Below are 71,019 nucleotides of genomic sequence, written 5' to 3'. Positions count from 1 at the left end.
GACGAGGTCTCGGTGATTGTTATTTCTTAATCATTGTTGATATAGCATTGAGCATACGATATTGATTATGCACTACTTTGATTTATCAAATGGTGCGGATTTTTCGCAATCCAAGAATCTTGATATCTTGGGTAGTGGTGATCAATGTCTAGAGGTGCTAGTATTGTTATTGCAATGAATCGTGTGCTGGGTGAGTCCAGTTTGATAATATCCTCAAGAGGTGTTCGAAAAAGGTTTTATTATTCAGAAACCCGGCCGGTTGGAATTTATTCCAGAATAATAAATAAAGATTTTGAACTAGACAACTCTTGGAAAAAGATATTAATTAATTAAAGTCAAATAGCAGACTTAAATTAATTAATGGATATTTATATCTTAAACACGGGAAATAATAAATTAAAGAGGTAAATCCCGGATTACTCGTAATTTGGGATTGGACGGGCAGTCAATATTATTATACTATAGTGGATGATAATAATATTCTGTTTGGGCTTATATTAAATTGGGGCTCAATTTAATTAGTAAAAGACCAACAGGTTTGGCCCAAGTCCAACCTCCATGGATCCCTAATCTAGCCCAACACAACTCTATTAAAAGGAGACTAAATAGAAGACTAATTTAATTGATTTTAATCATCAAAAATTCGTGCCCCACTCTTCAGGGGAGTGCACGATTTTTTCAGTTCCACGGAACTGAAGTTCAGTCTTCTGTGTAGTCAAGTCCTTTAGATTCTGACAAGCTTTGCCCACTCAAAGGTCATTATCTGAGTTCGGGATACAGATTAGAAGGTTCGTGGTTGAGTACGAAGATCATCACGTGGAGAAGGCGCAAGCAATCGACGATTCTTTGGAGAATCAGATCGGTAATTTTAAACCGTAGGAATTCATGAATTTGGGTTTTAATTCCTTTTACATGAATTATTTGTGTTCTTGAATGCAATTTGATTGTTTAACATGTAGATAATTAATCTCATAATCGATCAAATAGATCTGTAGATCTGATTTATTTGTGTATGCATGACTTCCGCTGTGCAAGGAGCACCAATCTCCAGCAAGCCCTCCAAAGCTTTGTGGGAGGCTCTTGACAAGAAGTATCGCGTCGAGGACGCCGGTACAAAGAAATTTGTAGTCGCAAAGTTTTTGGACTATGTGATGGTGGACTCTCGCTCAGTGGTAGAGCAAGCTGAAGAATTGCAATTCATTATCCATGATGTCCACGCTGAAGGGATAGCCTTGCCAGACCAGTTTGTTGTTGCTTCAATGATCGAGAAGCTTCCTCCGTGCTGGACAGATTTCAAGAACTACCTAAAGCACAAGAGAAAGGAGATGAAGCCAGAAGACCTGATTGTCCGTCTTCGTGTAGAAGAGGATAATAGGCGGTACCATCAGAAGTCAGGAGGGCCTGAACATGCCAAGGCAAATCTGATGGAGAAGGGAGGATCTTCCAAGCGTCCCCGCCCAAGGGAAAATGACAAGGGCAAGGGGAAGGTAGCTGCTGTCCGAAAGTTTGAAGGCAACTGCTTCAACTGTGATAAGCCGGGCCACATGGCGAAGTACTGCCGAAAGCCTAAAAGGATAAAATTCAAGAAGAGTGCTCACATGGTCGAGAGAGACTTCAACGATGATGACTTGGCTGCTGTGGTTTCTGAAGTGAACCATGTTGACAATCCGAAGGCTTGGTTTGTTGACACCGGAGCTACTGTGCATGTGTGCTCTGATCGTAGCCAATTTTCGACCTACAAGCAAGTCGAAGGGAAGAAGCTCCACATGGGAAACCAAGACTCGTCTGAAGTCGTTGGCATGGGAGAAGTGAAGCTCTTAATGACATCTGGTCGTGAGCTGAAGCTGAAGGATGTGCTGCATGTCCCAGACATCCGCAAAAATCTTGTTTCTGGTAGTTTGCTTGTTAGTCATGGCTTTAAGCTAGTGTTTGATTCTGACAAGTTTATGTTATCTAAGTTTGGTACTTTCCTTGGAAAAGGTTATCTTTCTAATGGCTTGTTCAAACTTAATGTAATGGCCACTGGTGGCCGTGTACCGAATCAAGTGAAAGATAATAAGAATGCTTCTTCGTCTTACTTGCTTGAGTGCGCCAATTTATGGCATTGTAGATTAGGACATGTGAATCTAAATGCTATAAAAAGATTAGTAAATCTTGATTTACTAAAAGTTGATGAGTTTAATTCACAAAAGAAATGTGAAGTTTGTGTTGAAGCAAAAATGACCAAGTTGTCGTTCCGCTCGGTAGAACGGAGCACAAAACCTCTAGAATTGATCCATACAGATATATGTGATTTAAAATTTGTGCAAACTAGAGGTGGTAAAAAGTATTTCATCACATTCATTGATGATTGCACAAGGTATTGTTACATTTACTTGTTAAGAAGTAAAGATGAGGCAATTGAAGCATTTAAAGACTTCAAAAATGAAGCCGAAAATCAACTTAATTGTCGAATTAAGTGTGTTCGAAGTGATAGAGGTGGTGAATATGTGGCGCCGTTTGCAGAATTATGTCATGCAAGTGGTATAATTCACCAAACTACGGCTCCATATTCTTCTTTGTCGAATGGTGTTGTTGAGCGCAAAAATCGAACACTGAAAGAGATGATGAATGCTCTGTTGATTAATTCAGGATTACACCAGAACATGTGGGGGGAAGCTTTGCTAACCGCAAATTACATCTTGAACAAAATTCCACTAAAAAATAGGGATGTGACTCCTTATGAATTGTGGAAGGGAAAGAAACCTTCTTATACATACCTCAAAGTGCGGGGGTGTTTAGCAAAGGTACAAGTGCCACCTCCAAAACAAGTTGCAATTGGCCCTAAAACAGTCGATTGTATCTTTATTGGATATGCATTGAAAAGCAGCGCATGTCGCTTCTTAGTTCATAAGTCAGTTATTCCTGATGTAGCTGAAGGAACAATAATTGAATCAAGGAATGTTGTATTCTTTGAGAATGTGTTTCCTTGCAAGAAGCAAGATGATCGTTCTAGTGAAAAAATGATGGATGAAACCACTAGTTCTAATTCTCCAAAAGTGACGAGGACAAGTCCTGAGGATGTAGAACCAAGACGTGGTAAAAGAGTTAGAGTTGCTAAAACTTTTGGTCCAAACTTCATAACTTTTATGTTGGATGGTGAACCAAAGTCACTATCACAAGCACTGTCTGGGCCAGACGCAGTGTGGTGGCTAGAAGCTATCAACAGTGAAATGGAATCCATCATGCTAAATAACACATGGGTGTTAGTAGACTTGCCGGAAGGCTTCAAGGCCTTAGAATGCAAGTGGATTTTGAAAAAGAAATATAAACTCGATGGTACTGTAGACAAGTACAAAGCTCGCCTAGTAGTCAAAGGATTTAAATAGAAAGAAGGGCATGACTTCTTTGATACTTACTCACCTATGACGAGAATAGCTTCCATTCGGGTGCTTCTTGCGATTGCTGTGTTGCACAATCTTGAGATTCACCAAATGGATGTGAAAACTGCGTTTCTGAATGGTGATTTGGAAGAAGAGATATACATGGAGCAACCTGAAGGGTTTGTTGTGCCCGGGCAAGAACGCAAGGTATGCAAATTGGTAAAGTCTCTTTATGGATTGAAGCAAGCGTCGTTGCAATGGCACTTGAAGTTTGACAATGTAATGTTGACAAATGGATTCACTATCAACGAGTGTGATAAGTGTGTTTACATTAAGAACACAGATAACGGGTTTGTTATTGTGTGTCTTTATGTTGATGATATGTTGATAATGGGCAGCAATAGTGTCATTATTAACGAGACAAAAAACATGTTGAAAAGAAATTTCTATATGAAAGATATGGGTCTAGCTGATGTGATTCTCGGAATCAAAATTTTGAGGACTAATGAGGGAATTTCCTTAACGCAATCTCATTATGTTGAGAAAATGCTTAAGAAATTCAACTCGTTTGATTGTAAGCCAGCAAAGACTCCTTTGGAGCTCAATGTCCATCTAAGCAAGAATATGGGTGAGCCTGTTGCTCAAGAAGAGTATGCAAAGGTTATAGGAAGTTTGATGTTTATCACGAACTGTACTAGACCAGATCTTGCTTGTACGGTGAACAAGTTGAGCCGATTCACGAGCAACCCAAGCAAGGAACATTGGAAAGCTCTGTGCAGAGTTTTGAGATACTTGAAGTATACTATTGACTTTGGACTGCACTACACAAGATATCCCCAAGTACTTGAAGGGTACTGTGACGCAAATTGGATCTCTAATTCAAAAGACTCATTTTCGACGAGTGAGTATGTGTTCACTGTGGGGGTTGGTGCTGTTTCGTGGAAGTCAACGAAACAGACGTGTATTGCTCGCTCCACCATGGAATCCGATTTTATCGCATTGGATAAAGCAGGGGAAGAAGCCGAGTGGCTCAGATATTTCCTAGAATGTATTCCATGCTGGAAGAAGCCAGTGCCCACAGTAGTGATACACTGTGATAACAAAGCAGCTATAGGTAGAGGACACAGTGGCTTCTATAATGGTAAGTCTCGACACATTCGTCGACGACATAATACCGTAAGGCAGTTGATCACAAGTGGTGTTATCGCAGTTGACTATGCAGTCAGTGGATAACATAGCGGATCCATAAATAAAATGTTTATACCGTGATCAAATGCATAAATTGCTAAAAGGAATGGGACTGAAAACCACATCTTAAAAGATGAGTGTAGTGGTAACCCAACCATACGATTGGAGATCCCATGGGATTGGTTCAATGGGAAACAAAGCTATAAAAATCTAGTTGTATCACTCAGAAGATTTTTATCTTCGCCCATTCTTTAGAAGCATTGAGTGATGTAACCTGCACGTGGTAAGAGGCTAAATCTTTTGACTTTTAATGATTCTTGAAATCTCAAGGAGATGCAGTATGGCAAGATACTCATGAAAGAATCACCTATGTAAGTGAGAAGTGGGGCCGCTTCGTGTGTGTGAATCACTTACGAATTCCAAAGAGGTGTTCCACGGCCGAAACGGACACAAACGTGAGAACTGATGGAGTTGAGACAATATTGTGTTGATGCTATTGACTAGGCATACACCAAGGAGGAATAGTTCAAGGCATCGCGTCCACTAGCCCGCCGGTATGTCCGATAGTGTTGACTATGGAAGGTTCAAAACCACAAGTTACCTCTCCAAAGACAGTATCGTTTCTCGAGAACTGAGCAAAGAGTCTGCATACATGCATTTGTGTCTGGTGTTGGTTTGAGCTTGCAGCGCTCTAACCAATGTGGGGGATTGTAAGAAAAATGTGAGAATAAGAAGGGTCTCAAGCTTTTCATATGGCCAAGTCTTTTGGCTTTTCACCTTAGGTAACCTCCAATATGTTTATGAGGTGCCTTAATGCCGAGACCTCTCGTGTGGCCACTCCTATCCTATAAATAGGTGTGGATTTGAGAGATGAGAACACACCAACAATCATTCTCTCTTCTCGCTAAACTCTCAAGCATTCTAGCTCACATCTTAGGAGCATTGCATAGCTCGGTTCTCGCCTCCAATTCAAGTTCATCGGAGCCTATGAGTTTGAGGTGTTTCAACTCGGTAGGAGGAAAGTCGTTTCATCTTTGGGGATGTTGCACCAATCCGTGAGCACTAGCCAGGGCGTATCTCGTCTTGCGGAGAGAGGGATACCTTGACTCGACTTGAAGAAGAATAGTTTGCATCTTGATCCTTTTTATTGTATTTCTTTTGTTTTATTTACCTTCTAGTTTTGGTTCTTTTGTAATAGCTAGAGTTTGCCCGTGTAAAGGCTACACTATTTCCAACAATAAGTACATACATATAGTCATTTTTATAATTTACAATTGAAAAAATATTCAAAAATTTAATTACTGTATGCAAACTAATGACCATCAATTAATTGGTTGATATCACTAAGAAAATTAAGTTTATGTACATAATTGTGTGAAGTTGTAGAGCATACAAGGAAATCGACGTGATGATCAACCAATGATAACATTGAGAAATTAAGTACACATACATGTAGTCATTTTTATAATTTATAATCTAAAAAATTATTTAATAATAAATATTTGAACGAGAATGACTATTATAAATTTAATTTTAATATTATAGATCATATCTAATTTCGTTTCAAGACTTTTACATAGAGATGTATAGAATACTAGGAATTTGACTAAATGAACATGAATTAGATAGATGATTATAGTAAGAAAGTAAGTATATATTCACGTAGTCACATTTATAATTTATAATCAATAATTAGTTAAAATAAAATAATTAGATGTAAATGAAAATTTTAATTTTAATTATTTTTATTTGTATTATAGTACTCCCTCCGTCCCATTGAAGATGACTCACTTTCCTTTTTAGTTTGTCCCAACTAAGATGACTCATTACTTAAAATGGAAACACATTTATCTCTACTTTATTTTCTCTCTTATTTTACTCTCTCTTCTCAACACACAAAATAAAGTTGCATAAAATCCCGTGCCGCCCATGAAAGGGGTCATCTTCCTTGGAACGGAGGGAGTATATCATGGTATCTTATTTATTTTCATATTTTTGTGTGAAGATGTATTTACAAAGAAACCAACTTGGTAATAATCAATTATTTGAGTGATAGTACTTTATAGTATTATAGTTGTAGTTATTTTTGTATTATATAATCTTAAGAATTAATTAATAATAAAATAACCTGACTCTAATGACTATTATCAATTTAATTTATTTATCACTGTTACATAATCTATATTTAATTTTATTTCATAAGTTTTACTTGAAGATGTAGTTTATACAATAAAATTGACTTAATGATCATTAATTAATTAGGTTATACTAATAGTGAGAAATCAAGTATATATACATGCATTTATTTTTATAATTTACGATCTTAAAATTTATTTAAAAATAAAATAATTAGATATGAATAGTAGAAGTACTTATTTTAACTATTATATACTCTACATTTAGTTTCGTTTCATAATTTTTTAGTAGAAACATAGAGTATACAAGTAAATCGATTTAATGATTACCATTACTAAGTTAAGTGATAACACTGAGAATTTAAGTATATATACGTATGTAAAAAGAATTATCATTATTAAATAAAAAATATTTATTTTTTTCATTTCATAAAATATAAAGATAATGAGCATATTGCTAAACAATGAATTAATAAATCTATACATATATAAAAAGGCGAGTTTAGGATTATTTTTTGAAATATTTATAAATTTTGGGTGCTATTGTAATTAATATAAATTTGCATATTCATATGTACTACTCATACATGCGTTACTTCTTAATAGTCCACAATGTAAAAATTAATATTCCCAATCATGGTTTTATTCTTTATTAGTTCTCCTATATGCGTTACTTCATACAATAGGCTAGACTATTCATATTCCAATAAGTTACACTTATAATGTAATAAAAAATGATTAATGCACCCATATTCAAAGGAACGGTAATTAATGTAATAATGTTAGCACATTTATACATATCTCCCTATAAATACTTATTCATCCAACAAATTTCTTCCATCAAAATTTCAGATATGTTTCAATGGGTGACAGTGCAGAGAGTGAGATGTCCGCAGTCGAGTATAGCGGCGTCAAAGATGGAAGATTTGACAAAAGTTGAGATAAAGAGTAAGGAGCGGAAGATTCAAGAAGAGTGGAGACTAGATTCTCATACATCCCTTGATTCCCTTTTATTTTTTGCAAATAATTCTAGAATTGGTGTAGATTCTTGAGCTATATTATGATTGTTAGTTATGATATAAAGCAATATTTGTTTCGTTTTTTTTAGTTTCAACTTTCATCATTCCAATTTGTATCATTTCTTCATAGTCTAGAATTAGTGTGAATAAATGTCTAATTATATACGTTTAACGTTATTATAATGCAATAAATTTCTACCATTTTATGTTCCATTTTTAGTGCATTGAATTGATATGTGGTTATATTATTTTTATGGTATGAGTGTTAAAGAAGTCCATAATATCATTTTCATTACATGTCATTTTAGCTTATGTAGTGAAATCCAATAATTTTCTGTTTTGTACTATACGACTTGAGTGCATTAAAGCGTTCCCAATTGAAATTGAAAACAAATAAGTTAGCAATAGTGATTATTATTAATCAATTATATTTGTGTCAAAATGTATTTATTTTTTGTAATAATTTTGATATTTTGAATATTGTAAGTCGTGGATTAACTATTTGTTAGAAAAAATTATTTTTGTGTTTTCATAGTATAGAAATGTAAAGGTTTGTCAAAGGTATTTTTCACAAGTGCCTAGACCTGATGTACTCTCATACTTATATTGTTAATTGACGATATTAAATATACAAATATAGAAATAAGTTAAATTGTGCATCGCACGTAGGTTAATACTAGTAATAAATAAGGATCGAGTATGATGAAAAAATGGAAGCAGAAATCTAAAGTCTTCCTACACCATTAATGTAAATTACTTAATTATATTAATCTTTAGATATAATGATGATTGAAGAAGGTGTAATTAATCTTTTCCTAAATTTGTGCCCATTCAGTTTGAAACTTAATGTTTTCCTAAATGGTCTTACAAGGGTGAATATGTAATGTTAGAAATTCATGAACCATAATAAATTTAATTAAATGTAAAATACCTAAAATATCGTATTTTGTATATACAATTTTTGTTAATTTATCACTACCCATGATTTTAATTATATCAAAATCATTTAATTGTAATACAGAGTTCAATGATTCAAACTGAAACACAAAAATTATTTGATTTTAATTATATCAAAATCATTTAATTGTAATACAGAGTTCAATGATTCAAACTGAAACACAAAAATTATTTAATCTTCTCGTAATTTGCCATAGATATTTAATTTGAGTTATTAACTAAATTTCTTATTAACTTAGGACTCGTTTGATATAAAAGATGGGATATGAGAATATATGTAAAATAAGATAAGAAATACGGGCTTCATGTCAAGATATGCAAAGATATGATTTTTTTCCGTTGTTGTTTGATAGAAAAGAAATTATCTAAATTTGTATTGTATATTAAATAACATGGCTTAACTTGACAAATTAGTGAGATACATAAACAAGGTTAATGTTACAATTTTGGTAAGATTAGATAGGGCCCTGGTCTTATATTGGGCTTTGAGTTAAGCTTAACTATGATATCAAACAATTAGAAATGTCCATATATAATTCTCTATCTTGGTATTACTAACTTATCAAACATGCCCTTAGGTTATAACGGCATTCAAGTTATTTCATAGAAATTTCCCTTTTATATATGTAAAAATCTTTTCATTCCCTTAATTTTATTAAAAATATCTTTAAAAATATTTTCATTTCCACTTCCCCTAATTATTATACTCCATAATTTTTTTATTAAAAAATATATTACGATATTCTTTTTATTTTCTCCAAAACTCTTTGTATAGATTTTGCTTAGCACACTCAGTTAAAATAACTAAAAACAATATTGAAGCACATTATTATAATTTTATGACTTAACAAATTAATCATGAATCCAAGCACAAAATAGGTGACTACGAGCAGCCTGAAAGTATAGTCATGAGCACAATATACTGGAGATACTTTGGAGTAAGGTGGGATAATGAGAAGTATGCATGAAACTGGGGTTTAGTGATTCTCAGTCCCAGCTCAAGTATGGTGGTTATTTTCTGGAGGATTAGTCGTGGGAATGGATGTAGGATTATTATGAGTGATAGAGTTTATTATCAATGATGGGAGTGGATGAAGGGGGAGAAGATTATTATTTTCATTGATAGGAGTGATGTATTGGGATGGAATGATAGATGGCTGTAGGTGAGCAAAGGGAAAAATATTCTCATGAAACACCACATTTTGTACCCAGATCCAGATGGATAGCCCAAAAAGACATACGAGGAGAGAATTTGTCTCTGTTTGGCTAAGTGTGAAGCAAAACAAAGGCACCCAAAAAACCTCAAATGAGAATAAGGAGACTTTTTTTAACAACACTTGAAAAGGAGATAAATTATCTCGTAATATGGAGGAAGGAGTTCTGTTTATGAGGTCAGTCTTCCAGAAAATAATACGCAAATGTGACTGAAACAACAATCTTCTTGCCACATTAAGAAGATGTTGATGCCATTCTGCTGTGGTGTTTCAACACAGAAATGTTTTACCACTATACCATAAGCAGAGAACAAATCATTAAGATTGAACTCTGGTCCTTTTTGGAGAATTGGGTACAGATGGTGTTAAAAAACTGAGTTAGTATAGTTCTTGTATCAGATTTATGTTCATCAAGAAGGTCTAGACAAACCTAGAGTTATCATCCACAATGGTGAGGAAGTAACTATATCCCTGAGTGGTACATAGACTGAAAGGACCACATATGTCACACCTCAGCAACAATTGAATCGGAATGAAAGAAAGATAAATGTTTCTATTTGGCTAATGGACAAATATCACAAATAAATATAATGAGATTTATTTGAGAAAGACAAAACATCAGACATGGATTTTAGTGTATGAAAAGACAAATGGCCAAGTCTCATATGCCAACAGAGTTTATACAAGGAGAATGGAGAATCTGAGGAACCTGGATTGTAGTCAGAAGAGAGATTGAGTACTCGTGTATAGGTTGCCAATCCTGCTACCCCTTCCAATCACAGTTCCCAAAGAAGCTGCCTGAATTTGAATGGAATCATCATGTGTTAAAGTTACAATACAAGACATAGAGGAAGAAAGAGAGCTAACAGAAATAAGATTGAATGAGAAACTAGGAACACAAAGCACAGAATGTATAAGGTGCTATTTGAGGTCGATTGAATGTTTCCTATATGTATGACAGGAGAAGTAGTGTTACGAAGAGACCCATATCAATGATAATTGGTGAGAATTCACCGACGGAAAAGATATAAAATAATTGTATTTATTCAATGATTAATTCAAAAGATAACAAAGACTCCTATTTATAATATATTTATTCAATGATCAAGAAACAAATATATGGAAAATATATGCTAACCTAGCTGCTGGCATTGACAAGATAAGGGGAAACCTCAGAGGGAGAATAATCCACAAAATTGATTAGTTTATGATTGGAGAAATCCTTAGAACCAAGTTTTCCTCTTCCCCGACCAAAACCTTGAGGAAAACCATGCAAGGAGAAACATCTATCCACAGTACGATTAGTTCTCTCACAGTGAGAACACTAATATTTCCTCGGCAGGATTTGTACGGTTGTTCGAATAGTAGAATTGAGACTTCCATTAATATTCTGTTTCTTTTCCTCTTGAACTACCAGACAAAAGGAGTCATAAAGAGGATATGTGATTTGATCTGAGAAAAAGATGAGTTCAAACCAATGAGGAATTGCATTATGTATTCCTCATCCTGATGTGGTGATCACTTCCACATCTACAAGTGTTACTTGTGCACCACAATACCGGCTGAGAATGCTTATATTCATCCCAAACAATCTTGAACTTGGTGAAATAGGCATTAACATCAGAATTTACATGAGAAAGAGTCATGATTTGTTGGCGCAGTTGATAGGATCTAGCTTAATCACTTTGAGAGAAACGATTTGTAGATCTGACCATATATCGTGTGCATCATCCAAATACATGATACTAGAACAGATCTGAGCAGAAATAGAGTTTGAAGCCATGAAACCTTGCATCTGGAAACAAGAGATCATCATCAGCTGGCCGCAACATTGACAAAATGCAACTTATTTTTTGCAATCAAAGCTATGGTAATAGATCTGCTCCAATTGATGTAGTTAGATACGATTAATAGCTGAGAAACAAGCTGCAGACTTGGATTATCCTCAGCTTGAACAAGTTGTTCACTACCACAATTACGAACATATAATGATTTTCAGAGAACTAGAGAAAGATAAAGCGTAGCGGAAATCAAAGAGTTGTTATTGGTACCATGTTGAAACTATTGAATCAAATAACTCCACATACAAGTGAGTTCTGCACACCAACGGAGAAGAAAAGAAACTTTATTGAACTGAGAAATTGAATCATACAAAATCACAATTACATCACTTATTTTCTTATATTTATACTCACAACAACGCACTGCACTCGTGAATAACTTCCAATAACCACCCAACTAAAATGCAACTAATTCCAACGGATATATCTAGATCATCACCTCCGCTACATTTGGATTGGTTTGAATTTGATCAACTCCCAACAAGTTCAACATACTGCATAAGAGCATCCCCAGTGGGGACGGACTTCTCATAGCCTTCCCGACGGACTTCCCAAAAACATCTTCTTCCACGTCATAAGGACCTCCCACAGCCTTCCCAGCACTGCTACGTCATAAGGACTTCCCACTACACAGTGGCGGACATCCCATAGCCTTCCCGCGCGGACTTCCGCTATTAAAAAAAATCACAAATTCACCAAATTAAACAATTTACGGAATTAAACAATGTTCAGTATTAAAATTTTGGCACGAATACGGAATTAAACAAAGTGCAAAATAATTTCATTAGATAAAAAAAAACAATAAAAAAAAACAACTTAATCAAATTACACTCATGAACATATTAACGATGATCCCGACGCAACCATAGCTCTTCAATTAAATCGTTCTGGAGTCGAATATGGGTTTGTCGTTGGCGCATGTCGGCAAACGCACGCACCCGGTCGGCCCCTTCATGGGGTACCCCCATGCGTCCACTGGGGGTGGCCACACAGTGGCTTGGACCGGCACCATCATCATCGTCACTGGCCCAATCAGTCAGTGCTGCACCTTCATCTTCGACAATCATGTTGTGCATGATAATACATGCGTACATGACATCAGCGATGCAGTCCATATGCCACAACCGCGATGGACCCTTCACTATCGCCCATCGACTCTGGAGCACACCAAATGCCCGCTCTACATCCTTGCGCGCTGCCTCCTGATGACTCGCAAAGTATTTCTTCCTATCTTCTGTTGTGCATCTGATCGTCTTCACGAAGACGGGCCACATAGGATAAATGTCATCCGCCAAATAGTAGCTCATGTTGTGCTGGTTGCCGTTGGCGACGAAATTGACAGCCGGACCAACACCAAGTTATTGGTCGTTGAAAAGAGGGAACAATTGTAGGACATTGATGTCGTTGTTCGAACCGGCTACTACAAAGTATGCATGCCAAATCCACAGTCGGTAGTCAGCTACCGCCTCAAGGACAATCGTGGGATGCTTGCTCTTGAAACCAGTTGTGTACAACCCTTTCCAGGGGAGGGGCAGTTCTTCCATTCCCAATGCATACAGTCTATGCTGCCCAACATTCTCGGAAACCCGTGCTGAGCCACGTGCATAGTCATCAGATCCTAGCAGTCTTGGGGGTAGGCTTCCGAAGATAGGTATCCCCGAATATCTCCCTAACGCCTTGACAAAAAAACTCCAGACATTCGCGGGCAGTCGACTCGCCGATGTGGAGGTACTCGTCGAACATGTCGGTCGTACCTCCGTAAATCAGCTACGTGATTGTTGTCGTGCACTTCTGAATGGGCGTGTGGCCGGGTTTACCAATTGCATCCTCTCTCATCCTGAAATATTCGTATCGACGCTATAAAGCACCAACAATATAAAGAAACAGTGGACGACTCATCCTAAAACGCCGGCGGAATAAGTTGCCCCCAAACCGTGGCACAAGAGCAAAGTAGTCCGCGTACAACCGATTGTGTGCAGCGATCGGTCCCGAGGTACATGAGTTCGACGATGGATGGGTCGAGGTACCGCCGGCTGTTGCTTGCTGCTGCTGCATGGCCGCTTGTAACGCCCGATTTATCTCCCTAGACATAACGGCACGCAGCTCATCCCTAACGATCTGGCGCCGATCACTAGCACCGCTACCACCAGCACCACTACCACTACCACTACCACTACCACTTCCACTTGCCATTTTTATAATAATATAAAAGAAACGTAGAGAGAGAGAAACTTGTTAACACAAGTGGTGCGAATGAAATGAAGTTTAACGAGCCGTATATATATAGTTTGAAAAGAAATATATATAAAATTAAAATTTGGTATCGGGCGTCCACGGCGGACGTCTGTCCGCGTGCCAACACGGCTGACTTCCCATCGCCGTCGCGACGGACGTCGCGCCAGCACCGCGGAATTTCTGTGTCCATCCTTTCTTATGGCGAACGTCCGCCACTGCTGATGTCTAAGACTTTTAGTTTCATTAACGCTTTTTTATTAAAGTGTTCATAATAACACTAATATTATTTTCAAAAACCTTTTCATTTCCACTTTCCCATGGATAGATAATTTCAATAATAATAAATCACTAATTTGTTGTTATTAATTAATCAGCAGTGTTTATTGGATAAGTAGGAGCAATAGGGCCGAGCCCCCAATTCCAAAATTAGGGTTTTGGCGAATCCTTATTTCCGCATCCCTCTTTACGCCTCAATAAAACCTAACCCCCCTTCAACCTATCCGACCACACAATGCTTCAGATCTTCCGCGACTGTTCCATTCCTCCTTCCTCATCTCTCACCATTTCTGTTTATGAATCTCTCAATTTCTGTTTAGTGGAGTATAATTTTTTTAATCCTTTTGTGTTTTTATGTGCGTCGAAATACTGATTACCAGCGCCAGAGATTCAATCGGTGTTGCGTATGAGCCGACGCCATATTTATCTCTACCTCCTGCTTCTGCTTCTCGATCTATCAGAACTGGTGAAATTTCATTCAGATTCAGAATTGCTTTTCAAAAATTCCGGTTTTGTTTTCTTCTCTTAAATGTTTTCTTTGGAGATGGAAGTGATGAATATTTCCCCAGATGATTCGACGTTGAAATAACTGAGCGCTCCTTTATTTTCTTCCATTGCGGAGAAAATCCAAGCCAAAAATCTGATCCATTCTCTTCCATCAATTTAACTTTTCGATCATATTTTCCAAATTAAAACACTTTCCTATTTATTGAAATATCAATACTTATCATGATGTTCAATTAAAATGATTATATTTGATTATATTCTCTATAGAATTCCCATGTATATTTCGTTGTTGAGTCTATTGTCAATAATGAAATGATTAAATAGTGCATTCTGTAAACTCTTTTGGATGGATGTGATGAATTTTTCCCCAGATGATTCGACGCTGAAATAACTGCGCGCTCATATATTTTCTCTCATTGCAGGGAAAATCCAAGCCAAAGTTCTGATCCTTCTCTTTACATTACAATTAAAGTCTCATTTAAACTTTTTATTATTAATTTAAATATAAATTTTGGAATATTGTACTGTCAAAAAAAGTGTAATTAATTTATTTTTATGGTATGAAGAAAATATTTAATATTTTAGGATTATATAATGAATTTGTTTTATTTATCTGGGTTATGAGATTAATTTTTCCAAGGTGATTTGATTCTGAATTATAAAATAAGTTCATTTAGATTAGGGGTGGTGGGTATTCGGTCGGTTCGGTTAATAACCGAACCAAAGATCGGTTCAGTTATTTAATTAACTGATTCGGTTACAACCGGTCGGTTATCGGTTATAATCGAATTAACCGAATTGGTTAAAATTTAAAATACTTTTTTCCAAATTTTAAAATACTTTTTTCCAATAATAAGGGAAGATTATTCTATTTTTAACATATTAATTCTTAAGCACTTTATTAAGTTTAAGAGATCTAATTTTTAAAATAATGTTTAGACACTTACTTTGAGATATTTGACAGATTAAATTTTGACTTTTTTTTACATTGCAATATGAATTATGAGACTTTAACAAAATTTGGAAGTAAATTACAACTTCTTCTATTGTGACAAAATTTGGAAGTAAATTATAATTTCTTCTATTGTGACAAAATTTGAAAGTAAATTACAATTTCTTCTATTGTTAATTAAAAATGTAATAAAAATTAAATTTTTTATGATTTTAACTTTTAACTTATTATTATTATTATTATTATTATTATTATTATTATTATTATTATTATTATTATTATTATACTCCTATTTACAAGTAATACATATATTGTTTAGGCTCTTTAATAGACTTAAACTTTAAATGATCTAAAATTTGAAAATCTTTCTCTAATAATAAGTGAAAGGTTATCTTATTTTTAAAATAGTAGTATTGCTTAAACACTTGTTAACTTTGAGAGATATTACTTATAAAAATATATTTAGAAAATTTATTGAATTTGAGATATTATAAGTATAAGTAACTGATAGTACACAAATTAAAATAGACTTTTTTGGCATTACAAATTTGCAATATGAGACTTTGACAAAATTTGGAAGTAAGTTACGGATTCTTCTATTGTGACAAAGTTTAAAAGTAAATTACAATTTCTTTTATTATTAATTAAAAATATAATTGAAATTAAAATTGTTTATGGTTTTAACTTTTTTCTTTTCATCTATTGGTACTATTATTATTATTATTATTATACTCCTATTTACAAGTAATACATAAATTGTTTAGACACTTTAAAAGACTTAAACTTTACATGATCTATAATTTAAAAACTTTTCTCCAATAATAAGTGAAGGGTTATTCTATATTTAACATAGTAATGCTTAAGCACTTTATTGACTTTGAGATATAAATTTATAAGTATAATACTATAATTGCTAGTGACACTAATTAAAATGAATTTTTTTGACATTGCAATACGAGATTTTGACAAAATTTAGATATAAATTACAATTTCTTCCATTGTGACAAAGTTTGAAAGTAAATTATAATTTCTTGTAGTATTAAATAAACATATAATTGAAATTAAAATTGAATTTAATTCGGTTATCGGTTATAACCGACGGGTATCGATTATAATCGATAACCGACTTATAGCAAAAATGTATAACCGGTTTTGGTTCGATTCTCGGTTGACCGATTAACCGAAAACCGTTTACCCACCCCTAATTTAGATGAACAAACGAATTTAGTAGCAATATAATGCTTTTTAGGTAAAATTGAAGTATAAATAGAAAAAATAGATAACAGTAAATTCGATGGAGGTGATGAATATTTCCATAGAAAAAAATTCAAACAAATTAAAAAATATGAATGTTTGCACATTATGAATTTGTGAACCTAGAAATTAAATTGCAAAAATTACAATTGAAATAAAAGAAACAATGAATCATATTTATTCCCTCCATTTACAGGTAAGTGATCCATTTATGATAAAAATGGAATGGACAGAAATGACAAAACGTGAGACTTGGAATCTCTTATCATGGAATGGAATGGAGTGAGTAGTATCAATTTGCTAAAATTTATACATGTAATTTCCGAGCAAATATTTGTTTAACCCAAACTCTAATCATGGAGACGTGACTGACTAATATCATGAGCTAAAGTTACATTGCATAAAGAACAGAGCTAAGTAGGAGAACGAAATCAATCGGACAAAAATACACCAAAATCAGACAAAAAAGTCAAATTTGTTGGAACTGGTAATGCTTCAAACACCATAGGGATCACGAATTGAATCATATGTAAGAGAATGGTGGGAGGAAGAGAGGACAATTTGTGTCGACTTAGTTTTATATCCGGGTAAAAGAATAGATGCACACACACTATCTAGAGTATATAAGGCCATCCACAATGGGTCGGAGGATAGCCGGAGGATGCATCCTCCGCCATTGCAGGGATTCGGACTATGCACACATTATCCTCCGCGGACTATGACACGGAGGATGCACCCTGCGGCCTATCCTCCGCCCCATTGCAGGGGGTGCGGAAGATAGTCCAGACTATGCACATATTTTTCATTTTTTTTAAATTTTTTTTATATTTTCTTTTATATATATATGACCATTTTTTTACTTCATTTCACACCTTTCACTCCACTCTCTTCCCCATCTCAATTTCCCTCTAAATTCAATAATGAATTCTGAAAATTTTCATATTTGCAAACATAAAATATAAAAAATAAATACTGAGAATAGGATATGCCTTTAATATGTGGTGTTTTTATATTTTTATTCTTGCTAATGATATATTTGCAAACATAAAAGATAGGATTAATGAATTTTTGTAGTGTCAAATGTAGTACTAGTATATTGGTGGATCTTTGACTGAAATGATTTCATCAGCGATGTTAGCTATATTGGTTTAACCATAATAATGTTGCTAAACGTTCTAGGATTGAATAAGTTTTCTACTATATTTTCTGACCCGCATTCGAAAATTCTCTACCGAGTAAAACGCAATGGAAACAAAACACATGTAATTAGAGTTTTGAAAGATTATCCAACGTTTTCGCACAATGTGTAATGCACTCTGATAAAATTCTTTTGTACCTGTATCTCCACTCCACAGCCAACCTCCACCTTGAACTCGACCTTGTTTTCTTTGCCCCACTCGTAACACTATTCTTCGCCAAGAAAGAACCAATCTCATCTAGTATAGTCTGGGATGAAGTCACTTCCTCCCCATTACAATCGTGAATTTTGTCGATGATATGCAGCAGTTGCATATCTTCATCCATTAAGGTCCAACAACTGCTCAAGACATCCTGACATTTCTTCATTGTCCATTCCATTACCGCAACCTCATTCTCAACGGAGATCAGGTGACCCGAATATGCAATGTGCTTAACTGATCGCCGCTTGCTAACAGGAGTTGCCCACAAACGGAGAGTGGAAAGGAGGGCAAAAGAAGGCTTGCCATCTTGAGAAATGTAGAGTGAATCTTTGGGCCATGAGCAAAGGGAATACATTTCACTTTCCAAGGAAATAAAAGCCTTGTCATTTGGGTTGTCCTGCAGAATGAATCCATAATGTTCGAGAAGCTCCAAGTTCGTGTATGTACCATAACTCAGAAGAACCTGCAGATAGGAAAATTAATGAACTTACCTCAGACAACAAACCAATGGCTTATGCATGTATGTTAAAATTAATTTTTCTAAGAATAGAGTTTCTCCATTAGGGCATATTTTATGAATGTTTACAAGTAGATAGCGATTACTTTCTGAGTTGTTAGAGTTGAGTACACATTTCATTTGCTCAATCCTCAAACAGCTAAGAAGGCTTTATAATTTTCATTGAACATAGTTACCAGTTATCACTCTAACAAAGGTCACATGCAAGAGAATCGCCTAGGAACCAGAAAAACTCATGCCGATTCCTTTAGAGAGTGAAAAGGAAATCCACCAAATAGGATAAAAGTTGAATGACAAGAATGGGTCTACAAGCAAAACAGAAAAGAAAATAACACAGATTTTCATAAGGAAACAAAAAGCATGAACAAGTGAATAGAATACATGACCAATACCTGATCTCCTCTTTCATAGTTTCTCTTAGCATAGAAGCAATAGCTAGCAAGACCTTCATGATAACCACCATCAGTTAACTTATCTGGGTTAGCAACTACAAGGTCTTCTGTTGAGCTATCATCTTTTTCTCCTTTATTGACAGAGGTTAAAAAAGAGTCAATATCAGTTGCCTCTGACTCGTCCAACTGATGTGGGTCTTCTTCGGGAGGTGCATAGTTAAAGAAGTCTCCAACAGGACATAATCCACCAGCAGTATCCCAGGATATATGCATAGTGCGCGAAGATATCTTCAAAAAGGACCATGAGCAAATTATTGTATTTGATGTTGACAATTTTTGCAAACAAAAGGGTGAAAGCATAATTATTCATTTATCATCCTTTGTGTCAAATTGCCATTTTTCTACTACTTTTTTGTTTTGAGATATGGAACAATGAAAGTAAAATAATTTCAAAATCATAAGTTAGAACCTGGAAGTATACTCAACTAGAAAACAAAGCTATCGATTAAAGAAGTTATATTTTTTAAATGACTTCATTGGGTTTGTTGGGGGTTAAGGCATAGGAAGAATGCATCAAAATCGTATAAATGATTGAAAGATAGGTGCTTACGGTTGAAGAAGCCCATAGCCAAGCATTGAAAGTAGTGAGCTGAGGCTTGATGTTAAGTACCGATAGTACCGGAGAAGCTTCTTTCCACTCCATTTTACCTTTATGAACAGCCTTTTCTGCAGTCCAAATGGCATCATCAATCTACAAGTGGTTTTACAGTGCTCTTAAAACTCACAGCTCTTCCAAATGGTGCTTACATAATTTATCCTCAAAAGAAATAACACTAGATAATCTAAACAAATGTATCAACCGAAACTAACCTGTAAAGCTTCGATCTCAAACTGAGTAAAACTTGCGAGCAAGTCATAACTCCGAGGCAACTGCTTTAGGTAAGGATACCACCATGAACTTCTGCCCTTGTTCATTTCGTTTAGTAAGGCAACACACAATACCTGCAATAAGTTCAAATCTAGCCAGCATCACATATACGTTGTGGATAAGTGCCACATTTATCCCTATTTTTCACTTAATCCCCATTCATCACAAAAGCCTTGATGCAAGTCTAGCATAGGGTTTAGGGTAGCTATCCTCTAAGTGGTCAATTCCATTACATCATTATTCTCTTCTTTTTCTGCACCAGACCACAACACCATGATAATATCGCCCTCTAGCCATACCTCTCGAATTAATTTGCACTATTGACTATTTTCACTTATTATTTGTTGTAAATTTTAAATATGTATGACAGTATATAGAAAACTTACTTGAATTAAAAAGATGAGAAATTATACATCCTAAAATTTAAAAACTACAAATCCTATAAATAGTTAAAAACTCAAACATCCGGGCTGTCGTTGGATCATGTCACATTTCCAGAGCCCCTATCTCTCATGTAATTTGGCTCTCTCTCTAGCCCTGTGTCTCTTATCCCTAGGAGGTCTTCCTCCACTAGGTTTTTTCGGAAAACTTTATTTATTCTGTTGTGGATGGCGGACAGGCCTATATTCCTTGGTTTTAATAGGACTCCTTACAAGCATTGTTTCTATCTACTATTATCTAAAAATAATCAAGTTGCACAAAGCTACTAGCTGTTGAAAAGTAAGAATTCGCTTCAGAGTGATTCTATTATGTACACTAAACTAGTTTCGCTATGGCTACAAGCATCAGATTTGTCAAATGTATAAGCACAATCATAGCTAAAATCATTCTATGAATCAGAAATGAAACTAACACCGCTGCGTGAGACGAAACAGCTAAGCTACCTGAGTAGGAGAGAGACAATTGAATTTCCCCAAAGCAGTGGCCAATTTCCGATCACTGCTAATTAGGCAATCGCTCGTCATCAAAGCCGCCTTCGGCACTCTCAATACCAATTCCCCTTTCGTTAAAGCACGCGTAGCAGCTAATCCTCTCCTGCATCAAACATCGGTGTGAGTTCAAAGCTCCAGCAGAAGATTCACAGAGAGAATTATGCATCGGTGTTTGAAGTCTACCCGCCGGCTTCAGGAAAATGAGAAATGCGCATAGAAAGGCCGAGACAAGCGGATGAAGTGCCCGTGGAATTGGGAGAATCCGAGATTCCTAGCGTGGTTGCCCATTGGAGAAATCTCGCTAAGTCTGCACCTTCTTCTCCTTCCATTTCCTCTCTCTCTCTATCGAAGACAATTTGTTAGTACTTAATTTACATCTCATATTGCCATTCAATTTTCGGCCCGGTATGGGAATACCTCTCAAATTTTTATTGGGCTTCAAATAATTTTTAGGCCCAAATGGTAGATTTGTCTTTTGGATTAATTATAATTTAGGGGAAATAGTAACAAAAATCATAAACTTTGCCCAAAATCTAGAAGTATTTAATTTTAAAAGTTATCGTAAATATCATGGACTTCGGGTGATATGTCGATGTCACGCCCGCATTTTCTAAGGATAGAAAATACGGTTGATCGCGACTAGGGGATGGTCAAAGAAGCGGGGAAGAAAAGGGGAAGAACAAGATATGTGTGACCAAGCAAAAATATTAACTAAGGATTTAAAACGATAAATACTGTCTCAACAACTAACTTCGAATAATAAGATCCAGAGATAAACAATCCGAAGGAAAAGATATAGAAACTAGCGGAAACGTCAAGACAATGAATAATGTCAAGTATGAAGACCCGAAAAATCCGACACTACACAAGACATAATTTTCCAACGACTCTGCTCAACATCCTCCACGTCCATCGGCGCTCAATCTGCACATTAAGAAAACAATATGCAGGGCTGAGTACTTGATGCACTCAGTGGACACATGCCAAAATACAATTTGTCAAGCCATAAACGAGTGATCTTGGGGGTTTTAATTAAAAGAACCCAAGTACACTAAAAATATATTTTCCATAAAATTCGGTTGCGCAACCATTTTCCATCCACATCCACCATCACCATACCATATCTGAACTACATGACAAGGAACGTGGCCACGAACCAAGTCACTAGACCGGCCAACTCCAATGAGATAGCGCACGATCTACTGGGTGTACACCAGTCCGAGCAGGGTTTGCGGCCCTACTGGGACCCGAATTCGTTAACAATACATGGCATAGCCACTTCAGATAGGTTCATTCAAATACAAAACATGGCAAGACAAACATTTTTCACCTCCTTTCACATAGTAAAAATATTTAGGACATAGTCCTTATTTAAAACGAAAACCCACCTCACAAGCTTACTCCTCAATCACTTCCTATTCCAACCGCAACCAACGTGCACAAGCTCACCCTTTTCGAAATAACATGATATGCAAAAATTAGACTTTGCAAAATAAATTAGTTAAAAACAATGCATGCATCCTACTTGTGTGTGTGCTCAATTTATCCTTCTTCTTTATTATAAAGAAAACCTACTTCTTCAAGATAAATCTCGATCCAACATCAATTCGCAATTTATATAAATTATCGGGGTGAAAAATAATTAACTCCCTAAACAACCAAAAGTCGGACCATCACCAAAAATACTCCTAACCGTCGACCCACTCAAACAAATAGACTAGCCCACTTCTAAACAATTAATGGCCCAATCTAATTATTTAAAACTCAAAGAAGTGGAAATAAAAATACTCCTAGTCCCACAGCAAAAAAGGCAACAAATAATATACTCCCAACCAAACTCACGTAATACTCCATCATAACTACTTTATTTTAATTATATACTGCCTTAACAATTTTCGTCTTCTAGGCCCTAGCTCCGAATTCGTCTTCTTCACCAATTTGCAATTCCAAATTCCTACCAGCAACTCTCTCTCTCTCTAGCTCTCAACCAAAACAGTCTCTCTCTGCCTCTCCACAATTTTCATCTCAATTCCCAGATCAGTAACAGCAAGCTCATCTCCCTCTTTCTCTCTTTCTCTCACAAAACAGAAACAACAGAAAGACTCCCATCTCCCTCGTTCCAAAATCGGCGCCGCCTCAAACCCCCTCCGGTCCGACCAACTCCGCTGCGGTCAAACCGTCACCGCCGTAGCCTGCCGTCGCCACCGCTGCCCTCCGTTCACAGCCAGATGTCACACTGTCTCCCTCGTTCCCTAGTCCAGATACGTTTTCCCTTTCCCCCTTTAATCCTCTATTAAGTTTTCTCACTTGTTTGTTCCAAACATTATAGGGCAGGCAGAAGGTTTTCAAGAATTGGGGTTGAAGAGGAAACAAGAGGACAGCTTCTAATAATATTAAAGTTTGCAATTTTTATCAAGAACAAATCATTCCACAATTTCTGGAAATTTAACAAGAGTCTAAGTTCGATTCGTGAACTACTGTGAATGTTTGAATATATGTCATGGAATGCAGGAGATTTCAAAAATTAAGGAGTATACCTTTTGGAAAGTAGCAAATTGCACAAACAGAAGGTAATCACAGCTCTCTCTCTCTCGGCTTCTCCTTCATACTGTAATGTGGAATTATGGAATCAATAAGTATGGAGATTTTATTATTCAATGGAATGAGGAGATATTACCTTTTGGTCTAAGAGATGAAAAGTAACTACAAATTGGAATAATAATGAAGTTGCGTTGTGGGAGAATATATGAGAAGAAGAACGGGTTTTGGTTGGAGATTTTCAAGGGAGGTGGAGATATGGAAGAAACCGTTGGGTGATGGAATTGGGAGAAATATTTTGACCAAAAATGTGATTGCGGTGAGTAGAATAAAATGCTAGAATAAGAGAGATAAAAGTGATATGCCCAAATATTTGATTTAGAGTATTAATTAAATTGTGGTGTTTTCTTTAAAGTACTTTGGTGTTATTCCAAGTACTTAGACGAACACCCAATTTCCTCATCGATGATTCTCATGTCAAACTCGCCGACTACTTTCACCACTCGATTGACCAACAATGATTCAAATCATTTAATATTTCCAAAAGCAACCAAAACAAACAAGGACGGTATTTTATTCAAAGATCTCACGCTCGTTCTCAACACAAAACTCAACGTAAAAGGTACTAAAAAAAACGGGTGTTACAGTCGATTCTCATAAAGATGATTTTCCGGCCAATTTTAATTGACATGGCTCGTCGAGTGTCCTATATGTAACCCTAGGAAGATGAACAGAATGCACTATTTTTAAAATAAGAAAATACTGCCATTTTGAATCTTAATTACATTTACAATTGTATGCCCAATATCTCTAAGTTTGGTTCAATTTCAGTTGTCAAATTCATAGAGGTATTTTACGAATTTCGGGTGAAAAGAATGTGGTTGTGGTATCGACTTCAATTTAAGTTGAAGAGGTGAAATTTGTCCCGTCAACTTGGTCTGGGGACTACATTGCCTTCATGAATTTTCGGAACTTCAGCATTTTGTTCGTATGTCTTCATCTTAACTTCATCGAGGAATAAATTATTTGATTGTTTTAACTCCGAAAACTAATCGTAGTCATTTATGTCATAGATCTAGTGACTAGATAGAATAATCGCTTTAAAGTGGAATTGATGTACTCTGTGAGCTGTTATTTGAAAACCCAATTAATTGCATGTTGGACTAGTCACAAGACATAGGAGATTAAAAGTTCAAAAATGCATATTTATCCAAGTAATTGGGCTCAAGAATTATTCAAGAGCACCATTTGAAATGATGGTTTGACCTGAAGTTGTATTAATTTAATTACATGCAAAGCCAAAATTAAGTTAAAGCTTAATGAAAACCCTCTTTCTTGGATATAAACAAGAGTTCCCACATTTCTTGTTATTGTCACGTTATTTACTTTCCTACTTAATAATATAAATGGATACAAAGTTGTTGGCCAATACTAATTGGCATGTGTATCTAGATCTTATTGCTATTTCTCATACAAGGATTAATTAAAATTATAGATTAAAAATAAAAATATATATAGGGGATTAAGTAAAGGATATTAATTAAGATGTATGCTGGACTTGCATCAAGGCTTTTAGTGATGAATGCATTGTCATGTGTTTGAATTTAATAGATCGGAATTTATTTTTATTCTGTAACATAACATCGTGTGCCGTTATACTAGGAAATAAAAGGGCTAAAATTATAAGTGCTCGTTTCATTCACGTCAACATCAGATGAACTTACCTCCACTCTAGGAAATATGAAAATGGTATATTTAAAAGATAAAAAAATAATTAATATTAATAAGTAAAAATAGAATGTCCGTAGAAAGGAGAGATGGTTGGCATATTTTTATTTATTTATTTATTTTAGAAATGGTTAGAAAGAGAGGTGCATAAACATCGAACGAAATAGAATAAAAATATAACTCCATGTTTCTATAAATATGGATTTGCGGATCAAAAAGAAACACCAAAAATTTAAATTGCAGGTGATGATGACCACATGTCTAAAACCAATAAACAACAAAAAAAGATCCCCATGGATGTATAATTGTGCAATTTGCTTAATACAAAACTCATGTCCACGTCGCCCATTTAATTAAACTATTTCTAGTTGTTTCCATTCCATGTAAACGAATATTTGACCATCCTTTAATTTTATATATACTGTAATACTGTATATCAGTTATTATTATTTTGGCCATGTGCCAAATAAATAAATTGAGGGAACGTGGCGATTTGAGGAGCTTATGATTTCCTTATTGAGGGAACGTGGCGATTTGAGGAGCTTATGATTTCCTTGGATAAAATATTGGGTGAGAGTGTTTACTTGAGAAAGCTTGGCGTTGGTCAATGCTAATACTATTATTAATTTTTTTTTTATATGTAATTTTGTTAATTTAAAATTGTGGTATTTACAATCTGGATTGTTGATGTTAACACCAGAATATATATTTACACACAATAAAACTATATATGCGCAATCCTCAGCTATTTTCCAAATACTAGTATACTATTTATTAATGATACATGAAACGCATGATTTATTTTTAATTTTCCTGTTAGTTAAGATAAATCGATGTCGATAATTAATTTGCAAAAACTCGACCAACTCAATTTATTCGTATTTGAATCCCTGTTTATTCAGTCAATTTATATGTGAGAGATAAATTATGAGAAATGGCATTGCATTTTGTTATCCTGCCAAGCATATACTATTTTCTCTAAAATTTATTCTTATACTATATGCCTACCTCTGTCACCCCATTTTTCCCAAGTACAAGTGATTTCTCAATTTATAATGGAACTAGTATCTCTCCCGTGCTATGCACGGCACATTATATTTTTTTCCCGAAATCTATATAATACTTACCAAATAATTATGTAGAATAAATATTAAATGAAAAATAATTTATCATAATTAATCCATAAATATTAATGAAAATCTTTACATATCTAATATAAAAATTGGGAACACACATCAACAACATATAATTAAAAAATATATAATTCAATAATACTCCGTATAACATTATCACCAATAAATAAAAAATACAATTAAAAATTCATGATGAAAAATTAAATGGTAGAAGTATATCGTGAGACTGAAAAATAAATCAAATTTACATTACACAAAACAAAAAAACAAAGAATGTATAATTACCATTTCTCCTAATAAGATTTTAGATATTGTTAATCAAAAGCTATAATCTAAGATTGTACTGGTGAGACACTTCCTAGTCGAGCTTCATTTCTCCCAAACCTTGAAACCTAAATCCTAAACCCTTAACTTTAAAATATACTCATCATGACTAACAAATGAAAATATCAATAAAATTCTCCCTCCGTCCCAATTCAATTTTACTTTGTTGATCACTTATTTTATTTTGGGAGTTTTAGATTTGTTGATAATCCTTACTAACAAAACATATAAAATCACAAAACTGATAGAGAATACAGTACATTACCTACAAATAAAATCATAAAGACGATTGGGTGACGATATACCACTTGGAAAATTTCTTCATTGAAATGATAATTTTAATTAAAGGAATTCAAATTTATAGAAGATTTTTAACGTTTAGAATTCTATGAATGACTTTTAGTTATCCTAATGTCCATTTTTTCCGTATCACGTTGCTGACATAATTGCAAAATTAAGAATCCTTAATCACACACGTTTTTTTTTGTTTTGGATAATTGCAAATTTATAGGCTCTTTTAAATCACACGTATTTAACCTTAATATAGTTTTTATTGTTTTTTCAACAGTAATATAATTTTTTAAATAAAATGGCATTCTTGTAAATTTTCCCAAAACTCTGCTTTTATATATGTATAGATAAGAAGTAAGTAACTCATTCAAAATATTTTACAAAATTTTTTAATTAGGTTGAAATAAAGCATGTACTAATGGATATTAATTAGAATTATGCCAGCTTATTTCAACTACAATGTTATTAGTCTTTTGTACGGAGTAATATTTATCATTCAAATAAATAATATTTAATTAGGTTGAAATATAGCATGTTCTAATGGATAGTATAGAAATACATCAGCTCATTTATACTATACAAAATTGTTGTGCTGGCGTGGATTTCTACTTATAAAAACTATTTGGGCTTGGTTGAATGTGCGTAGACGTGCTTAATATATTAATCTCAACTGACTTTTTCTCCTAACCAAAAATCATACTTCATTCGTTTCATAAGAATACACACTCTTTCCTTTTTAGTCCGTCCATAAAAGTAAATATTCTTTCTCGTGTTGAATCCAAAATGCATATTCTTTTAGACAGATAAAGTATTTTATCGGACGAAGGAAGTGCTTTTTTTTTTGTTTTTTCTTTTGAGATCTGCATACTGCATTGATACTTTTGAATATAGGGAAATACAAAATTCATTCCATCTTAAAATAAATATTATTCACAACAAACATATTTTTTATTATTCACTTACAAGTAAAAAAAGTTGGTTATATAATTGATAAATTTTAAATTTATATCAATTTACTAAGTTTATTCGGACCCAAACAGTAAAAACAACTAATCTTATAAGCTTGTACATTAATCTATTGAGCTCAAACATGAAACAACGAGTACTTTTGAAGGTGAAAGATTGTTTTATCACCTTTATTTTAAAATGTTATGCGTGGTTTACAATATAATAAATTTTATTTAAATGTTATGCGTGGTTTACATTTATATAGTTATATTGACACCTATCATGAAGAGAAGAAGTACTATATGTATATATTAATAATTTAAATCACAATCATCCTTTCATAACTGTTCAATTAACTAGAAAGTTCGGAAAATAATGACAAGAACATACAATTAAATAGAATAAAGTTTGGAAAATAATACTATCTCGTTTCATAATTTCATAGTAGTAGAGTCATTTTATCATTTTGGTACGTTTCATAGTAGTTGAGTCATTTCCCCTTTTAATAAAAAATCAACATATTTCTTCACGTTTACTTTACTTTCTTTTACTTTATTCTCTCGTAATCTCTCTACCTTTTCAATTTACTGGAGTACTTTATTCATCCTTACTTAATTCACAACTCAATTTTTTTAAATCTTGTACCGAAAAGAAAAATGTTTTAACTACCACGAAACGGTGGGAATAATAACTTACAAGTATGAGTTTAAATTTTTTGACATTACTTTCTTTGAAAGTAACCGAATTAAATAAAATTTGAATTGAATTTAAAAATTGATTACTACTTCCGTCCATCAAAATTTGTCCCACTTTGATTCAGCACGGGTTTTAAGAAATGTAATAAAAAGTGAGTTGAAAAAGTTAGTGGATCGTGAGTCCTATTTTTATATATTAGTTTTATAATAAAATGTGAGTATAAATGAATTAGTTGAATATGAGGTCCACTACCAAAAATGGTAAAAGTAAAATGAGACAAATTTTGAAGGATGGACGGAAATGAAAAAATGGAATAAAAAATTTTAGTGAATAGAAGTAGTATAACATTTCTTAATCCACCTCGTGGAAATTGACTGCGGTATTTATAGATAGACTATGGATCTGTGTAATTTTGAATCAATTTCATCATTTACATACACTGATAAACATGATCGTCAGAATTTAAAAAAAAAAAAAAAAAAATAAAAAAATAAAAAAAATAAAAATCTGAAGCTGTATAGATTAATCAAATGCAATTCCAATCATATGAGCTTATTAATTTAGAGATTCGTTCAACACCAATTTAATATGTGTTATTATTGAATTGAATTAGTAATTAGTATCTACTCCCTCCGTCCCGGCTAAGATGACACATTGCTTAGCCGGCACGGGGTTTTAGGAATTATTGGTTAAAGTGTTTAATTGGAGAGAGAGAAGGTGGGTGTAAGTATTAAAGTAGAGAGATAAAGAAAGATGGATATTTTAATAGGAGTGAGAAAAAGTGGTTGAGTGTATTAATTGAAGAGAGAAAGTTACCAAAAAAGGAAATGTGTCATCTTAGTTGGGACAAACTAAAAAGGAAAACGTGTCATCTTAAGCGGGACGGAGGGAGTATTAAAATATTACTAGTATCGAACTAGGTGTGTTACAAATGATTGAATAGCCACAAAATTTATAAATCGACACGCTGAACTCAAGGCTTGCGACCACGTTTACTAATTCAATAATTTATTTTTTTCCCCTTAAGAAATACAACTAAAATACAACGACATATATATAATCAACACAGTAAACCAAAATTTTAGCCACCTTAATCAGGGATAAATTAACTATAGTACCTCTACATTTTCTTTTTAATTTATATCTCTAAAATATTCACTTTCTATATTTAAAAATAAATCACTCTCTATCTCTCCTCAATAAAATATTCAATTTTTTTCTTACTACTTACTCCACTTAACAACTCCTTCCTGAAATATCATGTTACTCAAGAATGTGGACATCTTTAATGAGACGGAGAAAGTAGTTGATTTGCTCTTCTCACAAAATTTATAGAAACGATAATTTGGATAAATTTGAAGTTCCGTATCAATTTGGGTAATATATATTAAAAATAATTTTAAAAAATCCAGAATTCGTAATATATGAATTTGTATTGCACATATATATTCCTTCCTCCTTATAAAAATAAATATCAGTTTTTTTTAAATATCACAAATTTTAATTCATAATTGATAAAGCACAAAATAATAGAAAAAAAAAAGTTATTTGAGTATTGTTAGTGGGAAATTGATCCTACCTTATTAGAGAGAAATAAATTTTCATTAGAAAATTAGAAAAAAAAAGTGTATAGAATTCCTTTTTAAACATAAAACTCAGCTAAGAGGCACCGGAGAAGTATATATATAATATAAAAGTAAAATCATCTAATTACACGTATTACACGGGGACAGCAATATAATAAAGTTTCAAAAGAGTTGAGCAAGTGGGGCCCATGTCGTCCACTAACAATATGGGAAATGCGTGAAACTATTAGACAGCCTCTAAGTAATTGACACGCAGCATCTCAGTTGATAAGGTTATCTATATATTTCGTCAAACGGATTGCAAAAATTTACTCACTTTATCCCTCATGCCTCAATTTATATCTCACTTTAAAGTTTAAACCGATACTAATTTTAAAAAATGTAAAATAAAATGACATGATAAATGTAAATTAGATAATTAACTGTGCACAGTTAAAAAAAAAGGAAACACATGCCCATGCCAATTAATCATGGACGGAAATAATCAATTTTTTTTTTTTTTTCATAAATCAATACTTATCTTTCTTATTTTATCATTTCTCTTACTTTATTTTTTCTTTATTAATCTACTTTATTTTCTATCCAATTAACTCAATCAATATAAGCTTCTTAAATGTTACCTTGAAAAAAAGCTGATTACTTTGAAACAGGATATAATAAGTAGCTCCACCGTGCACGAAAGATATCATAATTATAAGTAGACACAAAATTTTAGGAGGTTTTGCTTTATATGCTAAGTGGAGATAGAAAATGGAGTATAATTTTTATATTATACGAAAGTGAATTTTTTTTCAGAAAAGAAATTGTTAAACTTTTAGTAAGATAAACTAAAAAAATGTGAGATATCTTTTATAGGACTGATGGAGTATATGATTTAATAACCATTACTAACTACTCCCTACGTCTGCGAATAAGAGTCTCGTTTTTCCATTTTAGTTCGTCCGCGAATAAAATGAGATTCCTAATAACGGGCGGATGGAGTATACATTTAAATCTCATTTTTTTAAATTATGGCATTACTTATTTTCTTTATTCAAAGTAACTTTAAATTTTCTGATACCCCATAATTTTAATTAATTACTACTACTACTTATAGTATTGCTAGGTATGAATATAATTCTGACAATAAATAGAATAGCAATAAATTGTGGCATGGATTTTAGTAAATATAAGTGGAATAAATTGGTGGAATGTGAGACTTACTTATCTTTTATGGTAAAAATAAAATATGATTTTTATTATAAAATAGACTAAAATAATAAAATATGACTCTGTTTGTGAAACTGACCAAAATAAAAGAATTTAACTCTAATTTAAGACAGAAAGTATTAATGAAATAAACAAAGCACTGTTTTTTATTTTCTGTGAAGAACAAAAACACAGTTATGAATTGTTGAATATACAGTAGATGCCAGGAATCCAGTTTAGAAAGAAGACAAGATACCCGGTTCTTGGTACCAAACGAAACAGAAATGGGTCCCACTCCAACTCGGAAAAAGTTCCAATAAACACCTCTAAATCTATCCCACTCATTTTATATGGCCCGAGATTTACAGCAACGACTCTGAATCACTCAATTTAGCCATCCTCTCGTCTCACCAAAAATGCCAAGCATTCCAATTTTGTCTCTTTAAATCACTAGCTCCTCCTTCAACTTCTGGAGGAGTATAGAGCTGCCTTTTCAACAAATTATCTTCCTTCCCTCGCTAATTCAAAGGTTTGTTTTCAAGATTTCCTTTTTATTTAGTGTTGCGTGTTTAAAAATTGAATCTTTGCGATATGAAGATGTCCTTTTTACGTGTATGGACACCAGAAAAAAGGTTATTGTAATTCAGTTGACTTAATATAGAAAGTGCTCTTAAACCCATTACTTTATATAATCTGTGACGCTTACTAATTTTTAACTTATTTTATTCTGGTGGGTGCTGTTGTTAATGGGATTTTGATGGAGCTAATGTTGCTGTAAATGCTGATTGTGTGTGATTGTTTTTTTTTTTTTTGCAGAAACCCTTTCAAGCTACTGTGAGTCTCTGCCTGATTTTGGAGTTGATTTCTTCATTTTCTGGTAGGACTGCATAATTTATTAGCTTTTGAAATTGGGTGAATTCTAGGGGTTGGTCAATCTTGTTTAATCAAGGAGATAAGATTCTGAGAAAATCAAGAAGTTTGTCATCAAAAGTTGTGGTTGAAGCATGTCTGTTGCCATGTTGTGGGTGGTTTCTCCCACCTCTGAGGTGTTTAATGGAGTTGGGTTCTTGGAGCCAGCCCGGGATGGGAACCGGATTCTTGATTCGTTTAGGTATAGTTCTCGGTGCAAGAATGTGATCAGCGATGGCAGCCTGAACAAGGGTAGGAAGAAAAGGCAGAGCTTTAGCTCTATGAATGCAGATCTGAGGTATGCCTTCCTGGGGTGTTCGAGCTTGGAGAATGGGGGTAGACTCTCTCTCACATCGAGTATGGTAGCTTCTCCAGCAGGGGAAATCGCCTTAACATCCGAACAGAAGGTCTATGATGTGGTTTTGAAGCAGGCAGCCTTGGTTAAGAGAAGGCTGAAACCTGATGAGGATTTGGATGTGAAGCCGGATATTGTGCTTCCTGGATCTCTTGGCTTGTTGAGTGAAGCTTATGATCGTTGTCGAGAAGTATGTGCTGAATATGCCAAGACATTTTACCTCGGTTAGATCCCTTTATATATTTTATGTTAAACAAGAACTGGTTGAAGTAACAATTGTTCCTAATTATTTATTTGCTTCTTTGATAGGTACACTGTTAATGACCCCGGAGAGGCGAAGAGCTATCTGGGCAATATATGGTAATAACATTTTTTTTCTCATTGCTTTGATCAGTTTATTTGGCCTTCAATTGATCAATTTTTGCTTATTTTTCATGCCTAATTGTTTGGAACTCAAAGATTTGGCTTGCATATCTTTCTTGTTGATATATATTGAAGGAAATTAGTGCGTACAAGGAGTGGTCGAGCTTGTCTCACTTGGCTTTTGTCGTTTGTAGTCTGGTGTAGGAGAACAGATGAGCTTGTTGATGGGCCAAATGCATCACATATAACTCCAATGGCCTTAGATAGGTGGGAAGCAAGGCTGGAAGATATTTTTAGAGGGCGCCCTTTTGATATGCTCGATGCTGCTCTAGCAGATACTGTTTCCAGGTTTCCCGTTGACATCCAGGTTAAACCACTTTTCCAGTATTTTTTCTTAGCCACCTCTTTTGATTCACTTGATTGCTTTTTCATGCTATAAAAATATTTATTTAATTGATGATTTTCTTTCTTGAATTGCTATTATGAAACCATTCGTGCATTCTGTTGTTTGCTGTTGTTGTGTAAGCTAATATCCGTATACCTTGACTGCAGCCATTCAGGGACATGATCGAGGGAATGAGAATGGACCTGTGGAAGTCGAGATACAAGAACTTCGACGAGCTGTATCTCTACTGCTATTATGTGGCTGGTACTGTAGGATTGATGAGTGTGCCGATCATGGGCATAGCACCCGAGTCCCAGGCTACTACAGAGAGTGTCTATAATAATGCTTTGGCGTTAGGGCTTGCTAATCAGTTGACCAACATTCTCAGGGACGTCGGAGAAGAGTGAGTAACATATCTGAGCTTATTACACACATTATGTGACTATAATCTACGTATGCTTCTGGTTTTCAGACAATATGCTATACTCAGGAAGATTGTGTTCTTATGTGCTGTTTTGGTGTAGTGCGCGACGTGGAAGAATCTATCTGCCTCAGGATGAATTGGCACAGGCGGGGCTATCAGAGGAGGACATATTTGCTGGGAAAGTAACTGATAAATGGAGAGTTTTCATGAAGAAGCAGATCAAGAGGGCTAGAAAATTCTTCGATGATGCAGAGAATGGCGTGAAAGAGCTGAGCTCGGCCAGCAGATGGCCGGTAAGTATTTACCCACCTCGACTGACTTAATGTAGGGTATAGGATTCTGAAGGATTGTTTTGGTGGTGCAGGTGTGGGCGTCGTTGCTTCTGTACCGACAGATCCTCGACGAGATAGAAGCCAATGACTACAACAACTTTACAAGGAGGGCTTATGTTGGCAAACCAAAGAAGATTTTAGCTTTGCCAGTTGCATATGCTAAGTCTCTTGTTCATCCCAGAAGCTCATCTGCTCTTCTAAACTCTTGATGTCACCAAATCTATTATAAATATAATATCATGTACATCCCAAATTATGGCAATATATCTTACAATATGATTAGCCTTTTTCTTCTATTTTTTTACACAACAAACTGCTTGCTTAGTTTCGTTATTATTCTATTCTTGAATTGTTGCACAAGAGAAATCAAAAAATTTTAACGGAAAAATCAATTACTAATAACATACTGAGACATGGGCCATATTTAGGCAATAAAGTTTAGCTCGGTTGGTAAAAAGCTTTCTATCCAACTAATAGATCGAGGGTTCGAATCGTTACCAAGATAGATGAGAAATCATTGTTGATCCTCTTTAACTAAAAAAGAAACATGTGTCAGACTAATCAATACTCCCACTTGTTCATCCTCTTTAGCTAAAAAAGAAACATATGTCATACTAATCAATACTCCCTGTGACCAGAAAAACAGAAAACAGTTTTATTTGTAGACAATATGGATTTTTTTATGTGGAATTAGTAAAATATGAAAGATAAATAAAAAAAATAAGTAAAATAGAAAATAGAGAGAAAATATGAATAAAGTAGGAAAACGAAACATAAAAAATTTGTAATAAATTGTAAGTAACTTTCCATTTGTAGTATACTCCTATTAGACTAATTTGTTGTGAAATCTGTGTACTAGATATAAACACTAGCCAGACGTAATACAACCTAAAAAAAGAATGGAAAAATTACACGGAAATAAACCGAATTGAATACAGAACAGAAACTATAAATCGTAAAGGAATAAGCCCAGTTGAGGAGTCCTCCTTCCACAAGACGAGATACGCCCTGCTAGTGCTCTCAGATAGTGTCATCCACAAAAATAAAATGACTTCGTATGAGAAGTAGTAGTACCGCTAGCAACAGAGTTCCGACGAACTGGATGATTGCGAGAGAGGAGCTTTGACACAAAACCAAAGTTGAGAGGGAGAGAGCTTATGTAGAGAAAGTTGGTTAGTGTTGTGTGTTATAGAATGCATGGATGACTACTCTATTTATAGGTGTAGTCCACTACATGTAGAGGTTGGAGTCAACGCAGGCATTAAGTCTGCTATCATTGTTGGAGTGTAACCGTCGGGAGTTACAAGCCATTACGAGCATCAGTGTTGGAGCTAGAGATTGAACCAGAAGAGACACGTATATGGACATGCTACATCTAGGTTCTTTCGCAGATGTGGACATCCCAATATACCAACCATGTTTGCTTCATTGTATCAAGTTGACGATGTGACTTGCTGATTTCGACTAGTGAGGTGGTCTAAAAGGATTAGGCTGAGCTCATAGAGTCCAAGTGCCAAGCACAAAGACCAATAGCCAAGATCCAAGATCCAAGTCCCAGGCACACGACCATGCACCCACACCCCATTCTCGTTCACGGCGCACGAGGCACGCGGCAACGGTCTCGGCGAGGCGGGCGCGTGTGGGATCTACGACCCATCTTTGTCCACTATAATTATTACATATAATAATTTAGCCTATTAAATAATGAGACTCTCAAAATTAATGTGAGATGATTAACACACTTATTAATTAATCTTATAAATTTTACTCATAACTCCTTTATAGCTCGCTGATCAACTTTAATATATTATTTTTCACTGAACGGTAATTGGTTTGGAGAAATGAATATATCATGATCATTTACTCCCAACGTAGATCGACACTATATTATTTAATTTCATAAAATTAAATTTTCCATAAAATTTACGACTTGGTCAAAACCTTTGACCGGTGACGATTCTAAAAGAATAATAACATCTAGTTATTGATAGATTTGAAAATTGGGGAGTATAGTAATATAGTAGCATAAAGCAAAAAATACATGAATGTCAGGCATAAATTTTGTTTAGGTAATAAATTAGCTAGGAAAGGTAATATGGTTTGGGCCGTTTGAGATATTTTTTTAGTGAAAATAACTTTAAAACAAGGGGAAATCAAATATGAAAGATTTAATTATACTATCATTAGATTAACACCGCATTAAAATTTTAAACCACACTAAGATAGAAATAGATCATAGACTTTTGATATTTTGACATTAAACGTTCGTTCTATTGCAAAGTCAAGATAAATCAGATATTTTTGTGAAAATTTTTGCAATGCAATAACTCGGTTGGCTTGGATTTTAAATATTAGAATATTCGGATATTTAATATAGAGCGAAACGCGGCAATTTAATGCAAAAACTAGTCTACTGAACCCAAGAAATTTCAGGTAAACTATCATTCCTCGCCCCAACCTTTATGAATAATAATAATAATTATTATTAATCAGTTTTATAATTTCAATCAGATTGATTTTTGATTGATGAACATTGTAGTAACCAATGGAGAATTCGAAGAAGAGCTGTTTCATAAGATCGTTAGACTTGTGATTATGTTAAAAATAGTAGTACTAACATTTGTAGTTTAAAATTGAAATATTGCAACCTCGTGTGGTGACAACCCCCAGATGACAAAGGTGATTGGTAGGTAGATGACAACGAGAGTAATTTGCAAATCGCGGTTTCTAGAATGACACATTTTATATTTGAAATAATAATAAGATGATGATTTAATCTACCATAATATAGTTGATTTTTGGATTAAGAATGCCCTTTAAACTATTCATAACATTTTCTCTTTGTTTGGTTCATCTCACCGTTGGGCCTATTTCTCTCACAAATATTAATATTTAGTTTTAATAAATTTACGGAGTCGTCAAAAAATGAATTGCCGCCCCTCTGCTAAGTGCTAATCGGAAAGCAGTGATATCGGAAAAACACCACCAAAAATCAACACTATCCTCGGAGGTCATCATGTAAACCTCTTTTAACTCTAAATGTTGATTTATTAAAAAAATTAACATATTAAATCTCTTTTACCTGATTCCCTTTTTTTTACGTTCTCTTTGATTCCATATAATTTTATATTCTCTCATATTTTAATCTCGCTTCACTTATCCACATTATTATCAATTACTACTATTTTATCCTTTACTCTTAACTCCTATATACAAAGCGAAACAAAATTGAATGGTTTTAGAAGTTTCCGCCTAACTTTTAGTTTAATACTGTGAGTTTAAGGGTTTAACATATTAACTCTGTGAATTTAACATATTAACTTGTAGGGAATAATATTTTGTTTCCAGATTTTAAATTGGACTTTTGTCTAATTCAAATCTAAGTTTTGTGAGAATAACACAATAGGGCTGGGTAAAAAGATCGAAATACCGCCCTTATTGTACCGAAAAAATACTGAAAATACCGAATTTTTGGTATACCGTAATTTTCGGTAAGGTATGATACCTTACCGTTATATTTCGGTATGGTATGGGTATGAATTTTCATATACCGAGGTATATCGGGGTATACCGAAAATATGGTATATACCGTAATTTTCGGTATATACCGATATCAATATATATGCAAAATTATATCAAGTAGATCACATTTTTACCAAACAAATAAATATTTACATGTAGAAATCAAATCTTGTCTCATTAGAGTTGATGGATAATCAGGTAAATATAAAATCAAATAAACTCAATTAGGAAACTTGATATCTTTGAATCAATTAGTTTCAAACAAATATAAGATTTTAGTTAAATAAGTATTACGTACATTACTTGAATATGTTTGGAGTTTTATTAAATAGGATGTTTTCTAAGTATTTTGAAATATTATTTTCATTGTTTTTATATTTAGAATTATTTGCAAAATAATGAGATTTTAGCATGTCATACCGTAATCCGATATACCGTAAAACTCTAGTATACCGCAAAAGTACGGTATACCGAATTTAGGTATGACATACCGAAAATAGGGTAAGGTATCGATATTGAAATTCGTCATACCGAAAATAAGGTATACCGAAGTTCGGTATACCGAAAATTTTGGTAAGATAAAGGTATGATTTTTTCTCATACCGAATTTTTGATAAGGTATATAGTATGATGGTTTTGGTAAGGTACACTGTACCTACCCACCCCTACCCAATATGTATTGATACCAAATATTCAAAAGTCGAGATTCATTCATCCAAATTTTTTATAACTAAATCGATATATCCGAGGCATTTGAAAATTCAACAAAAAGAATGAACTATTTGTATTAAAACATAATACTAAAAAAAAAATTAATGAATATATACTAGTATTAAATATATTTGGCAATCAATTTTGATTATTGAGAATAAAAAATATAAACCGATTCAAAAACTCCCAACCTAATTTAATAATTTAGTTTGATTCGATTCAATTATTTGAATTGCAAATCTCGTGCTCATTCCTAAATAATTAAATTAATCAAGAGACTTATTATGGTAGTCGGATAGAAATGTCTTAATAATTTTCTCCGTCCCAAGTACGATGATCCATTCTTTGAGCAGCACAAGATTTTATGCAATTTTATTTTGTGTGTTAGGTGGAGAGAGTAAAGTAAGAGAGATGAAATAAAGTAGAGATAAATGTGTTTCCATTTTAAGTAATAAGTCATCTTAATTGCGACAAACTAAAAAGGAAGAAGATATAAACTTCGACTACACCTCCATTTAATTATTAGGAAGATGGTTTAGGAAGAAGATAATTATTGTAGGATTAACGAGATGAATACAAACACCTAGATGATAACTAAAAATAACAAATGTTTTACTAAAAACATGAGCATCAAAATTAATGCTATTTCATTTCATTTCTGAAAACCTTGATTTTAAAACTAAAAGATCTCTTATTGAATTTATGTATTATCATCATCTGTTCAAGGCTGTCAGTCAGTTAAACATTCTCCCCTGTTTTCAGATAATAAAATTAAAGCCAAACAATTTCTCAATTTCCAACCAACTTTAAACTAAAAAAAGGTAAACTTAGAATGGTGAGTAGAACTCCAGCACCGTGCAACCAACCACCGTTCCCTGCTCCTTCAATATATAAATAAATTTGGACATTATGTTTTGGTAGCTATAAATCGCAAGCATTTCAATAAGTTAATTCATTGGGCAAAATGGTGGTTAAAGTATATGGTGCCACCTATGCAGCTTGCCCACAGAGGGTTATGGCTTGCCTTTTCGAGTTAGGATTTCAATTTGATCTCATAAAAATTGATCTTCAATCTGGAGAGCAGAAACAACCACAAAATCTACTTAGACAGGTAATTATTTATGAAGTTGAGATGATGATATTTTTATTTTAGTAAATGTTTCTTTTTTAATGAGATAATTTAAAAGAAAAACTATTTTTAATAGGACGGAGGTTATATAACAATAGTGAATCGCATTTTTTGCAGCCCTTTGGACAAGTCCCATCCATAGAGGATGGAGATTTCAAGCTTTTTGGTAAAATTCACTATATTTTTCTTTCTTACAAATTTGTTGATGACAATTTCAGTTTCAATTTCAATTTCAATTTCATTTGGAGAACAATTTCAATTTCAATTTCAATTTCATTTGGAGAACAGAATCTAGGGCCATAATCAGGTACTACGCAGGAAAAAGCGCAAGCCAAGGTGGCACAAATCTATTGGGAGAAACATTAGAAGAGAGAGCCTTGGTGGAGCAATGGATGGAAGTAGAAGTGAACAACTACAATCCATTGATTTACACAATGGTCCTCCAGCTTGTGGTTTTACCCCAACAGGGCCAAGTGGGCGACATGGAATTAGTCAAAGATTGCAAGGGTAAATTGGAGAAAGTGCTCGATGTGTACGAGGAGAGGCTGTCCAAGAGCAAATATTTGGGTGGGGAGAGGTTCACCATAGCAGATCTGACCCACCTTCCAAACACCAGGTTCCTGATGGAGGAAGGAGGTATGGAGGATTTGATCAAACGGAGGAAAAATCTCCATAATTGGTGGCTTGATATTTCCAGCCGTCCATCATGGCTAAAGGTCATGGACCTCCCAAAATAATTAGGTTTTCCATTTATTTTGAAGAATAAACAATTACATAAGTCGGCTCGTTGTTTGGTTAATTTGTTACAAGTAATCTACTTATGTTTTCAAGGGAAAATTCATGTTAGTTACTGAATTCTAAATTTGATCTAGCAATGAAAATTATTACGAATATTAATGTTAACATAACTTGCTTAATAATTGACAAGACTCTATCGGACAATAATTAAAACTATGTTGCATTAGTTTCATAGCTTTTATACATTTTAATGATATTGTTGGTTTCTGGATTACAAGAGATATACTAGGCGTAATACAATCCAAAAGAAATAATACAGAATGGAAAAACTGAAATGAAAAATTACAATGGAAAATTGAAACGATAAACCGTAAGCATAAATAGCCGAGTCGAGGAGTGATCTTTCCGCAAGACCCGGTAGTGCTCTCGGATTGGCGTTTCGTCCCCAAAAATAAAACTGGTACGTCTCTAGTGATGCAGCTCCGGCTGTGATCATTGCGAGACTGTAACCGCCGGGCGTTACAAGCTGTTACGAGAGCTGGAGAGGCTGATCCTGGACGGACGTATTTGGACACGCTGCGCGTCTAGGTTTGTTCACGACATGGACTTCATCACGTGTCAGCCACGTTGGCTTTATCACGTCATATTGACGAGGTGTCATCTCACTTGGCTTGCTGACGTAGAAATAGTGGTGGTCTAAAAAGAACTAGACCAGCCTCGGATCGAACCCAAGCACCGAGCCCCACGATCAGGTCCAAAGAACAGTCCAAAGACCAATTGCCAAGATTCAAGTCCAAGGACATGAGCACGAGCACGAGCACGAGCACGTGCTCGTGGGTCGCGGCGGGGCGGGCAGCGGCGCGCGCATGGGTTCTACATGCCATCTTAGTCCACTACAATTATTACATGTAATAATCCTTCTTATTAAATAGTACTAGATTAATAAGGTTGTTACTTTCAATGTGGGATAATTAACTCACTTAATTAATCACATGACTTCTCTCATAACTCATTTAAATAGCTCACAAATTTGCACAACCTTAATCCATTATTTCTCACTCACCGGGAATTGGATTTGAGAAAATGAATATACCACGGTCATTTATTTTGAACGTAGATCGACGCTATACCATTTAACTTTATAAAATTAAATGTATTGTTGAAATTATTCTTGGTCAAAGTCCATTGACCGGGCATACGATTACAACAATCCCCCACATGAGTGGAAATAGCCAAATGCAGATGCATGCAAGACACAAGCTCAACCCTCGAGAGGTATATAAGCATAAGGATAGGTAGTTGTTGGCTTTGAACCATCCATAGTTGATGCACTTTTTATTAGCACTAAATAAACCTACAAGTATACAGAGTATATATAGTGTAGCTAAAGGTCAGTACTGGATATCGAACATGGGGAATAGAATCACAGATTGTCTACCTTCTAAACTTCTTTCACTATTTGGAAAAATAGAAATTTTGGAAAACTTTTTGAAAACAAGAACACTTGAAAGCAAATAACAACTAATTGCAACAAATTAAAGAGGTAAAAATATGAGAGAGAAGAGAATTCCAGGGATGTGCGTTCACAGTTATGGATATACAAGTTCCAACTGTGGGGGTTTGGTGCCCCTTGCACAACGGAAGACTTGTACAAAATAAATAAATCAGATACGGATCTATTTGACCGATTATGCGATTAATCAATTCACATGTTAAACTGATAATTGCATGTTAGAACGCAAATAATTCATGCTTAGAAAATATAAATCCTAAACATGATTTCTATTGTTTAGAGTTACCGACTTTGATTCTCCAAATAATTGACGATTGCATGCGCCTTCTCCACGTGATGATCTTCGATACTAGACCACGGATCTTTCTCTGGTTCCCGAACTGTATCTCGATATCGGGGTGGGCTGATCTCATCAAAATACTAGGACTCGAATAAAGAAAGACAGAAAATTCTCACGGAGGAGGAGCTGAAAATTTTGTTCTCCTTCCTAGAGAGAAGGGACGAAAATTTCATGTGAATGAAATAATGATTATTCTGTATCCTTTATTCTCCTATCTATATTAAGTTCCTTTTGGGCCCAGGGGATCTATGGAAGGTTTTGGATATGGGCTCCCCAATTAGCTTTTTACTAATTAAATTGAACCCACAATTTAATACAAGCTTATATTGGAATATTACGAGCAGCCACTACAGAAGTAATATTGAACTCTCCAAGATCCTTGTGATCCCTTGTTCATACTTTTCCTCCTTCTTGAGTGTCTCAACTACTCCTCCCTTGCTAACATTAAATCCTGCGGGGGGTTGCAAGTAATTGTTGTTAGAATAAGAGAGATTAGGATGAGGTCGGTTTCCATTATAATTATTGAAATTACCGCCCGCATGGTTAGGGCGATAATTATTGTTGTAATTTCTATTGGGACCGCCTCCTTGCATGTAGTTGATTTCCTCCACTGTCGGGGTAGGAGTTTCGGGTTTAGAGACTGCTATAATGGAGGTTGGTGGAATTGGGTCCTCCTTCCTTTTGAATCCATTTGGTCCATCCTAACTCGAAGCTCGGCCAATTCCTTTGCAAAAGAGCTTTCCTCGGCTTCTTCAACTGCAGCTATCCTTTTTAGGTTATGCCTTTCTTTCGACCACCCCCTGCTATTGGTGGCGAATTCCTCTATCATCGCCACGGCTTCCTCACCTGACTTCCTTAAGAACCCTCCATTTGCACCTGAATCAAGCATAGCACAAATTTTCTCGTTAAACCCATTATAGAGAATTCCTACCTGATGGTCCACGGTGAAACCATGGTTAGGGCACTTTCGTAGAAGGGCTTTAAGACGAGCAAATGCCTCATAGAGGGGTTCGTCATGGCCTTGTATGAATTGGAAGATCTCACTTTTGAGCTTCAAAATTGTGCCCGGCGGATAGTACTTGTCGAGGAAGGCAGCTACAATGTCCTTCCATGAGATTGATGGAAGATCCTAAATCGCATAGGGCCTTGTCAACCTTTCCCTCTCCAATCCGGCATCGGATAATGAATTGGCCCGGATCTCTCTGCTTCACTGCCTTCTCCTTTTGGATGATCTCGCTGCAATGATGTGGTAGCTTAAGGTCGGCTTTTGTTGGCTTTCTCTTCCTCATCACCGCCTCCCTTAGTAGCTTCGCATATTTAGGTATTTCCTGCAACGATTCAACTAGAGGAATGTTAGTATGAACTTTACAAAACATGTTCAAAAAATGCTTGAACTGATCTTCGAGCTTAAACTTCCTCTTTGGTTGAAAAGGTAGCACAATCCCATTATGCCGCACGAGTCCCTGCTGAGCGGGTGCTTCTGACTTCTCTGTGGCGGCCCGCCGCGTAGTGTGCGGCGGTCCGGCGGCGGCTGGGCAGACTCCATTCTGTGCTTCAGTGGCGGTCCGCCGCGTGGTGTGCGGCGGTTCGCTGGCGACTGGGCAGTCCTCAGTTTTCTGCTTTGCCACCCACTTCATATTGATGTCATCCACTCGTGCGGATGCCTTTGCCCTGTCCTTATCCAACTTCTTTTGGATTTGCTCCATTTGAGTGTTGATGTTGGCTATGGCAGTTGAGATCGTGTTCATCCCCTGCTCGAGGTTGTTTATTCTAGCTTCGACCACTCCAATCTTGGTGTCATTAACCTTCCTGTCTTGCGCGATTACCTCCAAGATCCTTGTGATCCCTTGTTCATACTTTTCCTCCTTCTTGAGTGTCTCAACTACTCCTCCCTTGCTAAAATTATATCCTGCGGGGGGTTGCATGTAATTGTTGTTAGAATAAGAGAGATTAGGATGAGGTCAGTTTCCATTATAATTATTGAAATTACCGCCCCCATGGTTAGGGCGATAATTATTGTTGTAATTTCTATTGGGACCGCCTCCTTGCATGTAGTTGATTTCCTCCACTGTCGGGGTAGGAGTTTCGGGTTTAGAGACTGCTATAATGGAGGTTGGTGGAATTGGGTCCTCCTTCCTTGATGAATCCATTTGGTCCACCCTAACTCGAAGCTCGGCCAATTCCTTTGCAAAAGAGCTTTCCTCGGCTTCTTCAACTGCAGCTATCCTTTTTAGGTCATGCCTTTCTTTCGACCACCCCCTGCTATTGGTGGCGAATTCCTCTATCATCGCCATGGCTTCCTCACCTGACTTCCTTAAGAACCCTCCATTTGCACCTGAATCAAGCATAGCACAAATTTTCTCGTTAAACCCATTATAGAGAATTCCTACCTGATGGTCCACGGTGAAACCACGGTTAGGGCACTTTCGTAGAAGGGCTTTGAAACGAGCAAATGCCTCATAGAGGGGTTCGTCATGGCCTTGTATGAATTGGGAGATCTCACTTTTGAGCTTCAAAATTGTGCCCGGCGGATAGTACTTGTCGAGGAAGGCAGCTACAATGTCCTTCCATGTAGAGACCTTATCTCTGGGCATACATTCAAACCACTCTTTAGCAGAATCAGTTAATGAAAAGGGAAAGAGTCTTACCCTTATGGCATCATCATCGACACCATTCAACTTGAGAGTGTTTGAGATCTCCACAAATTTGGAGAGATGGCGATTGGCATCCTCTATAGCCTTACCTGCAAAAGGAGTTTGCTCGACCCTTTGAATAAGGGGCATGCGTAACTCGAAATTGTTAGCGTCTATACGAGGTCCTTCGGGAAAGATTATCATATTCCCATGATTGAACATGTTCATCACGAGTTGTATTTCCTGATTCTTCTTCTCTAAAGCCTCGCGGGCTGCCCTTTCCGCATTTCTCTCATCCATCAGTAGCTTCACCATTTCCTGCAATTTCTCGATGTCTGTTCGGTCACCCATTGTTCATGATCCTGATCCTTTTTCACATCTTATTTTCCAACGAGCTCTTTCAAGTTCCAAATCGAGCGGTTCTAGGCTGTCCTTCCCAGAGCGCGTTCACATCCAAAACCTGCAAGAACCAAAAACAAAAACGAATTAGAAACTAAAATTAAAAACAGAAAGCAATTAAAATCCAAAGTAGCAAATTGTCCGTTTGAAGATATCACTCCAAAGTGAATTGTCTTCCCCGGCAACGGCGCCAAAAACTTGATGCACTTTTTATTAGCACTAAATAAACTTGCAAGTATACAGAGTATATATAGTATAGCTAAAGGTTAGTACCGGATGTCGAACACGGGGAAGACGAACACGGGGATGACAAAGTCTAGATATTAATCACCACTACCCAATATACCAGGATTATTGGGTTGCGAAAAACTCGCACCATTTGATAAGTCAAAGTAATGCATAATTAATACCGTATGCTCAATGCTAACATATGTAGATTAAGAAATAGTATTTTATCAAGACCTAGTCTTTCAAGTAGATAGTATAAAGACACGTCTTGCTGTTAGATCCGTTCAGTGCTATACCACACCAATGTCATCTTATTTCAATAAGGCTTAGAAATATGTGGACTGACATTGCAACCTTTCATGATAGGTAGTCTAAGCCTATCTAGGTCGTGAAATTCTTCTTTTTGATAGAACGGGTCACCTAGCTTATGCTCATGCGATACAAACGTTGGTTACAAGATTAGGGTTGTCAATCCTAACACGTAACCCCAAAAAGCTCCTAAGACATTTGAAAAGTCCTCACTCTCAATTAACAGTGCACGTTTTAAGGGAAGCTAACTGTAGCGTCTACTAAGTGAATCTAACTCGCTAGAACTCTGTCACAGTTATGAAGCAAATTATATTAAATCATACACAATTGTGTCACTCAATTATGCAGCATCAAAACTACTTAGGGAAGAAAAAAAGTAAAAACAAAACGGATATTAAATAGAAAACTGGAATTGTATAACCAAAGTCGTTAGTAACACATCCCTAGAATCCTATGAGTTTAGTTACACATACTTTTTCGGCTCAATTATGCACATTTCTCACAAAACACGTCAAAATACCAAAATAGACAAAATATGCAAATAATGGACGTGTAGAGTGACTTTGACATTAAAAACGGACCAAATAATGGCCTTAAAACAGTGCAAAATCCGAGCGTATCAACTCCCCCAAACTTACATTTTTGTTTGTCCTCGAACAAAACAATAAAGACACAAGAATAGACGCACGGAATGCACAAGGACTAGATGTCATAATTGCCTCAAAAGATGGAAGAACAGTTTAAACATGTATTAACGCAATCAAATCAAGCAAGGCTTATTAGTGCACTTTCATTACTAACTCGTGGAACACCTTGAATTCAAGCCCTCGCATGTGACAAACTTCCAAAGATGGGAAGTGTTCTCTCACTCTCAAAGTGTATAAGGATAATGTGTATATAAGCACTCAAATCATGCATCATGCAAAGTTTACCATAGGCTTGCTCAAAGTCTAATCCCTCCTCTACTAAATGTGATTAAGCTTCAAAAGTCCGAAAGGTCTTTATCTTTGGTTGTAATGTAGGCTCTTTGGTAGGTGAGGAATATTTGGCTAAAAAGTGACTTAAAAATAAAAATATCCCAAGTAGAGTAAAGATAACTCCACTTTTCTAAACCCAAGACACTTTTAACACTTTATTTATTTCTCCTTCAACTCACTTTCCAATCCTTTGATTTTCTTTTCTTTTCACAACCTTTCACACATTTCTTTCTTTTTTTTTCTTTTTCTTTTTCTTTCTTACACATCCTTTCTTTTTTTTTCTAAGATCAAGCACATATTTGGAATTTTTCTCAATTTCACAACTTGTACTTTTCTTTACATTAAGCACACCACTTTTTATACTTTCTCCTTATCTCTCCAATTCCTTTACAAAATAAGATAGCAAAAACTAACTAACCCAAGGAATTGTCCCCATTATTTTGGCTTCCAAAGAATAGGCTTAAAGGCTCAAAATTGGCTCCAAAGGGAAAAATTTTGAAATTTTGAGAAGGTCAATATTTTGGACAAAAGTAGGCTAAGAAAAGATGGTCAATCATCCTCCTAAATCAACTTAAACACTATGTAAACTTAGGCAAGACTAGGAGCAAGTTCTAGAAACATATACATGAATGCAGATAAATCACACAAGAATGAAATATAGGCTCAAATCCTCACAAGGTATAAAGCATGATTCAAGGCGAACAAGCAATTCACTAATTATGCACCTTTTCACCAAACCATCAAATCAAAACGTTAAGCCACACTTAAACATAGATGGAATGTAATATCATTGGCAACTCGATCTAAAGTGTGTCCCTAAGCATGCGTGTTTCTAAGTTCTTCATGTTAAGTTCACGACATGGATTCAAGAAAACATTTTTAGAACACAAAATTCACCTACGGGGTTTTGAAAAACAAAAACAAAAACTTAAAACAAAAAGAAAAAAAAAATCCTAAACTCACGGTCCACCACTTCATCCCCCCAAACTTATTTACAACAAAGTGTAAAATAAGTTTGTAGAGTCGGTAGGGACGTGAGTGAACTACTGAAAAAAAAACGTACCTTGAAAATTCTTGCGTCGAGGCTTGACCGGGCGAAAGTTGAGAAACTTTGGAAAAATCGCGCTGGAAAAATACGCCCAGGCGGCGGCCCGCCGCAGCATGTCCGGCGGTCGCCGCGCGACAACAGAATGTTCCAGCGAGCAGGTGGCGGACCGCCGCAGCACATGCGGCGGTCGCCGCGGAGAGGTCAGAGCCTGCGAAAAAATTTTCAATGCACAAAATTAAACTAAAACCAAAAAAACTTAACTTAAAGCAAAAATTGTCAAAAACAAGAAAATAAATTGTCTTTAAAACATCCAAAAACATGATACAAATGCTCATTTAAAGTCATTGAGCTTGACTTCTTCAATCATGAGGAGGAGGAAAACGGGCGTTGAGGTCGTCGAATGCACCAATAAGATAGGCGATGTCGCCACTCATTGTTTGGCGCTCTTGTCGAGCCTCGGTGGCCATCCGGTGGAGCTCTTCAATCTCACGACGGCGATGCACGTCTTCAAGCCTTTGTTGCTCCCAAAATTGTTGCTCCGCCGTGCGCCAATCGCCTTGAGCCGTCCATCCTTGGCGGTTGTAGGCGTTCTCCCTTTGTTGCTCCGCCCAACGGGTGTCCCAAGTGTTGGACACGTTTTGCATGTAGGAGTAGATATCTCCTAGTTGGGCGGAGGTGTTTGCTTGAAACTCCTCATCGGGGTTCGGCCTTCCGCGGCGGCGGTTTGCTCTAGTCCGTCGGTGATGTCCGTCGACTTCTTCCACTTCTTGACGGCGTTGGGGCGGCGGTGGCGGTGGCACTTGACTCTCTTGCGCATGCGAGTGCTCCCCTTCTTCTGTGTAGTGATCGATAGCATCGGAGGCGGAGTCCTCATCGGCCTCAAAGATGGGGATTCCTAAATTCCTCATTGACGGGGTTAGCCTCAATGGCTCTCCGGTGCGCCGGGGTGTTGAGCTTCCAATTGGCTTGGTTCGCCCAAACGTCGACCTTAGTCAACTGCGGGATGGGAACGGGGAAGTGATCCCCCGCCACTTGTAGGAAATATCCTTGCCCCCAAGAGTCGGTCCTCAAGAGCCCCACCGAAAATAACACCTCATAAGTGATGAAGCGCTCCCCGCCATCTTCCGTCAAACCCGCGAAAGACACCTCCAAATGCTCGGAGATTGCCGTGATCAAACAACCACAACATATGACGCCGCCATCCTTCTTCGTGATCCGATCCACATAGATAGTAAAAAGGGTTCCATAGTCGAATCCCTTCTTGTTGAGGAGGCACCAAATCACATTTAACTCCGTTTGGGAGACACTTCCCCCGTCAACCCTAACAAACATAAGTTGGGTCATGGCTTGGTGGAGGTACCTTAAAACCGGGTTGCGGATTGTGGAAGACTTGGCGTAGCCCGCGGCATGCTCGTGCTCATTCGTCATCGCACCCCAAACCTCATCAAAGTCGTATTCATTATTGGTCTCGGGGTTGGGATCGAAGCAATGGAAGATTCCGCAAAGCTCCTCCATGGTGAGCGAGTGCCATCGGTTGCCTAGGCGGAAATCGATGCTAAGCGGGATGTTTTGTCGGCGATCCTTTGTGACCTTCAACGAGCTTAGGAACTCGAGAGTATACTTCCTAAACGACAGCCACTTCCACTCAAACATGTACCGAAGGCCGTTCCCGTCACCTACATCACATAATGCCCAAAAGTCCTCCGCGATTCCCAAAGTTTGAAGAGGGAAATCGTGGGGGTACCGCGAAGGCGCCGTCTCTCGCGCCGACAACTTCTTCCACATAGCATTTTGCTCGTCCGAGGCAAGGCTAACGCCGTAGTTCTTCGCGTTCTTGGGCTTTCCCTTTGATCCCATATTTCTACAAACGAGAAGTACAACAATTAGAATGTATACCAATAATGAGAAAATCAAAGGTTCCCCCAAACTTGCACTCTTATAATCAATACCAATGGATCAACATGTAAGACATGTAAGTGCAAGCTTAGGTGTATAAAACTTCCTAGATGGTAGCGTGGAAACATATAGAACATAATCATCCAAACTAGGAAACACAAATCCATCCCCCAACGTGAACTCATCCCCCATGCAGAGACGTATCAACAATAGATCTATCATGGAAGTAATAATAGCCTCACAATGCTATGAACATGATTGTAACATAAAAACAAGTAGAAATAAGAAGAAATCACTATTCACAAAGCTTCAAAACTATCACCAAAACACAATATCACCATGGAAATCCACAAATAAGCATACACAATCATCCCCCATCATAAAATAAGAGTTTTCACCGAACAATTCATCCAAAACATGCTTAAATCCATGGAAGAAGTAGAACAAAACTCAGAAATTTAGTTAGGATGCATACCTTGTGTTGATTGAGAATTGGAGATGAAGACTCTAAACTTGAAGAGAATTGAGAGAATTATGGTGTGGGTGTGTGAAATTGGTGATTTATAAAGGTGGGGGTTGTGTGCAAGGAAGGAATTTGAGAAGGAATGGAAAACATACCTTTTATAACTGCATTCCCGTCTCTGGACTGCGCGCGGTGGGCCGCCGCACGGGCGTTTAAAACAGCGGTTCGTGGCAGGCCGCCGCGGCCCGTTCAGCGGTTTATCCAGCCCGCCCTAAGCCTGCCCTAAGCCCGACCTGTCCTGCACATGTGAAAACACGTGTGACGACCGCCGTGTTAAGTGCGGCGACCGCCACGCGTTATTATTATTATTATTATTATTATTATTTTATTTTATTTTAAACAAAAACAAAAAAAACAAAAATAAAGAAAATAACTAAATCAACGAAAAATTGGGTTGCCTCCCAACAAGCGCTTTTGTTTTTAGTCGTTAGCTCGACTTGAAGTGGCCCACTAATTGGGCGGATCAACGACCCGAGTGTTGAAAATGGGCATAGGGAGCAACTTGGTCCCTAGCTTCTTCCACCACTTGTATTTCCCCTTATTTGTTTTGATAACATATATCTCGGGGTCCTCCTTGGTTGCCTTCTTCCTCTTTTGCTTCTTTTTCTGCGGGATAGAGGTGGAGGGATTAGTATCGTCCTTTTTGGGAGAACGTCTTACCTCGTTGACAATGTAGATAGTGGAGGTAGTAGGATCCTCCACTTCAAAGGGGTCTTGAGGTTTGGTCAAATCCGTGATCATGACTGCCCTACACTGCTGTTCCATCTTTGCCCGCTTTGCTTCCTCAAACTTGAGCATCTCGCTTTCGATCTTATAGGTGGATTGGCTATGGTTATCGCTAATTGTGATCTCGCCACGACCTACATCAATCAAAGCTTTGCAAGTAGCAAGAAAATCTCTCCCTAAGATTAGAGGGACGTTCTTGTCTACTTTCATGTCAAGCACAATAAAATCGGCGGGAAAAATGAAATCATAGACTTTCACTAGGACATCGTCAATCATACCAACAGTTTTTATGGACGAGTTATCGGCCAACCTGAGTGTTACGTCTGAAGTTTTGAGTGGCCCAATGTTGAGCTTTTCGTAGTACTTCAGTGGCATGAGATTGATGGAAGATCCTAAATCGCATAGGGCCTTGTCAACCTTTCCCTCTCCAATCCGGCATCGGATAATGAATTGGCCCGAATCTCTCTGCTTCATTGCCTTCTCCTTTTGGATGATCTCGCTGCAATGATGTGGTAGCTTAAGGTCGGCTTTTGTTGGCTTTCTCTTCCTCATCACTGCCTCCCTTAGTAGCTTCGCATATTTAGGTATTTCCTGCAACGATTCAACTAGAGGAATGTTAGTATGAACTTTACAAAACATGTTCAAAAAATGCTTGAACTGCTCTTCGAGCTTAAACTTCCTCTTTGGTTGAAAAGGTAGCACAATCCCATTATGCCGCACGAGTCCCTGCTGAGCGGGTGCTTCTGCCTTCTCTGTGGCGGCCCGCCGCGTAGTGTGCGGCGGTCCGCCGGCGGCTGGGCAGACTCCATTCTATGCTTCAGTGGCGGTCCGCCGCGTGGTGTGCGGCGGTCCGCCGGCGACTGGGCAGTCCTCAGTTTTCTGCTTTGCCACCCACTTCTTATTGATGTCATCCACTCGTGCGGCTGCCTTTGCCCTGTCCTCATCCAACTTCTTTTGGATTTGCTCCATTTGAGTGTTGATGTTGGCTATGGCAGTTGAGATCGTGTTCATCCCCTGCTCGAGGTTGTTTATTCTAGCTTCGACCACTCCGATCTTGGTGTCATTAACCTTCCTGTCTTGCGCGATTACCTCCAAGATCCTTGTGATCCCTTGTTCATACTTTTCCTCCTTCTTGAGTGTCTCAACTACTCCTCCCTTGCTAACATTAAATCCTGCGGGGGGTTGCAAGTTAGAATAAGAGAGATTAGGATGAGGTCGGTTTCCATTATAATTATTGAAATTACCGTCCCCATGGTTAAGGCGATAATTATTGTTGTAATTTCTATTGGGACCGCCTCCTTGCATGTAGTTGATTTCCTCCACTGTCGGGGTAGGAGTTTCGGGTTTAGAGACTGCTATAATGGAGGTTGGTGGAATTGGGTCCTCCTTCCTTGATGAATCCATTTGGTCCACCCTAACTCGAAGCTCGGCCAATTCCTTTGCAAAAGAGCTTTCCTCGGCTCCTTCAACTGCAGCTATCCTTTTTAGGTTATGCCTTTCTTTCGACCACCCCCTGCTATTGGTGGCGAATTCCTCTATCATCGCCATGGCTTTCTCACCTGACTTTCTTAGCACAAATTTTCTCATTAAACCAATTATAGAGAATTCCTACCTGATGGTCCACGGTGAAACCATGGTTAGGGAACTTTCGTAGAAGGGCTTTGAAACGAGCAAATGCCTCATAGAGGGGTTCGTCATGGCCTTGTATGAATTGGAAGATCTCACTTTTGAGCTTTAAAATTGTGCCCGGCGGATAGTACTTGTCGAGGAAGGCAGCTACAATGTCCTTCCATGTGGAGACCTTTTCTCTGGGCATACATTCAAACCACTCTTTAGCAGAATCAGTTAATGAAAAGGGAAAGAGTCTTACTCTTATGGCATCATCATCGACACCATTCAACTTGAGAGTGTTTGAGATCTCCAAAAATTTGGAGAGATGGCGATTGGCAGTCTCTGTAGCCCTACCTGCAAAAGGAGTTTGCTCGACCCTTTGAATAAGGGGTATGCGTAACTCGAAATTGTTAGTGTCTATACGAGGTCCTTCGGGAAAGATTATCATATTCCCATGATTGAACATGTTCTTCACGAGTTGTATTTCCTGATTCTTCTTCTCTAAAGCCTCGCGGGCTGCCCTTTCCGCATTTCTCTCATCCATCAGTAGCTTCACCATTTCCTGCAATTTCTCGATGTCTGTTCGGTCACCCATTGTTCATGATCCTGATCCTTTTTCACATCTTATTTTCCAACGAGCTCTTTCAAGTTCCAAATCGAGCGGTTCTAGGCTGTCCTTCCCAGTGCGCGTTCGCATCCAAAACCTGCAAGAACCAAAAACAAAAACGAATTAGAAACTAAAATTAAAAACAGAAAGCAATTAAAATCCAAAGTAGCAAATTGTCCGTTTGAAGATATCACTCCAAAGTGAATTCTTCCCCGGCAACAGCGCCAAAAACTTGATGCACTTTTTATTAGCACTAAATAAACTTTGCAAGTATACAGAGTATATATACTATAGCTAAAGGTTAGACCGGAAGACGAACACGGGGATGACAAAGGCTAGATATTACAATTTGAACATAAAACTAAAGCAATTAAAACCCGTAGGTTGAATCCTTGTCGTTCTTGATGTTCTTGAAATCCTTCTCCAACTCCTTGCACCAATGAAGTATTGTAGGTCTTGATCTTTATGAAGTATTTTGCAAGTAGAAGTTCTCTCTTTTGATGAAGCTTGAGGTCTTATTTATAGGGGAAAGCCATTCCTCGTTGTAGAAGAAAAAGATCTCCAAAATATGGTAAATACGGGCGCAAATCTAGGGCTTCTCGAATTCGCCGCCTTTCTCCGGCGGGCCGTCGCACCTTGGCCGGCGGTCGCCGCGTTGGAGTCCGTAGAGAGTCCGATTCCCTCGGCGGCGGACCGCCGCACGTCTTCCGGCGGTCGCCGGACGAGACTTCTCTTCCGAGCACATTTTTCCGAGGCGGACCGCGTGCATTGATCTGCCCGCCGGACGCCGGCGGTCGCCGCACACATCCGCGGCGGTCGCTGTCGCCGTCGACTCCAGAGATTTCCAAACTTGGCGTTTTGGCTCCCTTTTTCGGCTCAATTATGCACATTTCTCACAAAACACGTCAAAATACTAAAATAGACAAAATATGCAAATAATGGACGTGTAGAGTGACTTTGACATTAAAAACGGACCAAATAATGGCCTTAAAATATTGCAAAAATCGAGCGTATCAAAGACTTAGACTTTGTTTGCTTCTTATACATTTAAATGTTTATAAAACATCTTATAAATGCACAAGCAAACTCAATGTAATAATAATAGTGATTCTATTCGTGCGGAACTGCTAGAATAATACTGAATCGGGTTGAAAGTGGATTGTAGAGTTTTTCGTATACTAGGGTTGTCAATCATAGATTCGTAACTCCTAAAAGCTCCTAAGACCCTTGAAAATTCCACACTCTCAATTAACAGTGTCGTTTTAAAGTAAGCTAATTGTTGTGTCTATTAAGTGGATCTAACTCGCCAACCTCCTCTCACGATTATGTAGCAAGTTATATTAAATCTTCATCGAATGTGTCACTCAAGCATGAAGTATTACGGAACAACTTAAGGAAGAAATAAAGTAAAAACAAAAACGGATATTAAATAGAAAAAAAAATTGTATAACCAAAGTCGTTGCTAACACATCCCCAGAATCCTATGAGTTTAGTTACACATAATTGAATAAGCTAAAAACGTACTCCCCCCGTTCCGCGGTAGTTGAGTCATTTTGCCATTTCGGTACGTTCCATAGTAGTTGAGTCATTTCTTTTTATAGCAAAAGTCAACACATTTCTTGTCTCTTACTTTACTCTCTCCTAATTTATTCTTTCTTCATCTCTCTACCATTTTCACTTTTTTCTTTATTTAACCCACTTAGCACAATTTTTCTTAAATCTCATGCCGAAAAGAAACGCCTCAACTACCGCGGAACGGAGAGAGTAGAATGAAGGGAAAAACAAAGTGAACATAAGAACTAAAGCAATAAAACCCAATGGTTGAATCCTTGTAGCCTTGATCTTCTCTTGATTCCGTTTTCAACCTCTTGCACAATGAAGAACTCTCTCAATTTTATGCTCTAGAATTATGAGACAAAAAGAAGATGTAAATGAAGAGGTTTGAGGGGGTATTTATAGTGGGAAAATCGAATCCTGTCAGATATGGTAAAAGATGGCTAAGTTTGGCAAATCTTGGGGAGAAAGTAGGCCAAATCTTTGCGCCGCGTTTTCGCAGTGGGCCGCTGCACCTTGGCCAGCGGTCGCTATGCACTGTCCGTAGCCTCTGCCCTTTCGGATAGCGGCCGCTACACTATGTTGTAGTAGTCGCTGCAAATATTCCAGTAGCTTCGGGAGCTCCTCGAGCGGTCGCTGCGCGCTCCCCAGCGGTCGCTAGGCGTGTTATGATTTTCAGTACAACTTTCTCCGGAGCGGACCGCTATTGGTGTAGTGGTCCTAGGCTCCAGCGCTACACATGTTGCAGCGGACCGCTGGACGTCATGATCGCCCCAAATTTCCAACTTCGACTTTTTCCTGTCTTTTTAGGCTCTAATAATATGCACAAATTTTACAAAAACATGTCAAAATACCAAAATAGAGAAAATATGCAAAATATGGACATGAATTGTGATTTAGACATTAAAAACAGACCTAAAGGCCTTAAAACAGTGCAAAATCCGAGAGTATCAACTCCCCCAAACTTACATTTTTGTTTATCCTCGAACAAAACAATAAAGACCCAAGAATAGACGCACAAGGACTAGACGTCGTAATTGCCTTAAAAGATGAATAAATAGATTAAGCATGATTTAACGCAATCAAATCAAGCAAAGCTTATTAGTGACTTTCATTACTAACTCGTGGAACACCTTGAATTCATGCACTCGCATGTGGCAAACTTCCAAAGATGGGAAGTGATTCTTTCTCTCACTCTCAAAGTGTTTATGGCAAAATGTATAACTCTCAAATCATGCATCATGCAAAGTTTACCATAGGCTTGCTCAAAGTCTAATCCCTCCTCTACTAGGATGTGATTAAACATCAAAAGTCCGTAAGGTCTTTATTTTTGGTTGTAATGTAGGCTCTTTGGTATGTGGGGAATATTTGGCTAAAAAGTGACTCAAACATAAAAATATCCCAAGTAGAGTTAAAATGACTCCACTTTCTAAACCAAAACACTTCTAACACTTTATTTTTCTCTTTCAACTCACTTTCCAATCCATTAATTTTTCTTTTTCTTTTCACAACCTTTCACACTTTTTTTTTCTTTTTCTCTTTTCTTTTTCATACACAGCCTTTCTAGATCAAGCACATATTTTGAATTTTTCACTATTTTACAACTTGAACTTTTCTCTACATTTAAGCACACTACTTTTTATACTTTTTCTCCTTATCTCTCCAATTCCTTTAGAAAAGAATTTTATGACACCCGAAAAAGAATTTTATGAAAAATTTAAAAAATTGAAATTGGACTTTAGTCCTAAATTATAATTAATCTATGAAATTGATCAAACATTTTTACTGTTAATTTTAACAAAAAATGGTTATTTTGGATCAAAACAATAAGTTTGGGACCAAAAGGTACCAAAACAATGTGTTAGGGACCAAAAGGTCACAAACTTAATGTAAATGACCAAAAAGAATTTTAGGACAAATGTAAGGGACCGGAATTGGACTTTAGTCTAATTTTAAAATAAAAGAAAAATTAAAAAAAAAGAAGGAGAAGTGTGGCTACTGCAATGCAGCCACGAGACAAAGAGGAGGCAGTCAGGCGGTCGGCTTTCTAGCCAAGAAGTAGACTCATCGCCGAGCAGAGAAGGAACTGCAATGCAGCCCCGTCGGGCGGCTGCCCCGAAAGGGCTGAACTGTGGATACTCTAACTATCGTCCAATTCTTGTACAAGTACCCTACCAATTTAGACTTTTTAACTCCTAGATTGTCGAATATTAATGCACCTAGAAATCCAAATAAATATCTCATCCTAGTCTACTTTTAGTGTTACGTCCATCCCAGTGGTTACTCACTCAGGCCATCCACACCCTTGTTTCAATACCGTCTCATCCCTTCAATATTCATAGGCCCACTATACTTTTCACCCCATCTCTTAACTAAGAGACAACACCTGCATTCCTCCATCTCTTAACCATCTTATCCCTTAACTATTCATTCAATTTCATTTTTTATTTTTTTTCCAACAAATTCAATTAATAAAAACACACTTTATTAAATAAAAGAAAATTACAATTTAAGATGCTAAAAAAAAAAACATATAATTAAAATCTTTAAAAAAAACAAAAAAAACATAATTTAAAATACTAAAAGTTAAAAATTGCACACTTAAATTCAAATTCTCAAAACTCAAATCATAAAAAAAAATGGAAGTAAAGAAGCAGAAGAATGAGTTCTCTAGTGACGATCATGTGCATCTACCAAAAATTACATCCAAAAATACAAAAAATACATGATTGAAATCCTAATATTATAATTTATTGAAATCCGCATAATCATGAAAAGTGAAGCGGTGATCCGTCTAACGGTTGCCAAATTTTGCCCAAATGTGCTCCATTATATCCTCCTGGAGTTGGCGTGGGCGGTAGAATCGCGTATCCTTGCCTTGAAAAAAAGGCTATAAACGGCTAGTATCTTTTGTGATTTTTTTTAATTTTTGATTTTTTGGGGACTTTTTTTTTTAAAAAAAACAAAAAAATATATTTTCAACGGATATAAACGATGTCCACTCGCAGGCCGGTGAGTAGGCGTCACGGACGAACGGGAGCTCACCACTTGGCCAATGCGTGTGGCGAGCTAGCTCGCTAGCTTGCTCTCCGCAGCGAGCTACGCGACGTGACGAGATGGGAGGCTTGCATCGCTGTCTCGATGCGGTCTCGTCTCTCCGAGACGAGATCGAACCCGCATCGAAACGCGATGCGGGTGCTCTCAATGCATAAAAAACATTCTTATTTTTTTTATTCAATCATCAAAACTGATTTCTTACCAGAAAAAATAAAAAATTATTATCAAATTATTAGTCACTTTTATCCATCTTCTACTTTAATGTTTCCTAGTCTCTCCCGTCTCACTCAAAGTATTCACCTTTCATTTTTAATTTGTCCCACTCAAGATGATTATTTTCTAGTCCCTCCATTTCAACTAAGTTGATATAAAACTTTTGAGCACGAAGATTAACAAATTATATTTAAAAATAGGAGAGATGAATACAGTAAGAAAGATATATAGAGAGAGTAAAGTAAGTGATGGAAAAAAGTAAAGAGTGATTGGATGTTTTGTTTTTAGTCAAAAAAGGAAATGACTCAACTTAATTGGGACATCCCAAAAAGAAATACTCCCTCTATCCTAGATAATTCGACCCAGTATTCTATTTCGGGTTGTCCCACATAATTTGTCCCATTTCACTTTTACCATTTTTGGCAGTGGACCTCATATTCCACTAACTCATTCTTACTCACATTTTATTATAAAACTAATACTTTAAAAGTAGGACCCACATCCCACCAACTTTTTCAACTCACTTTCCATTAGATTTCTTAAAACCCGTGTCGGGTCAAAGTGTCCCAAATTATCTGGGATGAAGGGAGTACGACTCAACTTAGTTGAGACGGGGGTGTATATTTTTAAATAAACCTATCTTTCTCTCTCCTCATTAATATATCATCTTTTTCGTTCTATATTATCACACATAATTATGTTATCTAAAATCTAGTATCATTCTATAGACGTATCGAAAGACAGAGAGAAATTAACATTTTGACATTCTATCTGAATTTTACCTATTTTATAGTACATCTTTGAATACTTTACCAAAGTGATATTTGTTTTATAATTAATGATATTATTTTTGGTTGACCTAGAGAGTACTTCCTCAGTCCACGAATAAGAGTCCCGTTTTTTCATTTTTGTCCGTCTATAAATAAGAGTTCCGGTTCATAATTACTATAAATAGTAAAGAGACCTCACATTCTATTAACTCATTCTACTCACATATCATTTAAAACTAATATATACAAGTGAGACCCATATTCAACTAACTTTCTTCCATTTAATTTTTTTTAACATTTCTTAAAACCCGCGTCATTTAAAAATGAGACTCTTACTCGTGGACGAGGAAGTATCTATTAAAAATTGGAATAAATGTAAAAAATAAAATGTGCACAGTGAATGATGATGTTGATATCATAGAGAATCCTCGTGAAAACCACCACTAAACAACCAACCATATTCATTCTAAAACTGAGATCTAAAAATTTTGGAAATGGCTGGCGTTGAATTGCTACCCAGGGAGTACGGATATGTAGTTCTCGTTCTGGTTTTGTATTGTTTCATTAATTTCTGGATGACTGCGCAAGTCGGCAGAGCCCGCAAGAAGTAAATTTTATTTTTTTGTTACAGAAATTGGGTTTGTGAAGTCGAGATTTTGGGGTGTGAATTGTCGTGTGATGCTGATGCAGGTATAATGTATCTTATCCGACTCTGTATGCGAGTGAAGCTGATAATAAGGATGCCAAACTCTTCAATTGTATCCAGGTACTTTCTGTTTTTTTCCTGGTTCTGCATTGGATCTTGTAGATGTTGCACTTGGTGAATCGTGTAATGCGAAATTTGTAAGAGATAATGATTGAAATATTGTTAATTTTGACTAGTTTGATGGAACTGACCAAAAATGGAAGTGATTGGAGATTATTGTTTGGGGATGGAGGGTTAGGGAGTATAACTTTGTTCCTTTTCAAGTAACCTAGTTTGTTAATGCTTATCTGTTTCGTTGCAATTTTTTGATGGTTTGAAATGATCTTATATATGAATTCTTTTGGATAGTTTTTGATTTGGGAAATAAATTAGAAAAAAAGAGGACAATGAAGATAATGCATTTGTCCAGGATAACAAATATGTGTTTGTTTTAGGAAGAAAGACTTTTTCCCATGCTTTGTTTTAATGTAAATTGTAAGTGTGTTTGTATGTATGTGCAGAGGGGGCACCAGAATTCACTGGAAATGCTGCCCATGTTCTTGATGTTGATGATTCTGGGAGGAATCAGGCACCCTTTGATTGTTGCATCACTGGGAGTTGGTTACTGCGTCTCTCGAATTTTCTACTTCAAAGGCTACTCCACCGGTGATCCTCAGAAACGCCTATCCATCGGGTAAATAATCCCTTTCCACACATCACAATTTCGAATAGGAAACAGAAACACACAATTCGTTGTGCGTGTTTCAAAACACAAAATAAACGATGAATCTAGGCACGACATCATTCTTTACGCATTCATTAGGCCGTATTCTGTGAGAAATTGTTATTAATAAATATTTGGTAATGCAGGAAATATGGTTTCTTGGCCACATTTGGGCTGATAATTTGCACAATTTCATGTGGAGTTGGTATGCTTACTGCTTGAAGAAAAGGATATGCTTTGGAATCTTGTGTTATTTAGTTGGTGGTAGTTGGCATGCTTCTCTCCACTTAATTTATATCATCCATAAACCAATTTCTTTACTGGATTTTGGCCAATTTCTCTACACCTTGACTTGATTTAATGAATACAGCTTCTATAATCCTGTGACTGTATATTTTTATATTTTGAGTTTATGATGGGGGATTGGGATTACAGAGAATAGTTGAATTAAAAGGAGCTCTTTAAATTTAGATTTGAATTTCAACAAATCTAATTGCTTGTTCTAAATAAGTACTCTTTCTTACCCAAATTCACATTCTAATCTAGGAGAAATTATATGCTATATGCCTGTAGGCACCATTCGTGAGCAGCATGTTTATTTAAGACAGGTTTAGTGTCGTTTGTTTTATTTAATATATTTAGATTGATTTTAATTCAATAAATTTTTTTGACACTTTTAATTTTACAATTCTAACAAAAATCAAAGCTTGATTTGTTCGTTTTCTCTATAATTTAAAGTTTATGGGAAAGAATAAATTTTTGAAAAGTTTCTTAATATTAGGCGCCAATACCCCTAATTTAAAAGTATGGAAATGAAAAAAAAAGTAAAGAATAAATAGATCAAACTTCAATTCTTAACAATAATCTATCTTTTAATAGTGTTTTAAAAAACATAATTGAAAACCAATGTATTTTTATTTTACAAACCACATTTTATAGGCATTAAAAATTTGAAGTTCACTTATAAATAAAAATGTAAATCTGCTTCAGTATTTTGCGTATGAGAAACTGGAGAAGAGGAGTTTAGAGTTGGCAATAATTATTATCACATTCTATGTTCAAACAATTGATGAACAATTTTCAACATTAATCTGCTGATAACGTTTTATGTACAAACCTGAGAATCTAGTTATGCAAACCTCAATGTTGGTGACAGCATCGATCTGATTTATGGTGTGACACCATCAGCCTAATTACAGATTTCAAATTGTATTCTGGTTTCTAATAATAAGCCATCTGAATACACACATGCAAATGCATCCATTGTTTTTGAACCTCCTTTCTCCATCATGTACTCCTTTTGGGATCAACATATCTTGGCTACGACCAACGCCTATCCAATCACGAGTACGTTTCTCGACATACTATAAGCATGCATAAACACCACTTTTCACTCGGCTTCACTTTTGTAGTTAACCATATATATTGCTGCAATAGTTACCACTGCTCCAGCCAGTTGCAATGGTGAGAAAGTTTCATCGAGATATATGAAACTGCAGTTAAAGCCGAATTACCTCAATGTGCTAATAATATGAAGATCGAAAGGAGAAAGTTGATAAATAAATCGGATATTCTTGCGACTTGGTTTTACATACAAGAATAAACAACAGAATCGTATGGAATCTAGATTCGTGGCTGTGTAAAATTTCATACCCGAAAAGCGATGCAAACATTGGAGTCAAAAAGGTTAGGGAGCTGAGCTTTGTCAAGCTACCTGAATTGCGATACAAGAGGGCCAGTCAAATTCACATGTCAATGCATTACAGTATTTAAGAACCAAAGAAAGATGAGTCCCACAAATTACCTCTTGTAGCATTGTAGAAGTAGACACCGTAGCTGATTGCACTACCGAAAATGGAAGTGTAAAGAAGGGCCAAAACAACACCTGTCGTAAGCTCATGAAAACTTGAGAGAGCAGGATCATGTTTAAGGATGGCGATTGCCATAAGAGGGAGGCCACCGATAACCATGTGCTGTAATGAGTTTGGGACATATTTTCAAAAAAAAAAAAAAATGATCACGTTGGATGATAAAATATAATGCATCATCTTTTCAATAAACGACAACTAATATCGAATAACTCCTTGCTGAGGTTCAGAGACTGTGTAGCGATACTTGACCTAGAAGTCTTAGGTCAGAAGTTCGCTGTAATTATATATGGTGATGAGAAACTCAAATATTGATCATACAAGTTAGTAAAACTTACCCATCCAGTAGCCATTACAGGATCTGAGTATTTGGAGACCCAACGGACCATCACGGTACCAATGGCCATACTTTGTGCAGCAAGAAACATCCACCATTCCCCACTTCCCCACAGGGAAAAGTTATTAGCATCAAAAGCAAGCGCAGGTACCTGCAGATTACGTGCAGCTTTGAAGATCAGACCACCTGCAATAGTGATTTTGCAGAATTTAGCAGGGAAAGGGTGCTGAGGAGCTATGCACGGAGGACTTATGGTGCCGCACATTTGATTGGTATCCATATTGTCCGGATGATACTTGATAGGTATCCAGATTGAATCATACCAACATGCAGAACAGCTTACGTTTTCAAGGAAATATACTATGAAAAGGAAACGCTTCTTGCACATATGACAAGAAATGAGTAGTGTGGATATAATTCACTTGGATATTATTACGCTCTGGATAGCAAACGTCTAATCTATCATTGACTATAGAATTCATGATTCGGCAGGACTAGATTTTCAGAATAAGGAAGAATAAGAAGCCTGGAATGTAGACACTTTGAAGATGCTTACCTCAAGAAGTAAAAGTCCTATAACACCAAGGATTAGTCCAGCTGCTCCAATGTATCCTATTGATTCTCCAAATAATAAGGATGCAAGAATAGCCACGGTTAGAGGTTGAGAATCAATTATTACCTGCAACACATTGGACAAGACCTTGTTAAATAAATATTGATAGCTTATTCCAAAGACAAAAAAGAGTATAGCATCTCTAGTGAATCTTTTCACGGATAACATCTGTGGACCAAGGTTCTAATATGGCTACAAGTGCACATGTCCTTCCATATCTCAGTATTGACAAGGATATAACAAGTAGCTGGAACCTACCCCTTCAAGGGCTGTTTCGATGAACTTATGAGCTGTTCAAAACAACTTACAAGATGGTTTAGAGCTTACTAGCTGCTTCAGTATGGCCTAGAACAATTTTAAGGCATGCCAAAATACAAAGCTAACTGTTTTTCAGAAAATAAGAGGATCCAACTTTTATTAGCAATAAATATTGTGTTGGGAAACCTCTTATATTTAGTTAAAACAGTTACAGATTTATAATTACTAACATCTTATAAACTTAACCATCCTATCGCCCCAACAACATCATATTTGAAAAACAAGATCTTAATTCTATCATCATGGAAAGCATACATGACAACAGTTTCCAAGGTGATTCATTTAAGCTTCGAGCCATGTGAAACCTCAAGAAGGCACTGCCAAAAATAGTACTACTCCATTGAAATAGAAAATTTGTACAGATTGAAGAAAATTGGTTTAATGATGATCCATCCAATAACCACAATTTCGTTGAGTAGCAATTTCATTATAAGGAAAAGCAAAAACAATCATCCAACTTACACTGCCCAAACCAGCAGTCGTCCTCTCCAATCCTTGAGCGAGAAAACCCTGCTGGCGGTGAGTCAAAGTGAGGATGCAAAAACACAATCTATGTTTCTGATTTAATGGATACTAAATAGGGACCTGGAAGCAGGAAGCATCAATGGCAGCAAAAGCTGAGATGGAGAACCAAGCATTGAATCCGGAAGGCAAAGCTCTTCCCCTGGAAGCGGCGAAGGCGACCAACAAGAGCCCCGACGGAATTAGCCTAAACGCCGCCACAACGAAGGGCCCCGTTTTAGGGAGAACTTCCTTCATTGCCACCATGGCCGTTCCCCAGAAGAAGAAGGGCGATATCAGAAGCCCCCATTCCAACGCCAATTCAACCAACGCCGACGCTGTATCTCTCACCTGCTCGGATTCTTCACTGATCACACATTCCACATCCAGCCCAGTGCCTATGCAGTCGATCTCGTTGGACTCGGTTTTGAACTCCGATTCTGTAGCCTTGCTCTTCGCTGAGATTTGATTGATAGGGTTCCTAATCGATTGCGTGAAGGCATTCCGCCTCCGAAGAGTAATTGTGAAGGTGTTGGGAGTTCTGGCGGCGGCGTAAATGGCGGTGGTGGCGACGAAGGAAGAGCTGCAGCAGCAATTCCACGCCATTTTGTGTGATACAGTGAGAGAGTTTATCATGGACATGAAACCTTTATTTACATAACACTGATTATATATGTGGATGTGCGTATGCCCACACCATTCATGTTGAGTGATCACCAATCATATCCATCTGAGATCTTTGCTAAATTGTTTACTCAAAAAAATATTGTGAAATCCTACTCATCCGTCCCAGTTTATCATGTCCCACTTTAAAAGTCTCGGTATAATATTCCATAAATAGTATTACATCCTCACATAATCCATTTTCACTCATATTTTATTATAAAACTAATATAAAAAAGTATACTTATATTCCACTATCTTTTTTCACCAGTTTTCCTTTACATTTCTTAAAACTCGTGCCAAACTCAATTGGGACTCCTAAAGTAGGACGGATGACGTAGTATTTTCCTCTTTATTATACAAATAAACTTACTACTCCCTATGTCCCACTTAACATGACACATTTTTCCTTTTTAGTTCGTCCAAAATAAGATGATACATTTCCTTTTTCGAAAACTTTCTCTCTTCAATTAATACACCAACCACTTTTTTCACTCCTATTAAAATATTCTTCTCTCTCTCTCTCTCTATTTTAATACTTCCACCCACATTTTCTCTCCAATTAAACATATTAAACAATAGCTCCTAAAATCTCGTGCCGGCTAAAAAATGTGGCATCTTAGCCGGGACGAAGGGAGTATTATTTATGGATCATCTAATACTATATTCCTTCCGTCCCATAAAAATATGTGCACTTTCCATGTTCATCCGTCCTAAAAAAATATGTGTATTTCGTTTTTGGATAGTTATATCAATTTAATAATGTAGGTCTCACTATCCACTAACATTACTTTAACCATCATTCTCCTCTTTCTCTTACTTTACCATACATTTTTCCTCATCTCTCTTATTTTACCAATTTTATCTTAATTCTCATGTCATATCCATTATTTATTTTCATGGGACGAATGAAGTATTATTTTAATTATTTTTTCTTTCTTTCTTTTTACTTTATTAATTACACGCTAAAATATTTCTGCCTTCAGTTAGTCTATTACATAAAGTACAGTACTAATAATTATGCATAAAATAAATTAAAGTAATATGAGTTCCACTAAAAATCAAATAAAATAATTGATAGAAATCATGCGCAAATAAGAAAATAGTGAATTCTATTTGAGATGATACATCGGATGAATTAAAGCAAAAGAAAAAGCAGAATTCCACATCCCAGATAGACTAGCTATCGTGAAAGGTTGCAATGTCAGTCCGATTATTTCTAAGCCTTACTGAAATAAAATGATGTTGGTGTGGTATAGCACTGAATGGATCTAACATCAAGACGTGTGTTTATGCTATCTACTGAAAGATTAGGTCTTGATAAATAACTATTTCTTAATCTACATACGTTAGGATTGAGCATACGGTATTGATTATGCACTACTTTGACTTATCAAATGGTGTGGGTTTTTCGCAACCCAATAATCCCGATATATTGGGTAGTGGTGATTAATATCTAGCGGTGCTAGAATTGCTATTATGTTGAATCGCGCGCGAGGTGAGTCTCGTTTGATAATGTCCTCGAGAGGAGCTCGAACAAGGTTTTATTATTCGGAAAACTGGTCAGTTGGAGTTTTATTACTCTATGAATAATAAATAAGTGTTTCTTGCTAAGCCCACTCTTGAAATTAATTAGATGTTAATTAATTAAGTCCATAGCAGAGATTAATTAATTAATGGACATTTATATCTTAAGCGCGGAAAATAAATAATATATAAAATGAAACCCGGATTACTTGTAATTTCGGATTTGGATGGGGAGTGCAATATTACTTCTGTAGTGGCTGCTCGTAATATTATAATTAAAAGCTTATATTAAATTGGGGTTCAATTTAATTAGTAAAAAGCTAATTGGAGGAGCCCATATCCAAAACCTTCCATAGATCCCTGACTGGGCCCAATATGAACTTAAAATAAATAGGAGAATAAAGGAGAGACATAATTAATTAATTAGTAGTATAAATTTTCGTTCCCCTCTAATTTTAGAGGAGCTCGAAAATTCTCTCAGCTCTTCTCCGTGAGATTTTTCTGTCTTCTTTATTCGAGTTCTAATATTTTGATAAGTTCAGCCCACCCTGATATCGTCGGGAACCAGTCAGAAGATTCGTGGTCTAGTATTGATGATCATCACGTGGAGAAGGCGCGAGCAATCGTCGATTCTTTGGAGAATCAATATCGGTAACTCTAAACCGTAGAAATCATGTTTAGGATTTATATTCTCTAAGCCTGAATTATTTGCGTTCTAGCATACAATTATCTGTTTAACATGTGAATTGATTAATCGCATAATCGGTCAAATAGATTCGTGTGTGATTTATTTGTTTTGTACAAGTCTTTCGCTGTGCAAGGGGCACCAAACCCCAGCATAAATACCCCCTCAAACCTCTTAATTCAACAAACACTTTTCACCTCATAATTCTAGAGCATAAATTGAGAGAGTTCTTCACTGTGCAAGAGGTTGGAGACGAATTCAAGTGAAGATCAAGGCTACGAGGATTCTACATTTGGGTACCGCTTTAGTTCTTATATTTACTTTGTTTTCCCTTCATACTATGTTTTTAGATTATTCTATCATGTGTAACTAAATTCATAGGATTCTAGGGATGTGTTAGTAACGACTTTGGTTATACAATTACTTTTTCTATTTAATATCCGTTTTGTTTTTACTTCGTTTCTTCCTTAAGTTGTTCCATAATACTTCATGTTTGAGTGAGAGGAGGTTGACGAGTTAGATCCACTTAATAGACACTACAATTAGCTTCCCTTAAAACGACACTGTTAATTGAGAGTGAGGACCTTTCAAGGGTCTTAGGAGCTTTTAGGAGTTACGAATCTACGATTGACAACCCTAGTGTTAGTAATCTACGCTTGTACCACATGGGCATAACTAGTGTGACTCGTTCTATCGAAGTATAAACTGTGCTAGCGTATTATAGTTGGAATTTGTATAACCGTAACTGTGAACGTGCATCCCTGGAATTCTCTTTATCTCTTATATTTCATCTCTAGTTTTTGTTGCTATTAGCTGTTTATCACTTTCACTAATCTTGTCTTCAAAAAGTTTTCAAAATCCTCTGTTTCTCCAAATGGTAAAAGAAGCTTAGTAGAAGGTAGCCAGTCGGTGATATTATTCCCGGTGATCGACAACCCAGTACTGACCTTTAGCTATACTAGATCTATCCGGTATACTTGCAGGTATTTTTAGTGCTAATAAAAAAAACATCAGCGGGAAGAGGACTTACTCACATTCACCCTTGTCGATGATGGCATTTTCCACGTGAAGCGGTACAACGTGCGCACCGGCGTCCCTCCGTTAACCGATGGTGAAGGTGAGCCTAAAACGCGAAACATTTTCATTATATGCGTGAGTTATATTTTGATATTTGTTTTACATAATAGATCCAACGTGTGTAGATATTGTGGTCGTTCCGGATGAGGAATATAACGTAGGCCTCGACTCTGACGGCACCGACGACTACAAGGCATCACAAAGTGACGTCGAATCCACAAATGAGTCCAGTTATGAGGACGATCAAGATGCCCTAGACTTGGATGGTCGCCCCACTTTTCATGTAACGGTTAAACCTTCCCACTCTCAGCACCGTTCGAGATACCTTTTGGATTTTGGAGACGCTATATCCCTATGGTGGCACTGAAAGCGCTTGTGTACTTTCTTACTGCTGAGGATACATGGATTATGATACTCAGGCACAACGACTCCAAAATTTGGGTGAAGAATGGGTGGAAGCGGTTCATTCATGACAATGGGGTAGCAGTAGGGGATCAGCTGCATTTCACACTTGTTAATCCGCAGGAGGTTAACTTCTACGTGTACACTGACAAAGCTTAAGTTCTATGGGCCATGTGTAGTGTTTATGTAGTTGTTTCATGTGGTTATGAGATGTAGTTGTTATGTTTTAGTTTTTTCATGTGGTTATGGGATGTAGTTGTTATGTTTTAGTTGCTTCATTTGCTAAGGGTATGTACTATGTATGTGGTATGGTATGATCTCCAACTTCGTGTTTTGTAATGGTAAGTAACGTGTTTAATTGTAGTGGCTGGAGTTTGATGATACATTCGACCTACGCATTGTGTTTGGTTTAATTATGTAACGTTAGCTTAATAAAAGTAAACATAGTGCAAAGTTGATCATAATGTAGGAGTTCGAAGGTTGACTCATTACACACCATTGACTAATTTAAATAGTACAATACGCATGCCTCACTTCGCTTAATCAAACTAACTTACCAATGACAAACCCAAGGAGACGCTTAATCAACACCATACACATGAAACCAAACTGGACCGTTGTAGGGACGGTATGACTTGCTGCACTGCGACTAAAACATTGGTCGAATTGGCCTTGAGTACCGGTACCACAACGGGGTCTATATTGATCATACGAATGGCGTAATGTAGTTTGTGGTGCTTCGGGTTAGCGATGTTCTTGAACTGTATTTTGTTCGTCGTACCACTTGAAAGATCCAAGGTGATCCCCATTAACCGGGCACTTGTAGTAGTACCTTCCAGATGTTCATCGTACCTTCCCAGCCAGGGTGATCCCCATTAACCGGCACTTGTAGTAGTACCTTCGCCTACACAGCGCAATCGCATGTTGCCCTTGCCACATGCGCACATAGGGGTAAACCCTCCCACATTCATCGTGATTTTTTTGACAACAAACTGCAATAACAATTGACGAAAAGGTGAATTACAATGTACGGCACTACAGTCTCATTACCGTTCAAGTATCAAACATAAAAACAGTTTAACATCTTCGACAACAATGAAGAAACTACGAAACCCTAACATCAAGGACTGGCATAGTGTACCCACATGGCGTTTGTCAAATCATCCTTAAATTTAGCCCACTCAGTTGACGGTTCTACATGGTCAACAAAGTCAGTCGCGTCACTGTCGCCATGGTTGAAGTTGTAGTCAACATTCATATCTAGTTGGGCTTCGACGAGGTCAGTAGGTGATAAGGCTCGTTTCATGCATCGGTTTAGGGTTAAAATTCTGTGCATTTGGAGCGCTAATGTGCGTTTATGAGTTCAGGCGTGTAGTAAATCTGCCGGACCCAGGAGTTGCTGTTACCTGACCTGCCAGATGCAAAAGAGATGGAATTGAAGTAAAAATCAGACGTCGTCGTTCGGACCTGGGAGAATCAAAAGTTGGCGACAAGAGCAGAATGGAGCGAGAGCAGATTATTTTAAAGAATCTTACTCAAGGGCAAGAGCGTCAAATCACCAGAGGGATACCCTAGGGATCAGAGCCTCACATATATAAGGAGCTCAACCTTGAAGAACAAGAGAGACCGTGAACAACCACTTCTACACTTTCCTTCCACACTTCAAATTTTCATTTCGTCTGCTGCGCACTTGGATATGGAGGATTCTGGCCACCGTGGTTCTCATCATCGTTGTTATTTTGCTGTGTAACACCGCCTTGTGAAGGCGAAGAAACAATCTTATTTGCTTTCGTTTAGTACTTGTTGTTTTTTTTAAGTTCGCAACTCTAGTTTCTGACTTTGATCTGCTGGATTCAGACTTATTTCGAGTTATTATGGAAGTTTATGTTTGCTTTTGGTTGGATATCGTTGAGTTTATGTTTATTTCTTGCTTTTATCTTTCGTTCTTGTTTATTATTGGATGTTTGGAGCTGAAATATGTTGGTTTGTTGATGGAGGCTGGGGATTTGCGTATGAAGATGTTTGGATCTGTTGAATCGTGGTGTTTTTGAGTTGGAATTTCGCGTATTTGGTGTTTGATGTTTACGTAGTGCATGATCATGGCTGTTTACTCTCTGTTTCTGCTTCCTTTAGGTCCAGTAGCGTTGATCTGTTCGTTTAGGCTTTAATTTCTCATTTTAAGTCTAGATCTAAAGTTTGCTCTGTTTTCATAGTGTTTAAAACTCTGTTTTATCTGCTATTCTCGTTTGATTCCCGAAGAAGATGAAGTTGTTGGTAGTTAGAACCAGATCTGCTTTATGTCAGTATTTTTCTGCATATCCTCCAGACCCTGTCAATACGATCTGCTTTGTCTCTTTTACTTTTCTGCATGCTTTTCCAGACCCTAGTAGTTTAATGAAACTTGTCTTGCTTTTCGCTATATGCTTGTCTGTCCAAATTAGGAAAGTCTTTCTAGTTAAGTTTACTCCAGCTGTTTTAGAACTTTAAAATATCTCAGTTTCTCTATGTGACATCCCTGATTCAAATTATAGAAATATAATAATAATAACATGATACAAAATTATATAATTAGTTTGCTAATTAAATTAGCTTAATTACATGTATGGTGCATGCGTATTATTTAGTAGATTAATTAGTTATACAAAAGTGTGCATAATGTAACATTCTTAACTAAAATATATATCCCATTTTATATTATAATTATTTTATCATTAACATGATATATCATTCATAAGCGATGGCAACAAATAATTTTTGATGATTTATTATAGTTAAACTAGGTATATATAATCTATAAATGTGTACA

The 71,019-nt window shown here is 36.5% G+C and overlaps 5 protein-coding genes, 1 long non-coding RNA gene and 5 other non-coding genes across 12 annotated transcripts; 8 read left to right on the top strand and 3 right to left on the bottom strand.

The window, feature by feature from the left end:
- The first annotated feature begins 14,771 nt into the window (after positions 1 to 14,771).
- On the top strand, positions 14,772 to 14,876 carry LOC125202879. The gene has a single exon (XR_007173215.1). It is a non-coding gene; the product is annotated as a small nucleolar RNA Z103 (small nucleolar RNA).
- A 204-nt stretch (positions 14,877 to 15,080) lies between these two features.
- LOC125202880 lies at positions 15,081 to 15,185 on the top strand. Its single transcript, XR_007173216.1, has one exon. It is a non-coding gene; the product is annotated as a small nucleolar RNA Z103 (small nucleolar RNA).
- Positions 15,186 to 18,186: 3,001 nt separating this feature from the next.
- Positions 18,187 to 21,456, bottom strand: LOC125207487 (protein SET DOMAIN GROUP 40). Its single transcript, XM_048106861.1, has 6 exons — positions 21,293 to 21,456; positions 21,062 to 21,212; positions 20,120 to 20,251; positions 19,860 to 20,000; positions 19,250 to 19,537; positions 18,187 to 18,803 (listed from the first exon to the last, which is right to left on the bottom strand). Exons 1-6 carry the CDS (start codon positions 21,436 to 21,438, stop codon positions 18,207 to 18,209), a joined length of 1,455 nt encoding a protein of 484 aa, XP_047962818.1. The 5' UTR covers positions 21,439 to 21,456; the 3' UTR covers positions 18,187 to 18,206.
- A 371-nt stretch (positions 21,457 to 21,827) lies between these two features.
- LOC125219440 lies at positions 21,828 to 23,983 on the bottom strand. The gene is made up of 4 exons (XR_007176132.1): positions 23,787 to 23,983; positions 23,647 to 23,717; positions 22,498 to 22,559; positions 21,828 to 22,033 (listed from the first exon to the last, which is right to left on the bottom strand). It is a non-coding gene; the product is annotated as an uncharacterized LOC125219440 (long non-coding RNA).
- A 7,920-nt stretch (positions 23,984 to 31,903) lies between these two features.
- On the top strand, positions 31,904 to 34,605 carry LOC125202026 (phytoene synthase 2, chloroplastic). Its single transcript, XM_048100338.1, has 7 exons — positions 31,904 to 32,070; positions 32,358 to 33,029; positions 33,115 to 33,165; positions 33,363 to 33,535; positions 33,721 to 33,956; positions 34,078 to 34,270; positions 34,342 to 34,605. The coding sequence occupies exons 2-7, from the start codon at positions 32,546 to 32,548 to the stop codon at positions 34,516 to 34,518; spliced, it is 1,314 nt and encodes a 437-aa protein (XP_047956295.1). The 5' UTR covers positions 31,904 to 32,070; positions 32,358 to 32,545; the 3' UTR covers positions 34,519 to 34,605.
- A 4,872-nt stretch (positions 34,606 to 39,477) lies between these two features.
- LOC125202500 (glutathione S-transferase F12) lies at positions 39,478 to 40,526 on the top strand. 2 transcript variants are annotated; one of them, XM_048100904.1, is made up of 3 exons: positions 39,478 to 39,653; positions 39,789 to 39,837; positions 39,990 to 40,526. In XM_048100904.1, exons 1-3 carry the CDS (start codon positions 39,507 to 39,509, stop codon positions 40,406 to 40,408), a joined length of 615 nt encoding a protein of 204 aa, XP_047956861.1. In that variant the 5' UTR covers positions 39,478 to 39,506; the 3' UTR covers positions 40,409 to 40,526. The 2 variants fall into 2 exon arrangements, with proteins under 2 accessions (XP_047956861.1, XP_047956860.1); XM_048100903.1 differs by having other exon boundaries at positions 39,960 to 40,526.
- Positions 40,527 to 43,209: 2,683 nt separating this feature from the next.
- Positions 43,210 to 43,316, top strand: LOC125202870. The gene has a single exon (XR_007173208.1). It is a non-coding gene; the product is annotated as a small nucleolar RNA R71 (small nucleolar RNA).
- A 1,352-nt stretch (positions 43,317 to 44,668) lies between these two features.
- Positions 44,669 to 44,775, top strand: LOC125202957. Its single transcript, XR_007173282.1, has one exon. It is a non-coding gene; the product is annotated as a small nucleolar RNA R71 (small nucleolar RNA).
- Positions 44,776 to 52,629: 7,854 nt separating this feature from the next.
- Positions 52,630 to 52,736, top strand: LOC125202868. Its single transcript, XR_007173206.1, has one exon. It is a non-coding gene; the product is annotated as a small nucleolar RNA R71 (small nucleolar RNA).
- Positions 52,737 to 59,234: 6,498 nt separating this feature from the next.
- LOC125201607 (microsomal glutathione S-transferase 3-like) lies at positions 59,235 to 60,601 on the top strand. The gene is made up of 4 exons (XM_048099784.1): positions 59,235 to 59,420; positions 59,504 to 59,579; positions 60,020 to 60,192; positions 60,369 to 60,601. The coding sequence occupies exons 1-4, from the start codon at positions 59,308 to 59,310 to the stop codon at positions 60,442 to 60,444; spliced, it is 438 nt and encodes a 145-aa protein (XP_047955741.1). The 5' UTR covers positions 59,235 to 59,307; the 3' UTR covers positions 60,445 to 60,601.
- A 643-nt stretch (positions 60,602 to 61,244) lies between these two features.
- Positions 61,245 to 64,507, bottom strand: LOC125197510 (WAT1-related protein At3g02690, chloroplastic). Its single transcript, XM_048096300.1, has 7 exons — positions 63,944 to 64,507; positions 63,821 to 63,868; positions 62,984 to 63,106; positions 62,429 to 62,578; positions 62,027 to 62,195; positions 61,876 to 61,936; positions 61,245 to 61,715 (listed from the first exon to the last, which is right to left on the bottom strand). The coding sequence occupies exons 1-7, from the start codon at positions 64,499 to 64,501 to the stop codon at positions 61,613 to 61,615; spliced, it is 1,212 nt and encodes a 403-aa protein (XP_047952257.1). The 5' UTR covers positions 64,502 to 64,507; the 3' UTR covers positions 61,245 to 61,612.
- Between the last annotated feature and the right edge of the window lie 6,512 nt (positions 64,508 to 71,019).

The sequence above is a fragment of the Salvia hispanica genome, chromosome 1, assembly GCF_023119035.1.
Source record: "Salvia hispanica cultivar TCC Black 2014 chromosome 1, UniMelb_Shisp_WGS_1.0, whole genome shotgun sequence".
Classification (NCBI taxonomy): domain Eukaryota; kingdom Viridiplantae; phylum Streptophyta; class Magnoliopsida; order Lamiales; family Lamiaceae; genus Salvia; species Salvia hispanica.
This window is presented reverse-complemented; position numbering and strand designations above follow the sequence as displayed.

Excerpts from the sequence above, each read along its gene's own strand:
- LOC125201607 (XM_048099784.1), top strand. The coding sequence starts at position 59,308 with ATGGCTGGCGTTGAATTGCTACCCAGGGAGTACGGATATGTAGTTCTC. Across the intron at positions 59,421-59,503 it reads GTCGGCAGAGCCCGCAAGAA|GTATAATGTATCTTATCCGA; the intron begins GTAAATTTTATT and ends ATGCTGATGCAG. Across the intron at positions 59,580-60,019 it reads AACTCTTCAATTGTATCCAG|AGGGGGCACCAGAATTCACT; the intron begins GTACTTTCTGTT and ends ATGTATGTGCAG.
- LOC125202500 (XM_048100903.1), top strand. The coding sequence starts at position 39,507 with ATGGTGGTTAAAGTATATGGTGCCACCTATGCAGCTTGCCCACAGAGG. Across the intron at positions 39,654-39,788 it reads CACAAAATCTACTTAGACAG|CCCTTTGGACAAGTCCCATC; the intron begins GTAATTATTTAT and ends CATTTTTTGCAG. Across the intron at positions 39,838-39,959 it reads TGGAGATTTCAAGCTTTTTG|AATCTAGGGCCATAATCAGG; the intron begins GTAAAATTCACT and ends TTTGGAGAACAG.
- LOC125197510 (XM_048096300.1), bottom strand. The coding sequence starts at position 64,501 with ATGTCCATGATAAACTCTCTCACTGTATCACACAAAATGGCGTGGAAT. Across the intron at positions 63,869-63,943 it reads TTGATGCTTCCTGCTTCCAG|GGTTTTCTCGCTCAAGGATT; the intron begins GTCCCTATTTAG and ends CACCGCCAGCAG. Across the intron at positions 62,196-62,428 it reads CTGTAATGGCTACTGGATGG|CACATGGTTATCGGTGGCCT; the intron begins GTAAGTTTTACT and ends AACTCATTACAG.
- LOC125207487 (XM_048106861.1), bottom strand. The coding sequence starts at position 21,438 with ATGGAAGGAGAAGAAGGTGCAGACTTAGCGAGATTTCTCCAATGGGCA. Across the intron at positions 21,213-21,292 it reads CATTTTCCTGAAGCCGGCGG|GAGAGGATTAGCTGCTACGC; the intron begins GTAGACTTCAAA and ends TGTTTGATGCAG. Across the intron at positions 18,804-19,249 it reads ACTATGAAAGAGGAGATCAG|GTTCTTCTGAGTTATGGTAC; the intron begins GTATTGGTCATG and ends TCCTATCTGCAG.
- LOC125202026 (XM_048100338.1), top strand. The coding sequence starts at position 32,546 with ATGTCTGTTGCCATGTTGTGGGTGGTTTCTCCCACCTCTGAGGTGTTT. Across the intron at positions 33,536-33,720 it reads GGTTTCCCGTTGACATCCAG|CCATTCAGGGACATGATCGA; the intron begins GTTAAACCACTT and ends CCTTGACTGCAG. Across the intron at positions 33,957-34,077 it reads CTCAGGGACGTCGGAGAAGA|TGCGCGACGTGGAAGAATCT; the intron begins GTGAGTAACATA and ends GTTTTGGTGTAG.